General features: G+C 42.0%; 7 protein-coding genes across 9 annotated transcripts in view; 1 reads left to right on the top strand and 6 right to left on the bottom strand.

Annotated features, from left to right (window-relative positions):
• adnp2b (ADNP homeobox 2b) overlaps positions 1–6,153 on the top strand; it is a 13,256-nt gene extending 7,103 nt beyond the window's left edge. Inside the window, exons 3-4 of the mRNA XM_085395598.1 lie at positions 2,091–2,195; positions 2,307–6,153. Of these exons, the coding sequence (XP_085251724.1) occupies positions 2,091–2,195; positions 2,307–5,078 (2,877 nt within the window). The 3' untranslated portion in view covers positions 5,079–6,153. The remainder of the gene's footprint in view (positions 1–2,090; positions 2,196–2,306) is intronic.
• Positions 6,154–6,301: 148 nt separating this feature from the next.
• Positions 6,302–10,336, bottom strand: ggcta (gamma-glutamylcyclotransferase a). Of its 2 annotated transcripts, XM_085395600.1 has the most exons (5): positions 10,111–10,336; positions 8,213–8,358; positions 7,979–8,111; positions 6,770–6,939; positions 6,302–6,673 (listed from the first exon to the last, which is right to left on the bottom strand). In XM_085395600.1, the coding sequence occupies exons 1-4, from the start codon at positions 10,228–10,230 to the stop codon at positions 6,784–6,786; spliced, it is 555 nt and encodes a 184-aa protein (XP_085251726.1). In that variant the 5' UTR covers positions 10,231–10,336; the 3' UTR covers positions 6,302–6,673; positions 6,770–6,783. The 2 variants fall into 2 exon arrangements, with proteins under 2 accessions (XP_085251726.1, XP_085251725.1); XM_085395599.1 differs by having other exon boundaries at positions 6,302–6,939.
• A 6,055-nt stretch (positions 10,337–16,391) lies between these two features.
• snrpd1 (small nuclear ribonucleoprotein D1 polypeptide) lies at positions 16,392–21,323 on the bottom strand. Its single transcript, XM_085396351.1, has 4 exons — positions 21,170–21,323; positions 20,541–20,617; positions 18,441–18,632; positions 16,392–16,637 (listed from the first exon to the last, which is right to left on the bottom strand). Exons 1-4 carry the CDS (start codon positions 21,181–21,183, stop codon positions 16,561–16,563), a joined length of 360 nt encoding a protein of 119 aa, XP_085252477.1. The 5' UTR covers positions 21,184–21,323; the 3' UTR covers positions 16,392–16,560.
• Positions 21,324–22,329: 1,006 nt separating this feature from the next.
• Positions 22,330–50,401, bottom strand: LOC146643860 (ankyrin repeat and IBR domain-containing protein 1-like). 2 transcript variants are annotated; one of them, XM_085395691.1, is made up of 21 exons: positions 50,228–50,401; positions 46,490–46,819; positions 42,255–42,426; positions 42,007–42,138; positions 40,968–41,159; positions 38,739–38,856; positions 38,409–38,629; positions 37,726–37,814; positions 37,485–37,629; positions 37,179–37,339; positions 30,693–30,781; positions 30,317–30,447; positions 30,048–30,182; positions 28,897–28,983; positions 28,681–28,747; positions 28,304–28,449; positions 27,700–27,878; positions 27,446–27,497; positions 27,201–27,254; positions 26,911–27,034; positions 22,330–26,580 (listed from the first exon to the last, which is right to left on the bottom strand). In XM_085395691.1, exons 2-21 carry the CDS (start codon positions 46,675–46,677, stop codon positions 25,139–25,141), a joined length of 3,924 nt encoding a protein of 1,307 aa, XP_085251817.1. In that variant the 5' UTR covers positions 46,678–46,819; positions 50,228–50,401; the 3' UTR covers positions 22,330–25,138. The 2 variants fall into 2 exon arrangements, with proteins under 2 accessions (XP_085251817.1, XP_085251818.1); XM_085395692.1 differs by lacking the exon at positions 27,201–27,254.
• Positions 50,402–51,389: 988 nt separating this feature from the next.
• On the bottom strand, positions 51,390–54,052 carry LOC146643859 (receptor-transporting protein 3-like). The gene is made up of 3 exons (XM_085395933.1): positions 53,948–54,052; positions 53,583–53,754; positions 51,390–53,104 (listed from the first exon to the last, which is right to left on the bottom strand). The coding sequence occupies exons 1-3, from the start codon at positions 54,021–54,023 to the stop codon at positions 52,756–52,758; spliced, it is 597 nt and encodes a 198-aa protein (XP_085252059.1). The 5' UTR covers positions 54,024–54,052; the 3' UTR covers positions 51,390–52,755.
• A 498-nt stretch (positions 54,053–54,550) lies between these two features.
• LOC146643858 (receptor-transporting protein 3-like) lies at positions 54,551–56,579 on the bottom strand. The gene is made up of 3 exons (XM_085395722.1): positions 56,276–56,579; positions 55,915–56,086; positions 54,551–55,434 (listed from the first exon to the last, which is right to left on the bottom strand). The coding sequence occupies exons 1-3, from the start codon at positions 56,289–56,291 to the stop codon at positions 55,074–55,076; spliced, it is 549 nt and encodes a 182-aa protein (XP_085251848.1). The 5' UTR covers positions 56,292–56,579; the 3' UTR covers positions 54,551–55,073.
• A 311-nt stretch (positions 56,580–56,890) lies between these two features.
• LOC146643857 (receptor-transporting protein 4-like) lies at positions 56,891–57,940 on the bottom strand. The gene is made up of 3 exons (XM_085395723.1): positions 57,825–57,940; positions 57,532–57,703; positions 56,891–57,340 (listed from the first exon to the last, which is right to left on the bottom strand). Exons 1-3 carry the CDS (start codon positions 57,832–57,834, stop codon positions 56,986–56,988), a joined length of 537 nt encoding a protein of 178 aa, XP_085251849.1. The 5' UTR covers positions 57,835–57,940; the 3' UTR covers positions 56,891–56,985.
• Between the last annotated feature and the right edge of the window lie 617 nt (positions 57,941–58,557).

Here is a 58,557-nt window from a genome sequence, read left to right as displayed (position 1 = left end):
CAAATATATATCGTGATAAATATTTTTGGCCATATCGCCCTGCTCTACTGTAAAGTGCAAATGGATCCAATCATCATGATCTCACATTTACATAAGAGTAGCACTCACAGGGAGACTGTATGATGCTTTGTTAAATACTAAACAAGTTGGGCATTTTTCACTGACTAGGCTAGACAGTTAAAAATCAAGATACTGTATTAACTATTAATTGCATCCATTATTGCAGTAACAGTTTACAAAACTAGCTTCAGCTGCTCCCTTGACACAAGGAATCACTTGTAGCTCAGTAGCTCTGCTTGTCTCTGCTCTGACGATGCAATGCACTGCAACTTTATAAAAAAAACAGCAAATGGGGAAAAAACTGCAAAAGCACAAAAAATAGAACGGGATTAGATAAAACAAAATCTCAAAAAACACAAAAGAAGTGCTTTACTTTGACAGAGCATCTACGGAAGTGAAAAGGTGCAGGTAATGTGTGTTTTAATTGGATGATTCATATAATCATGTTTGCTATTAGCCGTTTACTGGTGGTGCCTGGGCGTGACACGGTGGGACCACCTCATGAACATTAACATCCGAAAGCGGCTGGGCATCGCACCAATCACGGAGAAGAGCAAGTAGCACGACTGCGATGGTATGGACGCGTGGTCAGAAGTGACAAAAACTTGTTGACAAGAACAGCACTAAGACTCAGCGACCAAGGGGCAGACCAAAAAGGTGATGGATGGACCGAATTAAAGACTATGTGAAGAAGATGGAGGTGGCTTTGCAGAAAAGCGGACCTCGCAGAGCGGGAATAATGCTAGGAGGAAGAAAAAGAAGCTATTAGCCGTTTACTGTTAGCTTGCCAAGTCTGCAGCTTTTCCATCTTTATTTTTTTTTTTTGGCTCCACAGAAACACTTCTGTTATGTTTTGTGTTCTTTTGCAGCGTTTTTTCTATTTGCTGGGTTTTTGTTTTTTTTGTTTTTTTTTTTAAGTTGCAGTGTGTTTGGCACCTCAGGGCCACCGTATTTTCTGACACAAACTCTGATATAATTTTTGGTTCCTGGTGTAATTCTATAAATTAGGTTTTAACTATTAAAAAGTAATGACAGCTGCTTTAGGACAGAGAAGCTCTTAAAGAGTTTTTAGGCCTCAGAAACTGCTGCAGCTGGTGGCAGTGGCCTGGCTGGAGGTGTCATGTTTTCAGGTTTCCGTCTGCCCATCGGTCCTATTCTTGTGAACACGATACCTCAGACATGTCTTGAGGGAACTGCCTCTAAAATGACTTGAAAGGATTCGCTTGAACTCGAGAACAAACTTTGTAAAAAAAGGTCTTTGAGGATGCAAATGAGCATGATTGGTCTGCTTGTAGATGAGGAAAAAGAGTTTGAGTTTTAACCTTAAAACCAAATCCGTTAATTTTGGTGGGGTTTTTTTTAGCAATTTGATGAGTAAAATATTTAAGTAATAAAAGCCTGCTTTAAAAAATTTTAAAAAGTCAGTTGAAAAAATATTTATATGACCGTTCTTGTGGTTTTCCACTGGAGGGAAGGCCAAAACCCTCTCAGTGAGAGGCCCTGAACCTACATTTCCCACTTCAGATGCTCAGTTTGTGACAATGATCTTTATCACCTTAAAACCTCGAGTGACTGTAAAGATTGTCTTTGTTGCTGGGAGGAAGATGTGTAGAACATGAGGCTTACAATCTGTCATAGCTGTGTTCTGTCTGCTTTATTTTTATTTATTTATTTATTTATTTATTTATTTATTTTTTAAATAAATACAGTTAAATTTCTTTAAAGTCTGTATTACTTTGTTTTACATGAGATGCAGGCTGAAGTGAAGGGTTGGTGGTTGGGGACACCATATCTAGGTTATTCTGTTGTTGTCATGGCAACAGGTGGGGTTGGGTGATGTGATGTGATGTGGCCTGATAACTGTCAAGAGATGTCTGTGGTGTTGGGTAAGTGAGCAGGGTAATAATGAATTGGCATAAGTGCATTAGACTGAATTAACCTTCGCTAAACACAGCTGTAAATGGAAGTTGATAAGTTGGAGTTTCACACAGTGTTTTTACTTTTATTTGAAATATGTGTGTTCTGTGCAGGAAATAAATGAAAACTCTGAGAAAAACTCGGATGAAGATGATGCTTTTCAGGAAACTGAGTGGATGGATTTTGCGGAAGGATACTACAGCAGAATGCAAAAGAAGGTAAACCTGATATTTAAAAAAAAAAAAATTTTTTTCTCATGCTGTGGATTCTTTAAAAGCACTTTTTTTTTGCCTCCTCTTACGCTTTCATTGTCTTTTCTCCGTCCTCAGTGGCCGTATCGGTCTCGATCTCTGTGCTGCAGCCTGTGCAAGTACTCTTCACAAAACATCTACAACTTCAGGAGCCATGTCTCCCGCTGCCACGGTTACGTCCAGTCCTTCTGTGCGCTGACACCCTGCTCACAGTGCGTCTTCATCGGCCACCCCAAGGTTGTGAAGAAGCACATGCTGTTCTTCCACGCCAAACTCCCTGTGTCAAACACCCAGATACCGCTGCAGAGGGAAACATCTTTACCCACCCATCGTGGAAACGAGAGGTATCAGTGTCGAAGATGTGCGTTTCCCACATCTTCTATCTTTGCAATGAAGAAGCACATTATTCTGAAGCACATGGAGAGTTTGGCAGAGCAGTACATCGGTTACAGGTTGCACCTTCAGGGGAATTCATCTGTCAAAGTGTATTGCTGCAAGATGTGCAAGGTGAACACTGGAACTCTAGACCAAATGTTGCATCACATGCTCATCGAGCCATCACATTATACAGTAAGCACACAAGTGCAGGTTCTGATTTATGAGAATAAGAACTACATTGTTAAACCGACTCCTAATGGGAATGGTGTGTTTGTGACATTCCCAAGTATTGCTCCCAAACCACAGCAACCTCAAATGCTCAATAGTAAATCTTTGGTCTTGCCAAGTAACGGCCAACCTGCTGGGACTGTAGTGACATTACAGCAAGTACAAGGGACTGCAAACAGTACCACTCTGATCTGTGGCCCTGGAACAAACCAAGCTTTCCTGCCACCTCAGGCCTCAGCGCTAGTGCAGCTAGCTAGTGCTGAGGCTAAAGGTTTGCTTCAGCCCGGTGCCACGATAGCCCTCCGAAGTGCTTTGCCCCAAGGACCGCCTATGGTCCACCTTCCCACAGTTTCGAATCTTGCTCTAAAACAGGCGCCAGTGACCTTAACTCCCGCTTCAGCGCCTCCTTCAGCTCCTGCTCCTGCACAACAGACCCCACAAGCGCAGCAGATCCTCCTTCAGTCGGGACTGCAGGCGAACGTAGCAGCTGGACCTGGGACTGTACCCAAGCCTGCTGCAGTTACACACAGTTTAGCAACAAACCAAATCGGCCTACAAGGTACTATGTTGACTTCACAGTCTCTGCTGAGTCACCTGATCCCGACTGGCAACAAGGTGAACGGAATGCCCACGTACACTTTTGCTCCCCTGCAAGTAGCAGTGCCAGTCTCTCACAGCACAAGTACTGCCCTCAAGTCAGTTGAACAAATAAATTCCACGCCACAAACTAAGAAATGGATAACCTGTCCCCTCTGCAATGAACTCTTCCCTTCCAATGTCTTTGACATGCACACCGAGGTCGCCCACCAGACAAAATCTTCCTCGTCCAAGTCAGAAAGTGTAGCTGCGCGAGCTGCATTCCTGAAAAAAATGCCTGACAAAACTGTGAAATGTCTAACCTGCAAAATTCTACTATCAGAAAAGAGCGTCTTCCAGCACCTGCTGCATGGCTTGAATTGCTTGTACTGCTCAGCCTTGTTCTTCTCAATCAAACAGCTCATCGAACATGTAAAGCAGCACAATCCTACAAGCAAGGCATACTGTGATTTCCTGAGGCAGAAGTACAGAGTCTACTCAAAGGGTGCTGGAGGGATCCTGTTCCCTTATTTTGACGTTCACACCTCTGCGCCAAGAGAGATCCTTGGTGACGCAGAGGTCAAGCTCGCCTTGGTCACAAGTTCCCTAGATCTGATTTTCTTTAAGTTGCAGCCCAGCAACCACCCGGAAATCTGCTCCGTACCCGTCAAAGTCAACAGCTCCTACTGTCCCTTTTGTGATGAAAAGTTTCAGCAGGAGTCAGACTACTTGCAGCACCTGAAACAGAAGCACTTTGTAGCACCCACTATCCACGCTATTCTCAAGACGGAGGCTTTCAAGTGCATATACTGCAACGGCGTGTACACAGGAAAGGTCACCCAGCAGGCTGTGATGCTCCACATTCAGCGATGTCGTTGTTCACCCAAGCCACAACAACCACCCACACCTGCTGCAGCACCCCAGCCGCCACCAAAACCAGCTCAGCAGGTCAATCAGGCTTCCGGTCTCTACTTCCTTCAAGTACCACAAGGGCTGACTATGAAACAGACATTGACTCCAGCTCGCGTGACTCCAGCTCGTGTGGCTCCAGCTCGGGTTGCTCCAGCTCGCTTGATTCCTATCGTGCGCCCCACAGAGCCTCCGGAAACCGAAGCAGAGCTGCAGTCGAAGAGGAGACTGGAAGCTGCGTGGCGGGAGGTCCTCGAGGCCAACAAACGAGAGCGAGAACACAGGGCAGCCATGCGCAAGAAGCGAGAGCAGGAGAAGTTGTTGCCTCCGCCAGAGCCCGAAGTTCAGAGCGACACGGCGGTCAAGCTGCTGCTGGAGCCCACCCCAACGGAGCGCCGCTGCAGCGAGGAGCGTAGAGACTTCATATCCAAATACTTCAACGTGAACCCGTACGCGACCAAAGCAGAGACCGAAGAGCTGTGCAAGAGGCTGTCTCTTACCAAGGCGGAGCTGGCGGCGCTCTTCAGCAAGAAACGCAGCAAGTGCATGAAGAGTCTCAAGAGGAACACTGCAGGCATCCTCCTCGGCTTCAACATGGCCGAACTGAGCAAACTCAAGCACAACCTGGTCATCCCGGAGCAGCAGCCTGCCGAATCAGCAGCTGACACGACAGAGGAGATGGAAAGCGGCGAAGACGCACCAGAACCGATGGACGAAAGTGGAAATGAAAAAGTCACAGGTGGGGAGCAGATGGAATGAGCTCAGAAGTGCGTGAAAGTGGAACCTGAAAAAGTGCAAAAAAATAAATAAAAATAAAATAATGCATTTAAAAGAAGAAAATAAGCTCATTAATAATGACCACGTTTGTGTTAACAGTCATCTGAGAGGTTGATCAAGCATTGTAAATGAATGATGTATAATCTTACATAGAAGCTTACCTGTAACAGAGGGTGGTTTATTAATGTAGCCTTCATTATTAGTGCTTCGTTTGACTTCAGTACTTCGTCAGTGGTCCATATTTTTCCACAGAAATGCAAAGCCTTGTGGGAAAGCAGGTCCAAGTGTATTGTCTGATACATTGCATTTAGCTAGATACGATATCTCTTTCCACAATGGTTTCGACTTAAGTGCTTCTGCCTCTTTTTGCTGCTTTTTGCAATCATTATTTTTGTTCATTTGTATTTGGTGCACACCGCAACACAAACAAGCTGATCAAACCAAGTTTTCCCTTTCCATGTTTGTTTGTTTGTTTGTTTGTTTGTTTTAACCGGTTCTCACCTTTGCCTTTTGATTTCTGCCACTGGATCTTTTAAGATTACTCACTCCACTTGTCCCTCAACATTTATACAGTTTAAGGAGATTACTATCTTTTTTATTTTCAATTTTTTTTCTCGCCCAGCTCATGTGGACCTACTGAGATGAATGCTCATCTCACAGTGTGGAAGTTAATCTTTTAAAGAATGTATAAGTGTTTTGAGTTCTGAACTTGCTGTTGGCCATGTTCCCCGCATGAGCCTTTGTTTTACTTTCAGATTAGATTATAATTTGTGCCATTGTGAAGTCTGCGCATTTCCTCAGATTTGAGGAAATTGTTCGGGAGATTCAGCAGAACCTAGAACGTGTTATTGGGTGTTCCCCGCATCGGTTTTCTGTTTTGTTTTCTATATACTTGTATTTTCTATAAGTCCAAGAGTATAAATATATTGAAATATTGGGAGGCGTTAAAATACACTGTCCAAAGCCACTGTGGTGTAAACAAAATAACATGGTTTCCTTTTACACGAATGGTCCATTTTTATTTTCATTTTGTAATAAAAATGTAATTTTTAATTAAGCTGTGTTAAAGCATCCCAAGGTATGTTTTTATTTTCCTTTTTTTCCCCCCTGTGTGTAATTACAAACTGCAGGCCCCTCTTTCTTTTCCTTTTTTCACAGAAGTGAACAAACTGGTTTAAAGTCATAATACAGGCAGTGCATTATGTGTAATAAAAGGCGGACAAGTTTAGAGTCTTAAGGGTGTGTCATCAGTGTTTAATATACCCCAGAGGAACACTGTGGTAACAAGTGTCTGCGCTGCATATTTTTAGTCTTTGAAATGAAACACATTTTTCAACACAATCTATTTGCTCAGCGGTGATTAAGACGTGGTTTGTGCTGGGCTCAGCCAAACGTCTCGTTATTAAATTGCATGCATTATTAAGTTCTGTCCACACAGTGGTGCCACTTTCATAACATGAGAGTTATTTGTGAAACAAAAAACATTTTTCCCTGTCCTGTTAATTATATCTCAGTCTCAATCTTGTTATATAATGGTAATCATTTATAATCATGTTTGAGGTTAAAAGGTCCATAATCTGCAAAAAAAGAAAACAAAAAAGCGATAACTTCCTCACCACAGTTCCTCCACCAATTAGCTGCTTTATATCTCATTCTGGTGCATTTCTGCTCACTTTCATTTCCAAGTTCAGGAACCTGAATTTGAACTGTTTAATCTCAGGTTCGTGATCGTTGGGATTTGGTCCAGGATCGAGGGGCCGCTGTAGTTGTTGGTTTGAACGGCCTCCAGGCTCTTCTTGTACTCTACGGGGAGTCCGTGCTGCTCCGCGCCCAGACACACCACCTTACGTGAGGCACAGCGTGATGCATACATGAGCAGATATTATGTTAAATATTACGTTTTGGTTTTTTTTTTTTAAAAAAAGAGAGATTTGTGTTGCAATGTACAGTAACACTCCCTGGCCACTTTATTAGGTACACATGTTCAGCTGCTAGTTAGTGCAATCTCTAATCGCCCACCAATCTCATGGAAGCAACTCTGTGCTTTTACAGATGTAGACATGGTTGAAGATCAGAACAGGAAATATAGGTGATTTAAGTGACTCTGAACGTGTCGTGTTGGTGACAGATGGTCTGCTGATCTGCGATTTTCCCACACAAGCATCTCTAGAGTTTACAGAGCATATTCTGCAAAAGAAGAAATTGAGACTCTCTGTGTGAAAATATCTTGTAGAGGTCAGAGGAGAATGAGGAAAATTAAACTTAATGAGTTGAACAACAGAAGGCTGGGAAAACTGTGGCTTGGTCTGATCAGTCTGGAGTTCTGCTGCAGTGTTCAGATGGTAGGATGAAAAATTAATGTAAACAACATGAAAGCATGGATCCATCCAGCCTTGTTTCAACAGTTCACGCTGGTACTAAGGGAGTGGGGGCTATTTTCTTTGCACACTTTGGCCTCTACTGAGCATTGTGTAATGCTACAGCCTACCTGAATATTGCTGCCTGAGTATGTCGCCTTTATAACCACACTGCAGCCATCTTCTGATGGCAGCTTCCAGTAGGATAAGACACCACGTCACAAAGCTCAAATCATGTCCACTCAAATGACATCCACAGTCACCAGATCTCAGTCCAGTAATGCACCTTTTGGATGTGCAGCTGACAAATGTGCAGCAACTGTGTGATGCTGTCCTGTCAATATAGAGTAAAATCTGATGAATGTTTCCAGCACCTTGTTGAATCTGTGCTATGAATAATTAAAGCAGCTCTGAAGAAAAAAAGGATGGTCCAACCTGGTGCTAGTAAGGTGTACCTAATAAAGTGGTGGGTGAGTGTATCTTATTTCATTGCATACTCTAAGAATCAGGGTGTTTTCCTTGCACCTGTTTGTATTGTGGCGAGGGAGGACAGGCGTGGAAGTTGTTCATCTGATACGTCCTGCAGAGCACGGTCCCGTTATCAGTCTCCACTGAGACCTCCAGTGGAGAGTATACACCAGCCTTCACTGCTTCCTGGCTAAAGAAGAACAAAAATTTAAAAAACAAAACAGTTGGTTAAAAGTACACAAATTAACTCAGAAATGGACCAATAGCTGCGTGTTCATGTGTGGCTCTCACTCATCAAGGCTTGAGAGGTGTTCGTTGTTCAAAGTCCAGATGACCCCCCACACTTCTGCGCCTGGATACGACTCAATGGTTGCCACGCCACCGTGCCAAGCATTGTCTATGTGTTCTTTCCACAGGCCAAAGTTCAGTTTGTAGTCCTATACACACACACACACACACACACAGAACAATGCCAGTCATTATGTGGAGATTTGCTACTTCTAATGCTCTTCATCTGAGTGGGAAACACTTTTCTTACCTTTAACATTATCTGCAGCTGGATACAAAGTAACAGCATTTCAACCAAGTCTCTTTGTTTTACTGTTATAATGTAAGAAGGGTGTTGTTTGTGATTTCAGCAGTGCCCCCCCCCCCGTGAGCTTGTTTTGCTGTTATACCAGAGTCAAACTGCAGTACACCCGAGTCCTGTTATTACAGCTGGCACATCAGAGGAGGTAGAGCAGCAACCTTTATTTGGCCAATCTAAGATGCTAATGCAGGAGGGGGCTGACTCAGTTGTTTTCCATATCCTTCATTCCTTCAAGACTTTTGAGAAATAATAAATTGTCATTTAAACCACTCGTTGACAAAGGACGGTTGAAAATAACTAGTAAATATCTCCCTCTTGGTACAAACGTGGTTAATGTTTAAATTTGTTTTTGCTAGCTAATGATCTGACACAAACAGGGGAGGTGCAACTCTCAGATGAACTCAGCTTCATCGGCAACCAGTCAAATCAATTATATAAACCACATTTAAAATTTTGGTATGATTTACGATAACTGTACTGTTTAATTTTCCATATAAACAAAAAGGAAGGACTGCTACTGTTTACAGCTAGTGTATATAGTTTTTGATTTTATTATGAGCTCATCAATTTCCTATAGTTTTGAATTTTCTAATTCATTTGAATTTTTATTCAGTTTATTATTATTATTTTTTATTAGTTTCAGTGTCAGTTTTAGTCCTCCAGCATATGAAGGGCATGTGCTGGATAAACAGAATAAAAACAACTTTTTCAAAGCCGTTGGCTCACAGTCTTGTTGACATCCGAAGTCTCATCGGGCAAGGTGTGAATATAGATTTTTACCAAACTACAAACTACTCAAACTAGGGATATTTTCCACTATGCTTTCTGTATTATTACTTATTATTATTTAGTTAGTTTTCCAAGTTAAGCTTAAGTTTATTAATTTTTTCTACTTTTTATTATTGCTGAGCCAAAAAGTGATTTCCAATGTTTCTTTGTCTTTATTACATGTAATATTTTTGCTTATGTTGATAAATGCCCTTATGACTCAGCATTATTGTACCTACTCTGCGTCCTACATTATAATCAATCTAGTTCTTTTTTTATACACACATATACTACAATTATTGCAATTTCCGATTCCCTTGTGTCCATATCTCTTTAAAAAATAATGTAAAAAAGACAGATTAAATTGATAAATTGAGGCTATATTAACCTCACACTGGAAAAACACCTGATTGTACCTTCTACCTAATACTGATTTGATATCATTCGTGAAACATTTTGGACAGGTTATAGACGCACAAATCACTTTTTGGACGACACCTCTGGCTAAAATACCCGAGGTCCAGCTGCGTTCACGTTGCCAGGGAACGAAGGTGATGTCAAAATCACTACACTGTGAACTTGGAGGTGTTCGTATTAACCACTAGAACAGTTAAGACCGAGATTAATACGTTAACAATTTAACACACCGCACAACCAAGCTAAAAATATGTTTATATTTAATGCAACCAAACAAGCCGTTTCATGGTCCCCGAATCTCTCATAATATCTAAATGTCACAAACTCGATAGCACATCATTGCCAATAGGTGGTTTACAGAAGCAATAATAAAGACTAAATACAATAATAATAAAGCTGTTTTTATTGTACACACCTTCAGGCGACCGGTCTTATAAAATGTCGCCGACGGGTTAGCCAGCTGTAGCCTTTCTTTCAATAAGTTGCTTCCGAAGGCGAAATACAGGAAGAAACCAGCGGCTCCCGACATCTCCATCTTACTTCGTGTGGCTCGAGACCAAACGGGCACGAGGAACCTCTATGCTTCTTGCAACCAATGTTGGTGTGCCGGAGGTGTCGGTTGCACCTGCTTGCCCGGTGGACTCGCGCAGAGCGCGCAGAATACGTAATTACGTAATATATATTTTAAATTTAATCTCATTCCAAGTTTAACAATCTCATACATAAACTCTATATGCTTATGTTATATTATGAATGCATTATTATATTATTATATATTATTTATATTTTAGAGTCGTTTTATTACTTCCGGTTCAAGTAACCCCTCTCAGACACACAAACAACCACGCCACTATATTTAATGTTAATTAATTGCATTAATTATTTTATTAATAGGACATCGCCATGTTTGTGTAACCTCTTACGTACAATTAGGTGTCTGGAAAACCGGTTTATCCTGAAATGGGTCAAAGGTCAACTATTATCAAATTTATTTATTTATTTTCACAGAAATGTACAACAATTATGGCAATCTCTACAAAGATTCTATTTTCCCAACACGAAATAGTATCAGAACAGGCTGAATTCCAACATATAGAAGATAGATAATGAACAGGAAGTACAAACAACAACAAATAAATAAATAAATAAAAACAGAATAAAAAAACAAAAAAAACAAATAAACAAAAAAACAAAAAACGTTATACCTTAGGGGATTTCTAGCAGATCTAGTTCAATAATCACATGATTCAGAACCAGAGCTTGTTGTCCATAAATTTAACAGATGAGAGGAAGAGGCAGAGTTCTTTGTGAAAAGTAAAAAAGGACGGCTTTATTTTCAGAAAACGACATTTGTGAATGAAGAATTTTCCCATAATAATTATTACATTTAGAACATTTTCAAGCTTCTTTTCTTTTCTTAGAGAACCAAAGATAATATCATTTTTAGAAAATTCAAGTAAGTTTGGAATCTTTGGAAAGAGCCAGTAGTGCACATCGTTCCACAGGGCTTTACAGAAAATACAATTATAAAATAAATGTTCTGTTGATTCAATATCCCCATCACAAAAAGAGCAAGAATTATTATCAATAGCAAAGCGACATCTGAGAAATTCTTTGGAAGGGTAAATACCAGAAGGGATTTTGTATTGGACCTCCTTAGCTTTGGGAGGAATGGGAAGTTTTAGGTAATTTTTTCTGATCTCTTTCTTTTGATCACCGGAGAACAGATGTGAGATGGAATTTGGATTGGATCTATAAGGGAAAAAAACATTAGTAAATAATTCCCTAATTTGGGAGGTTTTTAGACTGTTAGCTGTAATGTTATGCCCATTTACCAAGAGTTCAGAGAGGTCAGGGGATCTATAGTCAGGGTTTTGAAAAAGATTATATGCTGTACATAGAATGTTTTGAGGGATAGCCTTAGTAATGTTTTGAAATTCTTTGTTATTTATTTGCAGATTATAATTGGCTCAACTATTATCAAATCCAGACAGAAACACCTGGTTTAAGGAGTGTCAAGAGCATCTGGCTGCAGCCACTGTGGAGCTCCAAAGTAACCGGATACACGTGACCTCCACAGTAGCCGGAAGCACGTGACCTCCACAGAACAGATGAAGTATACAAAACAACAGAACATGAACACAAAAAGCCAAGAGTAAAAGAAAAAGGTAACAATTATAAGAATACACACAAAAATTCACATACATATATTGTTTTGAAAGCCTTTTTGTTGGTGGAGTCTGATATTGATTATATGTACATTTCCACATCCTTAAAATAATGACAGAAATATGGTGTTTTGTTAGTAAACTTACATTTATGGATAAAAAATTTAGCTAAAAGTATTAACAACTTTATCATAAAAAACATTTATCATACTTCTTGGGGAACTTAAAGAAACAGAATAAAACATTTTCCCATCGTAAAGAAAACTCCCTTAAAATATGGACAATAACAAACCTGCTAAATTCCTTCCAGAATCTCTGTGTAAAAGAACAGTACCATAAAAGACGTGTCACAGTTTCTGGATGATCCCCACAGAAAGTACAATTAGTATTTATGTCCCTTTTAAATTTTACCATGTAGTGACTGGCTGGATAACATTTATGTAGAATTTTAAATGAGACTTCTTTCACCTTATTTACAATCAAATATTTATGGGGGACCATCCAGACTGTCTTCCACTTGATATCTGGAACAAATCGGTTCCAATAAGATATTATATATGGGAGAGAGACGATATCTTCTTGGAATAAACTACGTATTCTCTTATTGCTGTTACCAAGTTCCTGTGAAAAGCAGATTTTTCCTATTGGTGACTCAGCTGGATCAGGGAGAGTGACTGAGGTAGAGATCGAGCTGTCAGTGTTTTTATATAACATTAAAGTCCCTGAGGGTATGGCACCAAGCACCATTGAGAATTCCTGAACACTAATTGGAAAATTATATAGTGCAATAAAGTCGTTGTAAGTAAGTAGTTGTCCCTCTTTACTAACCAGCTGAGCCACCAATAGGATCCCATTTTGGACCCAAGTTTCCAGGAAAAGTGATTTATTTTTCTATAAAATATCTCTGTTGTTCCAGATAAGGTATTTGTGAGGTGAGAAGTTGTGTTTATAAATGAGGGTCCACGCTAAGAGGACCTGCTTATGGAAGGATGAAAGCTTTACAGGGAGTTTCTCAACATTGTAATTACAATTTAAAATTAAATTAAAGCCACCAAAACGAGAGAAAATATAATATGGTATAAAGTTCCAGATAGAGGTAGGGTTTTTAAGAAAATGTTTAGCCCAATTAATCTTGAAAGTGTTATTTAAAGTAGAAAGGTCTAAGACGTTAAGCCCACCTGATTCGTACTTATTCATCACAACAGTTTTTCTAATATAATGCGTACGGTTTTTCCATATAAAATTAAAGAGCATACGGTCAATATCTTTACTAATTTTCTTATCCAGATGTAAGGAGAGTAATATTAGTTGCAAGAATTTGTGTGCAAAGTAAAAATAAATATGGTGAAATAGGACATCCTTGGCAAATAGCACGTTTCAGGTCAAATCTCGGGGTGGAGCCATTAATCATTTTAATAGAACTATTGCCATTTGTGTATAAGGTTTTGACAGCTTTACAGAAAAACTTGCCAAAGCCAAATTTTTCCAAACAGTGGAAGATAAATTGATGTTCAATTGTATCAAAAGCCTTATAAAAATCCAGGAAAGAGAATGAAGCTATTGTCAGGTACCAGATCAGAGTAATCAAGTAAATCCAAAACCAGTCTAATGTTATTAGAAATGTGTCTGTTTCTCATAAAGCCTGATTGTGTCTCATCAATAATTGTTTCCAAGACCTCTTTAATTCTGTTAGCAAGTATTGAAGCCATAACCTTATAGTCATTATTGAGCAGGGAGATGGGTCTCCAATTATCAATAAAAAGTAAGTCTTTGTTTGGTTTTGGAATAAGTGTTATGAGACCTTGAGTAAGAGAAGGAGGGAGGGTGTTATTCTCTATACTTTCTGTAAAAACCTGCAGTAAAAACAGAGCCAGGAGATTAGAAAATGATTTATAAAACTCTGCAGTCTGTGCAGAGATTTATTGGCCTTAAGTGCAGAAATGGAATTACAAACTTCCTCCACAGTCAGAGGGCTGTCACAATAACTTCTGTCTTCCACAACAATAGATTTTAGGTTTTTAATATTATTGAAAAATCCTGTTGAGACACCCTCATTATATTTTGAGTTGTATAGTTTAGTATAGAATTCGGCACAGAAATGTGAAATTTCTCTAGGATTGTCAGAGACAATGCTATTAATATTTAGTTGATGAATAGAGTTTGTTTTTGATCTGTATTTTTCAAGTCTGAAAAAGTAAGCAGAATTTTGTTCGCCCTCCTCCAGCCACCTCTTTCTGGATCTTATAAAAGCACCCTCAGCCTTGCGTCGATATAAATCGTCCAATTTATTTTGAAGTTCTAGTAAACTTAATTTATCTTCCTCTGAGATTTCTTCTGGGGACTTCTGGTAATAAGAGGCAATTCTGCTTATTACTACTTGTTCTTCAGCTTTCCTTAATTTAGCAATTTGACTCCCGTATCTTCTCAAGAATTTGCATGCTTCAAATTTAAAAAGTTCCCAATTGGTACAAAAGGACTTCTGTCTATTAGCTTTGTTCCAATAATAAACAATTAATTTATTAATCTGCATGTTAACCATTTTATCTTTTAGTAAAGAATTATTTAACTTCCAATAAGAGAATTTATGAGGTATATTATCCAGTGTAAACATTTGGACGTTAATGTGAATTGCTCTATGATCAGTGAGGGGGGTGGCAAGTACATTAATGGTAATATTATCTTTATCAATACAGTCAGAAACAAGCCAAAAGTCAATACGTGATTGCCTGGATCCTGTCTTATTGCTCCAAGTAAAGAGTCTATCATCTGGAAATTTTTCTCTCCAAATATCCACAAGATTAAATTTTCCCATAAAATGTTTTAAGTTTGCACTGTATGAAGACTGCTGCCCTGGAGGCCACCTATCAACCGTATTGTCTAAAGCAATGTTAAAGTCTCCACCAATTAAGAGGACTGAATTTGGTTATTTGGAGAGCCAGAAATGAATTCTTTCTTCTAAGGAGTCAAGTAATTTATCATTTTCAGTTTTATTATTGTAACCATATATATTTACTGCAATGAAAGTACTGTTATTGTGTCTGATTATTGAGCAGAGGTAGTGTCCTAAGGTGTCACAGTCAGAGTGTAACACATCCCCAGAAAAATAATTTTTAAGCGTGGCAACTCCAGCAGAACGCTCAGAGCCATGGGACAGACTTCATTACCCCATTGTGATTTCCAAAAATTTGTATCAGCAGGTGTGGAATGACTCTCTTGGAAAAAGCAAAAATCTGTTTTAAATTGTTTGGCAAACAAAAACAAAGCTTTGCGTTTACAGGTTTGTCCTAAACTCCTGGTATTAAGAGAAACAAGTGAAAAAGACAAAGTTATTAGAAAAAAGAAAGAGAAAAAGTAAGTTCTAAACCTCTACAGCTAAGAATATATCTATAGAATAAGGGGACCGGGTGCTGCACAATTTAGGTAGTAGAACAGTAAAAACCCTGAGTGACTAAGCTTATAAAAATACAGTATTTAACTATCTGCTATGGTTTAAATATAGCTTTTTTGGCTGCAGCCAGGTGCTCTTGGAAATATGCTTCCCTTAAATTTTATGCTTTTCCGGTGGAACCGACCCTAGCGCCCAACAGCAGTATTGCACCTTCAGGTACTTTGGAATTTGGTTTCAGTTTTTTATTTCTAAAACTAAATAAAATTCACTTCCATTTTATTCATAATTGCGGACACCAACACAAAATGTTTGCTGATATTACTTAATGTTAAGAGCTTAGCCTCCATATGTGTACCTAAATGTATTTTTACTTTCATTATTATTACCACCTACACACACAATGAACTGTACCCGCATACACACAATAACATGGACTGAACCACCACTCACAACCACTAGCACTTTATATAGCCTCTGTAGAAATTATCCACATATCTCACTTATCTTAACTGCACTACTGTATAAATAATCTTTCTGTACAATACGATAATTTTTAAATTACAACTTTATAACCTGCACAGTTCACACTTCTGTATATCTCATATTTCTGTAGTTTTCCATATTTATATCCTGTTCATAGCCTGTACATACTTATAGCATATTCATAACATACATCATACCGTGTACATTATAACATACCATAATAGACCCATTTCTGTAATATACTCACATATCTATGTTATTGCTAATATATATTGTAATATATCTATATCATGGCTAAAGCACTTCTGGATGGATGCAAACTGCATTTCGTTGCCTTGTACCTGTGACATGTGCAATGACAATAAAGTCGAATTCTATTCTATTCTAGTATTGGCAGCTGAAGATCAAAGTTTTAGATCCTTTTTTATTTAACATAAATTAGACAAAGTGTAAGACTGTGTGCTATTTTATAATAACATTCTTCAGATTTTGACCCCTCTCACAACATAACCTGTTGCGTTTTGAGCGCTTCAAATTCATTTTCTGTTAAAATCATGATCATTAACAAAGAAACTTTATTCAACCTTGTAAATAAAGAACAAAAGTTTAACCTGAACCCCTGTCACACAGGTATTGTAATAATGCACTGGAGTCAAGTTTATCCTCTTAATGAGGAACATTTTTAATGTACAAAATAATGAAAAACACACTGAAATTCACAAACGGTTTCCTTTGAGCAAATTGTGGGGAAAAAAAAGAAAAAAAGAAAAAAAAAGAATTCCTGTACAAACAGTGGATGGTGAGATGCAGCTTTAAGGCCTTTGGATCATCTCCTTGGTCCACCCCGTCCTCTTCCTCTTCCTCTGCCACGTCCTCGTCCTCTGCCTCGCCCCCGTCCAGCCACTGAGAGGAGAGCAACAGATTTGTCACAAACATTCACCTACATGTGTTGAGTTGCTATGTTACTACAAACATAAGGCAGGTTGTTCTATGCGCAGTTTAAAAATCGAATCTGTGCTACCCTATTCAATTTAAATCTGAGCATTTATCCTGATTTACTTCTGGTTTTAGTAATGTTTAATATATTTAAAAGAAAGTGTAAACACATTGCTTTGAACAGGAGTAACATTTCTTTGAGCAGCAGCATCATTTCAGGGTCTCACATTGCGACTAAACACTGTTGCATGGCTCGAAAGTACAGTACGAGGAGTAAATATGAAGAACAAAACCAGGAGAACCAGTTTTCTGTCACATGTTTAAAGATGCACATGTATGTTGTTTAGTAGGGGTGGGGGAAAAAAATCGATACTGTGTAGCATCGTGATATTTTGTTTTCTAATAATGTATCGATACAGGGACAGCAGAAATCGATATTTTGTTACAAAAAAAGTTTTTGTGGACTCTGACTTCAGAGCATGTTGATCCTTTTTCTGAGCAAGAATAATATCGTATCGTGAGTTAAATATTGTGATAATATCATATCGTGGGATGTATGGTGATTCCCACCTCTATTGTTTAGTGTGGTAAATGGAAGATATTAGAGACTGAATAAAGGCCACATGTCTGTGGTGAGTATAAACTCAGCCATACTGACCGGTGTTTGGTGTTTAACCCCCAATAAATCAATCATCCTTATATCTCCAATCTAATTTTATAAGTTTATCAGTATCAACTTTGTGTCTGGTCATCTCATGCTGTGAAGACAAACTCACACAAACCCTGCTGAAACGCACACCAGCGATAACTCAGCACGAATCAATTTCCATTTCTTAAGGTGACCGTATAACAGCCTGTATCTGACATTTTCTGGGCTTCATGCTCCCGTAACTACAGCAGGACAGAGTGTACAACAGGCCCGAGTACAAACAGCCCTATTAAAGATCACTTAGATACCACAATTTAAAACTGCATCAACTCTGAAAAACTTCCTATATACAAATTTAAAAAACACAGGCCCTGAAAATATAATTTTAATACTGCAGAAGTGAACAAATGTGATCACTGAAACAACCCTGAGCACCCAAGTGATTTCTAAGTGGGCTGTTTAACCACATGTTGATGTGGAAGAGACCAGGCAGAGGGACTAAAAAAAATCTGATAGTACAATTTGCACTAAACAGATTTTAAAAAGACGCAGAAAGAGCTGCGAGCAATTAAAAACCTGCTGGAAACAGGTTGTGGGTGAGTGAGAGCTTCAGACGTGACAGAGGACATCAGTGGAAATGCTTCTGAGGCATTTTATGTTATTGTTACGATAGACGCACCAGTCATTGCTCGCACCAACTGTGACGTCAGCGCAGCACTGTTTTCATTTATGCTCACACTTTAGATGCGCATGAATAGCTACAATGTGTTCCTATATGCTTACACAACTCAGGGGAAAAAAAACAAAAACAAACAAAACACACCACAGCTTCAGCAGCGGTATGGAAGAACTGTAAACATCAAACACAGCGATCGTGCATAAGGCCGCTACGCTCCCACACCCACAGCCCTCGTTTGCTTTTCTGCACAAAGCTTCCAGATTTAACTTTTCCAAAGGACATGAAAAGCTGCCGTACGGATACTGGTTCACGTGCCTGACCCTTTGTCCACATTCATGTAAAAAGTGTTGGGAAGTGACATTTATAAACCAGCCTGTGGGTACAAAAAACAAGCCTTTAAAGACAACAAAAAGAGCCAGGTGCACAGCAAACACTTCCTCACCTGCTTCTCGCTTCTTGGACTTGATCTTTGGCTCGATGTCGACCAACAAGGTGTCCAACGGGAGGCTGTCCGGCAGGATAAAATAGCGGATGTTGTTGCCACGGATACTCAGCGACTCCAGCTGAGTGGGTTCCCGGTTTTTCAGGGTCATTTTCACCGCCTTCAGGTGGGTGTTCATGCTCACGTCGACACCTACGGAAAGGAAAGGAAAGAAAAATCTGAAAACTGAATACAGTAGATGGAAGTAAGACTCTGAGTGAGTCCAAATGAGTGTAGAAACATCTGTTCCCGACTGTTCTGACTTCCATCCTCCACCTGTGTGCTCCAGTGTGGACAACTACAACTAAACTCTACTATATGAACATTATTATTATTTTACCTGCAATGTAACTGCTGCCTTATGTTTTTGGCTCAGTTGGTCTGACAAGCAGATAAAGAAAAAAAATGCAGTTTTAAGTCTTTCGGCTCAGATGCCCACTTTCTGTGTTCTGCACTGCATTTTTTGTCAGCCGTTCTCACGTCCCTCATCATTGTACATCATACAAGCACTTGTCTAAAGTCTGTCTTTTATCCAGTGGCTGTGAAGGTAGAAGCGAAGACTGTCATCACTGACACGGATTAGACTAATGCTGAAATTATGGTTCAGACGTGGTGTGTTGGTTTTCCGTGGACAGCTCATATACCTGCAGAGTGTCTTGTCAGATGGGGGATGTGTCAAAGAAGGGTGTCTGTGGGCCACATGTGCTGATGATCAACCAGCCGACCGTGGAGAAGGGCGAAGTTATGACATAAACACCTGAAGTGTCAAAACTGTGGAAAGTATAATCTCACACCCTACCATCCCAGCACACACTGAGCTTCGCAGAGCACGCCTTCTTCCAACTATTAGATACGTTTACAGAATCAACTGACTGCCTTTGCAAAATTGTATTTATATCATTCACACAAACCCTCCTTACAATCAGCACGATTATCAACACATTGTTTTGCTGACTCCTATTCCACCACTAGATGTCACTGAAACAAAGCTGTGAATGAATGAACCCACTTTCAAGTGGGTCAGTACTGGTTCTCTGCTTCATTTGCACATCACTACTTTGTTGTGTTTCTCCCATTCCTGGTGAACGCCGCTGTTACTTCCTTCCCTGTTGGAACCCACACAGCATCAGCTATGTTGACCACTGTGCAGTTTGGATTATGGAGGGCTGCACTGGAGCACATTTAATAGACATGTCACACAGTACACTGAGTAACCAAAAGCTAACCGTTTTATCTGAGAGTTCTGCGGGAAATCTTTCTAGGTCCTACAACATTTATGCTGTGTGTGGTGCAGTATGTGTTAATTACAGTGCAGTCATGTCCCAACGTTTCATACGCAGTGCCAGCTGATAGAAACAAATAAAATATCTTCGGTTACATCTCTTTACTGAGGTTAGATTTTTTTTTTTTTTTTAAACTGTTTTTCCACTTCCTCCTTTGACCATTCCCCCTCTTCCATTTTGATAATTTCTACAATCTCCCTCCAGGAATTCACTGACATTTGTAAATCCTTATACTGATGCTATGATTATTCTTTTATTAAGAAATTAAAAAAACAGCAGTGAAAAAGTACAATGCACAGGAGGACTTGATAGTGTTTTCTCACTGAAGTATCACTGGGACATTAAAGGGAATACACAAGCATATGAAGACTATGGAACAAACTTCACTTTTTATGATGCTCACTGTATTTACCAACAGAGGGAGCTGGGAAAGTTGCATTCAGCTAAAACCAGTTTATTGATCTTTAAAATTATTAATTGCAAACCTGGGACCTGCATACTTCGTTTATATTTATATTTAAGTGAGCTATATATAAACATTTCCCAGCATTTCCACAGGACTCTAGCTTTAGGAAGAATTGGGTGCTGGCTTGAAAATGAGCCTTACTGGCCACCGTTACATTAAAATTCTGAGCATTACTTTGAAACGCCTGAACTACAGCATTCTTAGCGGAATGAATTGGCTTAGAGTGGCAGCACAACTAATGAAAGCGGTAAGGAGGTGAGCCCAACACCTGTTTAATACCTGTTTAATAAATCACCTCCAGCTGAGTCTTACCTGTGATGGTGCCGTGGACCTGAGTGCCGTTCTTCAGCTCGATGGTAACAGTCTCATGGCTGAGCTTCATCAAAAACCTGTGGGCATCGTGGAAGAAGATGAACATCTATGTTTGAGTTCAGCCTGGAAATGAACCAAAAACTAGCCTCAAGCTAGCTACTAGCTGCATAGCTTTCACCTGCAAAACAAAACCACCCCTGGAGTGAGACGACCTTATGAAAACCCGCTGAAACCCTCCAGAGTTAACCGCCATAACTAAAATAAATACTGGACTAGCTTTATGCTCCTGCTACTACACATTTAGGCTACGTTTATTTCGTTCGCTGAGTAGCAGCTTAACCGAGGCCGGACCTACGAGTCTGCTAACGTCCACGAACCAAAGTACGTTTAAAAATCGTCGATGCATGCAGCTAATTCCAACTACCGAGCATGAGTTAACACTACAGGTGTAGTTTAACTGTGAATGCGATCACTCCGGACAGCCTCCATTCATTCGGCCCGACGCTTCCCGCTCATATCTTATCCTCCTCTTCTCCGCTTTCTATCTAAACCCATCCAGCCGCAACGCCTTCACTTCATCATCCCACGTTCACTCGTTCGTTAAATGGCGCATTCCAGACTCCGCTTACCTGACTAGTTTCATGATGGTGATGGACTGTAGAGACAAATCCTCCACCAAAGAGAAAAATTGCAGCGATCGGGTGAAAACACACACAGGCCGCTGTGGTAACAATTACGTTTGACTCGCGCACTTACGACGTCATTAAAGGAGCGACGGCGATGAAGAAGAAGACACGCTGCACGACAACACTGCCGCCTACTGGTGGAAGAATAAACAGCGTTTTGAACTTATGCTCCGAATCTAACAAATATTTGGATTTATTGAACTTTAAAGAAAATATTTAATAGAAGGAATGCGTATATACATTTTATTATAATATATGTTGTCAAAGTGTCAACATTAGTAAACTATAACGACAGTAAAAACTTACTGTGTGTAAACTAAATAACAAATAATCAGAAAACGCTACAATATAGTGCAAACGTCTTGAGATATCCTTTCTACTTTGCTAGGAAAATGGATCTTCTTGACAGACATCCTTCCAGTGAAAAAGATTTCTGATAAGACTGACCAGTAGGTGTATGAACTGAAGAGCCAGATGCATTCCTGAGCTGTAAATAAAAACTGAAAGACCTTCAGAAAGCCTCAAGAACAGAGATCAAGAAGTTTGGCTGCTTAAAAGCAAAATATAAAGACAGCAAGGGGTGACTCAAGTCTTTTGCACAGTGCTGTGTCTTGTTTAAGTCTTTGGCAGTTTGGTCGTACTTAGTGAGGCTGAGATGCCGCATTGGATTTGTGCTGTAATAGCTGCATATCTAAAAATTTTCCTCCTGACAGATTACAGAAATAAATCGTGAAACTAATCAAACTGAACATTTTACACAATGAAAACAAATTAAAATAAGGAAAGCCTTCCCAAACCCCAAATCAATTAAAAAAAAAAGTAATAAAAACAAAAATCTAACACTTCTGTTCTCCTGATGTGCAGCTGTGTTAAGTTTTTTAAATAAATGCAGTCTAAACCTAAAGATAATGGGTTTACTTATCATTTCCATGTACATGCTAAGAGCTGTTGTGGACTTGACAGCAACATGAAGTGAAAAGACGTCAGTCTACCATGTACATTACGATAAATAGGAGACTAATCAGGGAACATGTTCCCTTTTCTTGCTGATGGAAGCTCAGAAATCAAAGCACTAAAACAAAAAAATAAAAATGTCACTGCAGTGCACTTTCAGTTCTTTTTATTGAGAGTAAACTTTGCACTGACACTTTCATTTTTAGTTTTGGCCACACATCAAACCCTTTCTTTTGACCAGCTGGGAATGTATCAAGTATAATCTGTGAGAGTGCAATTTCAATCTCTTAAACTCTGAAGATGTCAGATGAGGGAGCATTAAATCATAAACACTAATGCAACCGCTTGCGTGACGCCATCGATGCCACACACACACACACAAAAAAAAAAAAAAAAAAAAAAAAAAAAAAGGGAATATTTAGCCGCTGTCCCTCCGCAGCCCCACCAAACATCCGACATTCGGCAGCATGTTTCTGCAAAACAAAGACGCAGCGTGTGCCCAAACACTGACGTGAATCCCCTCCATCCTCAGGGAGCGGAGCCTGAAATGTCACAACTGCCCTCATCTCAGCGGGCTTCGTGCAATGCTATGAGCCAGCTACCTTCACAGTTCTCACTTTATCACTTCAGGTTTCAGAAAATGCTTAAAAATCAGTTTTAAGTGAGTCAGTTTGAGTTTTACAAAGGGTGTCTTTGTATTTGTTTGGCATGCCATCAAAGGACATTTAAAATCCCCACATTTATTCTCATTTCACTCCCCAGAGCACCAAATCAGTCCTCATCACAGCAGGCAGTGTTTAGTTCCCTTGTAAACATTGTATTTGGGCAATAAAGTTTAAAGATTTGAGGCTTGATGACATCCCAGCAGTTACATTTCCAAGGCGGCGTCAAATCAAAGTTCAACATTCACATAAAGTGTTTTTTGATCATCGTGGAAAAGCAGCGGATTCCTTCAGAGAGGCTCAAAGAGGTTTTTCATTCAGGGCTGAAAATGTGGGCGCTGCGACTCACCCGTGGGGGGGGGGGGGGGGGGGGGGGGGGGAGATTAAACAAAATCAGTGTATTAAAGTGTTATCATCATCATCATCATCATCTTTCATTAAGAAGCATGTTTAAAAAGCAATGACACTAATAAATAGCAACAGATAAATACAATCAGAACAAAACAAAACAAAGAAAAAGGCACACAGATCCAACAACTCTGGTCTCAACAGAAAGAAACATCTTCTCTATAATTAAAGGAATAAAAAGAATCAAATACAGCAGAAACCCAAACCCACGTCCCATCGATTAGAGCACACTGCAGGGTGCTATAAGTAGTGGAAAAGATATGATAAAAAGTTACATAAAACCATAAAATGTGCTCACATTTACAGTATTAGTTATGCCTGCTTTGGCTCAGAAACCGCACGACTCAAAGAACCAGCTCACACGAGCACCAAACAATAAACAGATTCATGAATCAGTGCAGCAGCGTTTTAACAATATATTCTCATTTATTTTACAGTCGTATAAACACCGTTTACAACAGCTTCTGTGAAGACAAAACTTGTGAAAGTGGCTGAAATCTCGCTTTTTATGAAAAATCAGCTTGTTTAAATGTGCTGCAGGGTAAAGTCAAACTTTAAAACACATTGTGTATAATCCAAAGTGATAAAGCATATCTTAGTTTACCATCTGCTAACTGTTTACTCTTTTAATTGGTTTAACATTTAATAATTTTGATTGGACGACTTGTTTGAAGCACTTTAAACCTTTTGACTGTATTTTATTTATCAGGTTTAATAAAGTAAAGGATCATTCTGAAGTCAGTCTTCAGCTTAAAATGCCAAATTATTTCCTCCGTGATATTTGTAGTTTTTTTAAAATCAAAGCAAGTATGAATGATCTGAGGAGGTTAAATACTGGATATCATTATTCTCAGATTAATTTGATTGGTTGATGAATTACCTCATTTAATACCCACTGTATTCTGTGTGCTACGTGAGATCTGGTGCACTAACACTGAGCCAAAGTGGCAGAAAAACAGTGTAAATCTCTGCAGATTAAACATGAAGATGCATCTTTGATACAAAACATTTGAAATGTGCAGCGAGTAGCAAAAAAACAAACAAAAACAACCCCCCCCCCAGAACAAAAAAAACAAACAAAAAAAAAAAAAAAAAACAGAACTCAATCTGCTCTGCAAACAAGCACCCACTGAACTTCCAGCTTTATGGGCGCTGCTCTGCAGCTGGGGCTGGCCTCTGACCTTCACGTGCAGAGAGGTGCTGTAATAGTGTGACGTTTACGCAGCAGACTGTGCCAGTCTGCTGAAAAGAAAGATCAGGACTGTATTGGCACTAACACAAACAGGCACAGTGTGCATGAAGGTCCAGAAATCAGAATTAGGCCCTCTGATTGTACAGCACGCTATAAACAGGCTCCAAAGTTACAGTTATCTTCATATATTTGGCTCTTGGAGCTCTGAACTGGCTTGTGGTTGGGTTAGTGTGAGAATCAAGTGTAGTTAAATGAGGCAAGTTTGGATTTCAGCATGAACAGCACCAAAACTTCACCCTGAACAAACTTAGGAGACAAACAGAAGAGGTGGGGAATTAAATTAAAATAAGAAAAAAACTAAACTAAACTAAAACACGGAGCATTTTGTTGTGTTATGATATCAGTAGCTCTCCGTTCATGGTTTAAACACTTCAAAGAATAATTTGTCTGTTTTTAGAGCAGACAAAAAGCACTTAAAAATAATCAAAACGTGTATGACATCATCTTTCCTGGACAGAGTCCGCAGGTCTTTAAGTCCTCTCTAAATACAGTATAATACATACAGTAAACACTCCACCCCCCAAACACAGGCACCACCATCACACATCTTGCATCATCCATCAGTGCTTCTCTCTGATTGGTTTTCTTTCTCTTTATCTCGGCTCTACCTTCTCTTTCTCTCTACATCTGTCACTTTCACACTAGGTGTTCCTGCTCCGTCCACTCTTCAGGTGACCGGTCCTCCTCTAACTGAAGGACGAGGTCTGAGTCTCTCTCCATTGCCGGGGCAGTGTGTGCGGGACTGTTTCCATGTTGGGAGTGTGAATGCGGGTGTGTGTGCGCTTCGTCCAGCGACAGGTCAGCCACACACCCTGCATCCACACCCTCTTCTCCAGCGTCTCTTTTTTCCAGCTCCAGAGTGCTCGGCCTCGACGTCTTCACGCCCTCGGCTCCCGGTGGGCCGGTCGCCGACCCTCTGCCTACTTCCGACTCGCCCTCCAGGGGCTGCCGGATGGGGGCGGAGGTCTGGCTCTCAGTCTCGGTGTGTGTGTCGGGAGAGGAGTCTGTTTCTGTGGTGGGCGGGGAGGGGATGAGAGCCAGGCTCTGCGGGTTATTCTGGGGGTTTATGTTGTTGTTAAACCAGGCCATGATGTTATCCAGCAGCTGAGCGCTGGCTGTGGGGTCCAAGGGCTCCAGGCTCTGAGGGTCACTGGGGGTGAAAGGGCCCCCTGGGGGAATCACTGGTGAGAGCAGCAGCTCTGGCTCAAGCTCTGGAGATGGGAGGCACAACTGGGTAGGGGGCTGGGGGTCTGATTTAGGGGGACGTTCGACGGCGTAGGCAGCAGGGCGCTCTGCGGTGTAAGAGCTGCTGTGTTCGGGGCAGGGGTTGTAGGAGCTGTCTGGTTTAGGGTTGCTGTTGTACGTGGCTGCATGTTCCCGGCTATAGGAACTAGGATGTGCGGGGTTTGGAGCGGGGAGGCAGGAGGCGGCGTGCTCAGCCTTGGCTAAATATGCACTCAAATGGCAGGAAGTCTGCTCTTTGCTGTCATAACGAGGGTCTGTGATGGTGATATGATCGAGCACATATGGGGCAGTCAGTGCACTCTGATCCTGTCTGTGGCTGCTGGGGTTGCTGCAGGCAGGTTCAGTGGTGTAAGGAGCAGCATGTGTACTGTGTATGTATGTGTGGTGTGAGCTGAGCTGCTCCTGCGTGTTTGTGTCCAGGTCGTAAGGAGTGGTTATGCTCCCCAGTTTCATAAGGCTGTCTCCCAGCTCCAGCAGCTCTGCGCTGAGGGAGGGAGGAGGCGGAGGGAGGGGGAGGGAGCTGGATACACAAGGCTGGGAGGTGGAGTCTGTCCTGTTAGGCGGGTGAGGAGGATCCAGGATGGACGCGGGGAAGGATGAGCCTCTGGCTCCTGGAGGACCCTCTGTGTTGAGAGAGTGTAAAACAGCATCGACCAGGTCTCCCGCTGGAGCCGCTCTTCTCTCCTGATCCACCCTCCCCTCCATCCCTCCCTCCAGTCCTCGTTCTCGGCGCGACTCCTGCAGCGACAGCTGGATGGCCAGAAGGATGTTGGGATCGTCTTCGTCGAGCGAGCCGAGCGCTCTCCTGCGACCCTCGCCCCTCTCCGTGCCTTCTGAAACACGAAATGTCACATTAAAGCACAGACTGCTGTGCGTGGCTTGATTACAAATTGATCCCAGTGATCGATGGCTCTGGGTGCTTCGACTGGAACAGACTGATGGAGCAATAAAGTAAAATCCCATTTACTGGTTGTCTTGTGCACTGACAAGACAATTTATTAATATAGGCAGGATCCAGAACAGAGTGTTTGCCAATATACTGCCTGTACCGGCTGTATACAGAACAATAAATTAATGAACACTACACTGTATTAATCTGAAAAATTTTTTGTTAAATACTTGATATAAGCCAGTTATACGGTGCATTAAAATGCTTGCCACACCTGTGTTGTCACTCCTCCTGCTGGTCTCTGGTGTGTTACTGCTGCTTCTAAGGCTGTGCAAACTCAGCATGTCTCCTCTGCGCCGTGGTCTGTGTCTGCGACGGTACTGGATGTCAGCATAATCCTGCAAAGAGTTATTCGAGTTCTATTATAAGAAAAAGACAACTTGAGGGAGCTATTTTGTGTCAGGCAGCATCAAAATCTCAAGCACAGAAAACAACATTCAGCCCATCATGCTTGTCCCTAAATATGCCAAAAAAAAACAAAAAACAAAAAAACTGGTGAATTACCTGCGACTGTCTCTCTCTCTGATCTGCTCCCAGTACGGAGTGCCGACTTCCCATCTTAACACACATAAGCAAACTATGTCAGCTGCTGCCGCCGCAGTCATGCATTAATACGACCTCATACACAAGTAGGTCACTAAAGCGGAGGTTTAGGAAGTAGCATTAGCGAGGCATGAGCCAAGATATTAGCAGAACGAAGAGAAGTTAGTGTTTGTGAGTGTGGTGTGACAGAAGGCGTTTGTGTTTACCTCAGGAGAAGCAAAGCCAAGGTACTCCCAATCCCACGATCCTCCAGGGTAACTGAAATGAATGTTAGCACACAATTACTTTTTTTAAAAACACATTTGAAGCAAACTAAACAACACTCAGCTTCAGTTTAAGTTCTTATGCCACTTCTTTATCCCCTGAATCCCTCTAAGTGGCTCTATGTAGTGAATTTGTTAACTTGAGCCAAAATTAGAACCATATTGTCTCTCTGTGCGTTGTGTGTGTGCTTTCTTACTTCCTGCGAGGAGGCTCTGGAGAGTCATTGGGAGCGACGCCACGGGCCACTGATGCCAAGAACTCCTGCCTCTTCTGCTGCACCAGGCGGGCCGCGCTGATGATCTTATGGCACGGCGTCCTCAGGTACGGACGGTTGACCTTCTGGGCCAGATCCTCTACGACCATCTCTAAGTCAGTCTGGGAGGACAAACAGAAGAAAGTGTTGAACACCGTCTTCCCCCCGTCAGACCGTGTAATTGTCTTGCAATCAACAGTGGTAGGTTGATCGTGCTGCTCAACTTCTGCATGACCACTTGGTTGCATCAAGTACTTACACTTGCAAAAATAGCGCAATCACTGATTTTTCCTAATAAGAGGTTTCCATCCCATTTATAATCTAGTGTGACTGAAATGCGAAAAAACCCATTAAACCGACTCTTTTGCGTGTATATTTTAACAGATGTACCCAGTCCTCTGTCCACCAAGGCCATAATACACCCCAAAATTTGTTTATGTTCTACACAGTTTACCCCTACAGAGTCCAGGAATCCCTGTAGGCACTTCAGGGGTGTTAGTCCTGTTCATGCAGAGGATGCACACTTGTTGGATATATATTAAAATACCTGCATGAGCTCAAATATCTCTTTCTGGGTGCTGCCTTGCTGGAGGAAGAAGCCGTATGGGTAAGAGCACTTCAGCACGCGCCGCGTCTTCAGCAGCTCAGTCACGCCGTCCTCAATGAAGCGTGTGTCTGGGGGAGTGCCTTCACCTGCAGAAGAAAAGACACGTGTTTTATAGCTAGCCATGACTTTAATGAGCACAGGATTAATGTCTTATGACCCGGACGCACCAAAGCTTGGGTGTGAGTCTGAAAGGCATGACCTATTTGCGCTTTGGCAAAAACAAATATGCTATTCTCGGGCAAACGGCTTGCAGCTGACAAGCAGTTTACTCAGACTTCTTTTGAATCCTTTTCATGAGATCAGTGCAGGACACTTACGGCTAATGAAGGCCCTGCTCAGCTGCTCCATCTTCTCTTTAGCCGTTTTTAGCAGCTTTTGTTCCAACTAACACACACACAGACACACACAGACACACACAGACACACAGAAGAGAGAATACACACACCAAATGATCACGAGATGTTTCTCTGGAAGCATTTTAGATTTTTGGGCGAGGTTTGCATCGTTATGAACGTATCTGTCGAGTGTATTACCTTGTAACTGTGTTCATGGTTCTTGAAGCGAGTGTAGTAGTGCATGAAACGGTCCAGCTCCTGGAAACTTTTGTGCTTCTTTTCTGCCTGTAAAAAAGAAAAACTCTTACTTCATTTAAACTCCTCTGTGTGTGTGTGTTTACTCACTGTACTCAGTGAAAGAGACTGAACAACTTCTATATTTGTGTGAATACAGACTCACTCAGCTATACCTATTTAGCTGCTCATTAATACATATATCTAATCAGCCAATCACATGGCAACAACTCACTGCATGTAGACAGGGTCCAGACAACCCTTTGAAGTTCAAATTGAACATAAGAGCGAGGAAGAAAGGTGATTAAAGTGATTTGGAACGTGGTGTTGTTGTTGGTCTGAGTATTTAAGAAACTGCTGATCTACTCTAAGGTTTACAGAGAGTAAGAAGAGAAAATATCCAGTGAGCAGCAGTTCTCTATGTGAAAATGCCCTGTAGATGCCAGAGGTCAGAGGAAAAAGGGCACACTGCCATGAGCTGATAGGAACACAACAGTAACTCAAACAACAACATTACAACTACGATATGCAGAAGAGCTAAGAACAGGAAACATACATGCTCAGTGAAATTTGACAGAGGATTGAAAAAAATGTTGCCTGGTCTGATGTGTTCCAATTTCTGCTGCCAATGACAAAGTCAAAAATAACATGATAGCATGGATCCATCCTGGCTTGTATCAACAATTCAGGCTGGTGTTGGTCATTTAATGGTGTGGAGGCCCCCTAGTACCAAATAACCATCGTCGAAACACCACAGCTGCTCCATCCCTATATGGCCACAATGTAAGAGTCTTCTGATTGCCACTTCCAGCAGGATTATGCACCTTGTGACCTCTGTGGCCTCCAGTCACCAGATCTCAATCCAATAGAGCATCTTTGGGATGCAGTAAAACACGAGATTCACATCACAGCTGGGCAGGCAACTGTGTGACCCTATTATGTCAATATGGACCAAAATCTAAGAGCAATGTTTTCAGGGGGAAAGGGGGTCCAACCAGGTACTAACAAACTGGACCAAAAAATAGTGTCCAGCAAGTGTTTTTACATCAGTGGAAGCTTATATGGGATAAAGTGTGTGTGTATTCTCCATTTTATGAGTGAGTAAGTGTTTATACCTCTACAGTCATCTCTTTGGACTGCTCTTCAAGCTGCTGGATGACCTCATAGCGAGTACAGCGATAGTAGCCACCTGTTGATGAGCTGTGTTTCTTCCACTCCTCCAGACAGATCCAACAGAAGTCATACTTACACTACACAGAGAGAAAAACACCAAGGTTAATTTATTAGGAATAAAATTAAATACAGAAAAATTTTTTAATACACCGAGCAATCAACATTCATGCCTTTAAACGAAGACACACAGCAGACAGAGTTTAGTGTTTACCTTAGCACACTGCATGTGGTTGCAGCCCTCATTCTTCTGAATGGGAGACTTGCAGTTGGCACACGATTTGGAGTTGGTCAGCAGCCACAGGCAGTTAGCAGCATCCTCATAGGCCTCGCTCACACCTGCCACTGTGGGAAAGCACACACAAACACACAGGTGGACGCACACACATTAGCAACATCTCTGCAGTCTAACACCTGGCCTGCAGACACATTCCGGCACATTACGCAAATATTAGTGACTTAAACACCTGCCAGCATCACATAAAATACAGCAGGCACATCCAGATAAGACGTCCTGACAGCTGCTCTTAGCTACCATATTGCTGGGCAGTTAAAGTTACAGTAAAACAAACAAAACAGCACAGGCATACACTCTTCAGGCTTCATCTCTGTGACTTTCTGGAGCCAGTTCCTCCACATCTGACAATCACATGGCTCATGGGCCTCGCCAAGGCACTCCCTGCAGACACCGGGAGATAAAGAGAGAAGTTAATAAAGTCAAATCCAGCTAACCAAGACTACATAAGCATAAGAGCAAACACAGAATCCTAAGAGTTTCTGGGAATAAAGAAAACAGACGGGAACACAAAAGAAGTAAAAGTTTCTGATAAAACAGATTTGGCTGGCGTGGTTTCAGATTAAGCAGTAATAACTCTTTTTTGCGTAGTAAGTTAGAACATGTGTATGCACATTTCATAAAACAATATTTATTCATGCCATTATGATCTGTGTGCACAATGCTGACGTTACTGCTCACACAGCAGCCTTTGTCCAGCTGCATGAACATAAAATGACTATAATATTTAGGTGTTCGGGTTAAATAACACACTAGCCTGTAATGTAACAGATCCAGACTTGTGTCCGACTTTGCTAAATTACATGTCAGTGACAGTGTCAATAAAACATGGCCATGTGTGATGGATGGATGCATGCAACCACACAACTGAGATACTTAGGTAATATTCATTTGGTCTTTTGTCTTATGTTTACGTTATGCTCTAAAGTTTCTGTGATCATAAGTTAATTAATTTGATATTTTGAGTTTACCTGTAATGCATGACAGCACTAAGCTATAGCCCAAATGGTGGCATAGACTTTCCTTTGCATTGTTTGTTATTTTATACAGGTATGTTATATTGATTATATTTCTGCTCTTTCTGAGTTACCTGACCTCCGCTCCAGTCCTTCCTGGTTTGGCTGAAAGAGGAGGCTGAGGGTGGAGCTGGTTTAAATGCAGAAGCCAATAAAGTGGAATGGACCATCTATTGTGATCATGCAGGGGAATGGGGTTCTTCTTGAATGATGGTTATCTGTTATCTCTTTAGTTTTCACCTTTGGTGTATATAATGGTTTATTCATTTGCTATATAACTGGAGCTGTTTCTCATTTGGGCAGGTCAGTTTGTTGAGTTATGTTTTTGTTAAGTGATTTTTGAGTAGCGGTCTGTTAAGTTAACCTCTTTTATGGGCCCACTTGGTTCTTAAAGACTTTATTTTTTGTTATTTTGAATTTTTGTAATCATCTTGTCCTTTTTGGGGGTATAATAAAACCCATTTTTTGAAGTTTACATTTGTGCCTGTGTGTTCCTGGCTGCTTGGTTCATGACAATTGGTGGCAGCAGTGGGATACAGCCAGTTTAAAAAAAAAAAATACACACACACAAAAAAGGCACTTTTTTTTTTTTTTCCCTCACTCCTTATCGAACCATGCAGAGAGGAGCAAGGAGTGCGAGAGTAGTCCGAGGAGATGTACCAAGCCAGCAAATGGGCTCAGAAGGACAAGTCGATGGAGAACAGGAGGAGAATGGAGCTTCTGGAGGGGTAGACAGCACTGAGGGCCAAGGTAGGGAGCCAACGATATCGGATCTGATCTCTCTTCTCCGTTCACATATGGGCCAGCAGGAGGCCAGAGAGGCTAAACAGAAGGAGGAGAGTGCAAAGCAAGAACAACGTTTTAAAGCACTTCAACACCAGTTTCAGTTGTTACAGGTAGAAGTACAAGCCCGCACTTCTCCAGTGCCTGAAGGTCAGGCAGTTGAATCACCTGATCCAGCATCTCTAGATGATGACATTCTTCCTCAAGCTGGTCCCAGTATATCAGTTACTGGTTCATCAGGTCAGTCCCATTTTCTGGAGCCTAAGTTGCAAAAACTCACCAACGAGGATGATATTGAACATTTTTTGATTACCTTCGAACGCATTGCAATGGCCTGTCGGTGGCAGAGACATGATTGGGTTTTTCACCTTGTACCGCTGCTTACGGGCAAAGCAAGAGGTGCATATGTACATATGGATGTTGATGATTTTTTGGATTATGACAAGGTTAAGGCAGCTATTCTTTATAAATATGATATCAATCCTGAGACCTATAGGCAGAGATTTCGATCTCTTGATGTAAACCCTGCAGAAAGCCCTAAAGAGTTGTATGCACGGCTGAAGGAGCTTTATGTAAAATGGGTCCACCCTGAAGATAAAACCATTCAGGACATTGGGGAAATCATCATTCTTGAGCAATATTTACGAATGCTATCTCCCGAGTTGCAGGTGTGGATAAAAGAGCATAATCCGCCTTCTGCTGCTGAGGCTGCAAAGCTGGCTGACGTTTTTGTGGCGGCACGGAAAAAGGGACAGCCTTGGAGCTTCATGGCTTGGAAAACGAAGGACAGCCGGAAATCACTCCCGCAAAGACCAGCTGCCAATGTGAGTAGGGCTTCATATAGCCACTCACCCAATGGGTCTTTGAAGTCCCCGGCCAAACCCTTGGTATGCTATCTTTGTGGAATGGAAGGTCATACAAAGCCCATGTGCCCTGAAAACTCAGCTAAATTAACCCAAATGTGCTTTGTGCCTCGAAACCATGATAACTCTGAGATAAAATTAGACAGAGGGTTAAAGATGACATCAGTTGAGATTAATGGTGATACATTAAAGGCACTAATTGATACAGGTAGCACACAGACTCTTGTACACAGACAGTTTGTCCCCTTAAATAGTATTAATATGACTGAAACGATTCCTGTTTGTTGTGTTCATGGAGATGAAAAGCCTTATCCAACAGCGGACCTATACATCAAGGTGCAAGGACAGGTTTATCTCCTGAATATTGGGGTTGCAGATAATTTGCCATTCCCTGTTATATTAGGCCGAGATCTACCTGTGCTGTTTGACCTTTTGGATTATAGCCACACATGCAATGTTGCAGTAACTAGGGCTCAAGCTATGAAGCCAGCAGATGCCACTCAGACCCTTAGTGCTCTGCCATTTTATGAGGCAGAATTAGAGACGGCACCCGGGAAGTTGCGCAAGTCCCGCATGGAGAGGAGGCGAGAGAAATTTCATCATACTATTGTGAAAGCATCTCCCGTCTGTGAACCTGAAATGTCTTTGGACTTTAAAGTCCCAGCTAATATCACTGAGATGCAACACAATGATCCAGTATTAGCACCCTTTTTTCAGAAAGCCAAAAAACAAGGACATGAGATGGAACCAGATATTAACAGCAGTGAGGATTTTTTTCTGAAAGATGGCATTCTTTATCGCCGGCAAAGATCACAGGTACAGCTGATGGTTCCTAGTGGAGTCAGGGAGGTGGTACTGAATTTGGGGCACTCTGTGCCGTGGGCAGGACATTTAGGGAAGCATAAAACCATGGCTCGCATTAGGAAGCATTTCCACTGGCCGGGCCTGCGTGCTGATGTGGCCCAATTTTGTAAAAGCTGCCCTCAGTGCCAAAAGACTTCCATCAAAACCCCCTCCAGAGCTCCACTTCAGCCTTTGCCAGTTATTAGCACCCCATTTGAACGGTTGGGGATGGATGTTGTCGGACCTGTTGAGAAAAGCAGGGCAGGGAACCGTTACATGCTGGTAATAACTGATTATGCCACAAAGTACCCTGAAGTTTTTCCTCTTAAATCTGTAAAGACCAAGTCTGTGGCTTTTTGTCTGGTGCAATTTTTCTCAAGGGTGGGATTCCCTCGTGAGATCCTGACAGACCGTGGGACTAATTTTATGTCAACTTTATTAAAACAGGTCTACCAGCTTCTTGGCATTAAAGGGCTAAGGACTACTCCATACCATCCTCAAACAGATGGCCTGACGGAGCGCTTTAACCAGACCCTGAAGCAGATGTTGCGCAAGTTTGTGAATGACACTGGTACTGACTGGGATCAGTGGCTGCCTTACCTGCTCTTTGCGTATAGAGAAGTACCCCAAGTTTCTACTGGCTTTTCACCTTTTGAACTGTTATATGGTCATGAAGTAAGGGGGCCCCTCTCTTTGCTGAAAGAAATGTGGGAGGGTGACCGGAGTGAGGCAGGGGCTACTAATGTCATCTCATATGTTATACAGATGAGGGAGCGACTTGAGAAGATGACTGAGCTAGCCCAAGCTCATATGGTAGCTGCCCAGCAACATCAGAAGGTCTGGTATGATCGGTCAGCTCGGGAGAGGTCATTTGAACCTGGACAAAAGGTACTTGTACTCCTTCCAAGTGATGACCGTAAGCTGTTAGCTAAATGGCAAGGACCTTTTCAGATTCAGCAGAAACTGGGAGCTACCACCTATCGGCTGGCAACTCCAGGTCACTCTCGCTCCAGTCGAGTTTTGCATGTAAATCTCCTGAAGGAGTGGGTGGAGAGGCCGAAGAGAGCAGAAGTTCTTTTGATAAGGGAGATTCATGAGGAGGAAGAGGTAGAGGAGCAGTATCTTCCTTCAGGGGTGCTCCAGCATTTGGACCTTAATCACCTTTCAGAAGAAAAACAGCTTCAGGTGAAAGAGTTATGCAGCTCTGGGGTGTTTCAGGAGAATCCTGGGAGGACGGATGTTATTGAACATGACATTATATTAAAGGATGGAGCATCTGTGAGACGTATGAGTTATAGGATTCCAGAGCGGCTGTTAACATCATTGAGGAAGGAGGTGGATTTAATGTTGTCTCTAGGGATCATTGAACCATCTAAGAGCGAGTGGTGCAACCCAGTGGTTTTGGTCCCAAAGAAGGATAGTAGCCTGCGGTTTTGTATTGATTTCAGGTACTTGAATGCCATCTCAAAGTTCGATTCATACCCTACACCTAGGGTTGATGATCTGATTGAGCGACTTGGGAAAGCCCAGTACCTGACGACTCTGGATCTCTGCAAAGGCTATTGGCAGGTGCCACTTACTCAGCGCTCAAGGGAACTGACTGCCTTCCGGACACCATGGGGGCTATTCCAATTCACAGTCCTGCCTTTTGGTTTGCATGGAGCCCCTGCAACATTTCAGAGGCTGATGGATCGGGTACTGTGTGGTTTGTCAGAGTTCACGGCAGCATATCTGGATGATATTGTGATTTACAGCCAAACCTGGGAGGAACACCTCCAACATCTAGAAAAGGTACTAGAGCGTCTCAGAGAAGCTGGGCTGACTGCTAATTCGGCAAAATGTGTTTTTGCCAAGGCTGAAACTGAATATCTGGGATTTGTCATAGGTAATGGGGTGATAAAACCACAAGTGAGCAAAATCAGTGCAATTGAATCCTGCAGTTTGCCACAGACAAGGAAACAACTTAGATCATTTCTTGGCATGGCAGGGTTCTACCACAGATTTATCCCTCATTTCTCTGCCAGGGCGTCTCCCCTCACTGATCTAACAGGTTCTAGGTGCCCTAACCAGATTCAGTGGACGGAGGAGGCTGAGGCAGCTTTCCAGGACATCAGGCAATCCCTCAGTAAGACTCCAGTCTTGTATACCCCAGATTTTGAGAAACCTTTTATTCTTCAAACTGATGCTTCTGACAGGGGTCTGGGGGCTGTTCTTCTACAGGGACCACCCAATGAGCGACACCCAGTGGCTTTCATTAGCCGTAAAATGTTCCCAAGAGAGATGAGATACTCAACGGTGGAAAAAGAGGCTTTAGCAATCAAGTGGGCACTTGATTCCCTCAAGTATTACCTCCTAGGCCGGGAATTTACACTGGAAACTGACCACAAGGCGTTCCAGTGGTTGGAGAAAATGAAGGATACGAATGGACGAATCACCAGATGGTACCTTGCGATGCAGCCATTCCGTTTTACCATTCAGCATATCGCAGGCAAGAACAACTGCACAGCGGACTATCTCTCTCGCTGTTCCAGCTCACTGCTGAAGGGGGGGAGTGTGTGATGGATGCATGCAACCACACAACTGAGATACTTAGGTAATATTCATTTGGTCTTTTGTCTTATGTTTACGTTATGCTCTAAAGTTTCTGTGATCATAAGTTAATTAATTTGATATTTTGAGTTTACCTGTAATGCATGACAGCACTAAGCTATAGCCCAAATGGTGGCATAGACTTTCCTTTGCATTGTTTGTTATTTTATACAGGTATGTTATATTGATTATATTTCTGCTCTTTCTGAGTTACCTGACCTCCGCTCCAGTCCTTCCTGGTTTGGCTGAAAGAGGAGGCTGAGGGTGGAGCTGGTTTAAATGCAGAAGCCAATAAAGTGGAATGGACCATCTATTGTGATCATGCAGGGGGAATGGGGTTCTTCTTGAATGATGGTTATCTGTTATCTCTTTAGTTTTCACCTTTGGTGTATATAATGGTTTATTCATTTGCTATATAACTGGAGCTGTTTCTCATTTGGGCAGGTCAGTTTGTTGAGTTATGTTTTTGTTAAGTGATTTTTGAGTAGCGGTCTGTTAAGTTAACCTCTTTTATGGGCCCACTTGGTTCTTAAAGACTTTATTTTTTGTTATTTTGAATTTTTGTAATCATCTTGTCCTTTTTGGGGGTATAATAAAACCCATTTTTTGAAGTTTACATTTGTGCCTGTGTGTTCCTGGCTGCTTGGTTCATGACACCATGTCTGAATCATAAATCCTGCAGCTTACCAGCAGAAGAGGTGACCCTTTCCACAATCAACAGCAGGTGAGGGCAGAAGGGGGAAGCTTGATGGGTCAGTGTCCCCCGGGCCCGGTCGGGTCAGCCTCACCGCCCGCTCGCAACGAGCTGCAGGACACCAACGGATGGATGGATTGTTCTCCACAAATGCCTGCAAACGGGGATGTTGGAAACAATGTCAGAGAACAGACAGGGAATGTGACGAAACAAAGAAAATGTCACTAAATAGTGCAACAAGAAACAGAACAAAGGCCCAGTCTTGAAGAGAAGGTGCAAACGATTATTTTGATTTCTACCTTGATGTCAAACTGCAGATAGCGCTGGTCCATCTCTCTGGAAACAACGCTCTCTATCACATGCACAGGCACAAGCTGGTAGCACTCATATGCTGGACAGAAGATATTATGAGCATCTCCCTCCTGAATCTTTACATTGAGGAACCTGAGAAAGACACACACACAGAACTGAGCTAAAACACATCTGCTTCAATAAAAAAAAAACCACACACGCTTACACACTGAATGTTCATGCGCGTACCCTTCCCAGCAGGCTCTGCAGAACTCGTGGCCACAGGACATGTCCACTGGGTCCTCAAAGACTGAGATGGAGCAGAGACAGATTCCACACTGCAGGGGGGACGGAGCAAATCAGTCACATGATTTCAAATTTTTATTTTTATTTTTATTTCTGTTGATAAGATTACTTCTCTTTGACATGTCATTTCCATCCTCATACACAGAGGAGAAATGCAATAGCAGAACCAGTTCAGGATGTTCTGTCTTTGATTAACTCTGTACTTTTGAGGCCACAGATTGCTGGACTGTTGTACTTTAGCCATATCAGACTCTCTGGCATTTCTTCTACGGCCCAAACAGCTTTTATCTTATTCTGCAAATGTTCCACCTCACAGGTCAAACATTCTGAAAACCTAACAGAAAACCTCAACGTTGATTTTCAGGCAGACTTCCTTAAGACTGACAGTAAACCAGAGGCTAATGTTTATATGGAATGACAAAGAATTACTGCTGATGGCCTTGATCCCCTTTTTAGTAGGATTAGACATTAACCTGCAACCACTAGATAAATGAGACATCGTTTTCTGCCTTCAAAAAGAAAGCGCACAAAGAGTCTACCCTGTACTAAATATGCCTTCATACATGATCTATTTTTCATCATGAATGACTGATGTTCTTATATTAACATATATCACCACTGCTCACCATGGCCAGGCCCTCCTCTCCAGGCGTGAGGCAGCTGTCGGTGGTAGAAGTGAGAGTGAGAGTGAGGGGAGAGCGTGGGGTCCTAGGAGTGCGGGGGGAGGGCAGGGTGTCCCAGGCGTTGTACCCGCTAGGCGGTGGGGTCGGCATGGTGACACCAGAGCGCTGGCAGCAGCCCTCAGCGTCGGACATCCAGGCTTCCAGAAGCTTTTCTCTGTCCCAGTCTGAGCAAGTCAAACGTTATTAGAAAGACTGAGACAAACGCATGCATCGTGACAACAGCGCTGCGAGGGTTACTTAAGGTCACATATGAACGTCAACTTTATGACAAACCATGTGCTCGAAGCAGGGCCTCTGCAGTGAAGAGGGGGGCTTGCAGCATGTCGGCTGTCTCTACAATCAACATGTCCTTCAGCCTGCGCAGATCCTGAATCTTCAACCCCTCGTAAGGCTGAGAGGATACAGAGGGGGAGAAATGTTAGGAAGAGAGAAAAACCCGCAGTCAGAGAGAAGGTAAAAGATGGAAACAAAAACAGAATATAAAATATAAGACTGAAAAATGCTAAAAGAAGTGAAAAAGATAATGTGGAAACGATAAAAAGGACTGGGATGTGGGGCAGTCGGGGTTGGGGGTGGAGGTGGGTGAGACAGATTAAGCATTAGCATGGATTTGGCTGCAGGAAGGAAGATCAAAATGCTATCAGCTGGCAGCAGCCGCAGCTATACAGCGGTGCTGGTGACCTCGGTTTAACTGGGACTCTGAGAGACGTGGTGTGTGTATCTGTGGATCTGTGTATTACTATATACGTGTAAGAACCACTGTAAGTTGTGGATTGTGAAGAGAGAACATCAACAAGGGACAATCTGGCCAAGAAGCTGGAGACCCAAGTAGAAATATTCTAAAAATCTATAAACAGTGTCTGCACAAATGCAGAACACAAAACACTAAGTACATTTCAGGTTGGACACAGTGTTGAAACAAAATCACATACATGACCTTCAAAATACAGACAGCACATTTCGCCCCCAGATTGTTTTAATCTACACAGATTAGCAATGGTGACCTCACTGTCCTAAGATATATAGTCTTGAATCTGAAAAATAAACACACTGTACAAGTTCATGAGGGCAACCATCTACCTCTTTATCTTCACATGATTTAAATTTGACCTGCTATGCTTACGCTTATTTTCTGTCATATTCATGTTACAATGATAAACGCTTATGTTGATGTCCAAAGTTTCAAATAATGAGGTCAACGTGCGTGTAAGTAATCCGTGTAAGCCTAAAGCTCAGGATTCAGAGTGCCATAAACGCTCTGCTTCACGGACAGAGCGCCTAATCTTGGATCTTTATGATATCAGTGGAAACTGATAACAATTCTCAATATGGTCATCTGAGGCACACAGCTCCGACTGTGAGACAGAAGCTCCTCGCCGTTTCGTTTTTTTGGTCACGATGGGCAACCACTCAGAAGAAAGCCGCCTTAAAGAGAGAGGAGCTAAAGCAGCTTGTTCCAGGCAGTAGATGAGCTTAAGTGCTGCACAAACATAAAATAAATACACATTATTCTATACTGTGAATTAAGCAAAGCTATCCTTGATTAGTGCTGTGCCATATCATATAATGGCAATAATACCGGTATAAATTCTGGGCTTGTCTCATTGTGCAACAACACAGACAAGCAGACACGTCTGAGAGCGAAAGCTACGTGTCATTCTCTGATAACAATTCAGTATCTAAAAAAGGAGCCACTACAGTACTTTGCAAAATATGCAAGAAACATTAAATTTGTTTCACCAATTGAGGCTAAACAAACCATTGAGTACAACCAGGCTATGAAGAAATGTGAGGAGCAGATACTAGCAATCAAAACTTAAATGACTGCACCGAGTCCCGCTGGAGCGCTCACTAGCTGCACTCTATATGACAAGAAGACCAAGCTGTGGGTGGAAATTACTGATGCATTTATATGGTGGTAAATGAGGGCTTTAAGCAACTGGTTAAAAAGCTTGACCCAAGATATTTTTGTGCTTATGCCATGTCACTGCTATTGTACGTTCATGCTGCTGCTGCTGCTCTGAATCAATGGCAGTAACTTAATGAAAAAGAAGAATGGAAATGCTATTCATTTCATTTGCACTAATAAATGCTGCTACCTGCAATCACAGATAATCTGCTATTCAGTATTTTGTTTTCTCCATTATCACCAAACCCTAGCATAGATATAGTCCACAAGTGAAAATAGGGAGCTGGAAATGCTCCACCTAAAGAGTAATCTGGTGTAATCACATTATTGCCATACATTTACCAGTCCTCATTATCTTCATAAAACAAAAAGTCGAACCTTAAATCTGATAAATATTTCAATTCTTGTTTGAATTTTTACACAAGAGTTGTTTTCTATGCAAAAATATAATCATAAGATCTAAATGAACATGCTTGTGCACAGTAAGGATACTCCTTGTCAAGCAAATGTTTTAAAGACTCAACAGTGACTAAAAAGCTTAAAAATAACTTAGGCCAGCAGGGAAACCCTACATCGGGTAACCACGGTCTCACCTCCTTGTACTGCAGCAGGTTGGTTTCACCGTGTGCGTCTGTGTGTGACTGCTGAGCTGAAGAGGAGGAGAAAACCATCTGCGACTCCAGGCTGAGGGCCAGCTCGGTGTGGTGGTGCCGCTCGGCGTGATCGCATGGCGTCAGCTTGTCTTCGTCCTCCACAAAAAGGTCCGCCTCACTCTGGATCAGCAGCTAGAGGAGGGACGAGGCAACAAAAGGAAGGGGAGAAAGAGATAATAGAGAAACAAGAAATTAAGGCACTTTCAACAAATGACGCAGAGGAAGGAAGAGGCAAAGACAATGGGAGCAAACAGCAGGAACACAAAGGGGAAGATGAGAAAACAACAGGACAGGAAACCAAAAATATGGGAAAGGGGAAGAGATGAAAAAAATTACAAAAGGAGCAAAGGCAGACAGTGAAAGAGATTTAAATCAACAGGAGTCAAAAGACAGTTTTTGGTAAGTATAGATCAAGAAGGTTGAAGGAAGGATGCAGAAGCCAACGGAAAAGTCTTTAAAGTTTTTATCTTAAAAAAAAATCAAATTTCTGATTTTCACAGGGTCGTACATGTGAGATTTATGAAAACTTTTATTCCAGAAGGTTAATTTTCTGCCGAAGTGCTCGTTTGAGCTGGTAAAATACAAAGCAGATATACGAGGAGTTGGCATAATTCAAAATCATTGGATTGTAGATTATTTGACTGTTCCAGTTACATAAAATACAGATCACCTGCAGAGAAAATAGGTGACCTTTGGGTAGTGACTACACATGCAAGCATTCATACAGGGTTAAAAGAGTCTGTTACTTAACAGACGTATCTGTATTTTACTGTCATTACAACCACTTCATATTCAAAAAGTGTATTTTAACTTTGAATCAACTAAACCACATTTTAAAAAAGGGTTAAATTATTGTTTTTTAAGCACTGCCCTGCTTTTTGACCTTTGGTTGAAGGTCAAACCTCTTTGTTGGACTCCAAACATTTTCATATGCATGAAAAACCCTGGAGTTTGAATAGCGTCCAAGACTTTGTCTCACCTCCACACAGCTCTTCATGCCTGCAGCGGCAGCATAGTGCAGACAGGTGCTGTGGTGGTTGTCGGTGGCGTTAACATTAGCTTTCTCGTACTGGCCTCCCTCTAGCCTGGCCCCAGTCCAGTTCAGGATCATCTGGTAATGGAAAGACACACCACATGTGTCAGCTGTGGCTTCATAGAATGCAGTTTATTCCCACTACCATGCAAGCGTAGGCACTAATCTATATTTGCCCCCCCGTGCGTCTGTACCTGCAGGCAGTCTGCACGGCGCTGCTCGTCCCTCTGTGGTCTGGCCAGTCGTGGTGACAGCGCTCCCTCTGGCAGCAGCAGGATCTGTGGGCCTTGGCACAGCACATGCAGGCAAGTCTCATTGTGCACATTGCGCTTGTTGGGGTTTCCTTCTTTGCTGAACAGGAAGGACCTAAATGATGCAGACAAGAATGAAGAGATTAGATAAAAGAGGGTAAAACCGGTTCAGAGGTATTCACATGTGAGGTGGAAAGAGAGGAAAGGCCTGACAGTAACAGGAGGAAGGCTTGAAACAGAGTCAAAGAGAAGAGGAAGATGAATTATGGAAGTAAAATGGACAGTGAAATGAAGAGACAAGGTAAAGATGGCATAATATCGACTATTTCTGTTTAACATCTTTGAGATAATGGACATGCTGGCTGACGGGTGTGAGCGCAAACACATGCACACAAACACACACACTTAGCGGGTGATGGATGTGCCAGTTGCTCTGGGAGTAAGACTGTAGCTGCAGTTCTGTTTAGTAAAATAGTTTCCCCTGCTTTATGTCTGTGGAAACCTCCATTTACTGATTACTTCTCCACTCTTTTATATGCCTCAGCACCTTTCCCTTTTCAAGTTTCTTTTTACATTTTAAAAACCAAAGTCTCTTTTTGTTTTTCCCCCCACACCTTCCTATTTGCGATAAAGCCAGCGAGGAAAAACAGATTCTTTTTCATCAGCGGCACAGCACAAATAGTGTTGCACATAAAATGATTCTCTCTAATGCAAATCCAATAAAAGGAGAAGAAAAAAATAGGATGTCACAGGATTGACAATTGTAAGGACACCAGCTGAAAAGATTTTGTAAAGCCTCGCCCTCTCTTGCACAATTTGGACACGGCAGTCGATGCTTCTGAATTTGAAGTTTCTCAGTGTGTAGTCCTTCAGTCTATTCCTCCACTGCTGCCCTGCTTTTCCACTTTTGACCCTCTTATCCTGTCAGCCACAAGCCCCTGCAGCTTCTCTCTAATGACAGTGCACTGCCAATTCATCCGCACAGCAATAATCACTAATTATTCCCTCCCAACCCCAACCCAATACCCCCTCCACCACCACCTCGACACACATATGCATGCACAAATCCCGATGTTCAGGATGGATGGCCCTAATATAAGCAGGCTGTGGGGAGGTCACATGTTTTGTGTTGTTGCTGTGAAGTTATTAGTGGAGGGCAGGAAACCTCAGCGGAGCGTTAAAACTAACTACTTTGTCGTACACATGGCTGAAAAGCAAATCAGCTTGAGGAGACTCAATGCGTCCAAGATATAAATAAAAAAATAAATAAATGAAGTCGGCAGTTGAAATGTACTCTTTTGATTCTTTCAACAAAAGAAAAACAAACTTTTGCCACAATGACGTCCGAGTTGTTATTTACATATTTTTTCCTGTGACTTGTCGTGGAGGAAGGGTTACACTTCCTGAACTACACCCAGTTTTCCAGTAATAGGTCTACTTGAGATTTTCCAGTTTGCACTTCTCACGGGATTACTTGCCAATTCGACCCACAGAGACGACTAGCAGAGAGCGAATAAACACGAAGCAGATACGTGTTAAAAATAATCTGAAACAGACTCTCCATCCACCAGCCCACGCTCGTCCTCTGTGAGTCTTTATTTTGTCTGAGATTTCTCGGTTGTCTCTCTATTGCCACTGTCCAACTGAACTGCTGGAACAAAGAAGCCTTTCCTCTGATGCTTATCAGGAGCAGAGCGCTGCGTTCAGCACGCCTCTCTGGCCCATTATAGGTTAGTAGGAAGGAACACAAATAGCACATGGATTGATTCACTGTGTTATATTCTCAGACGCATTAAGCAGTTGCCGAGTCTCAGTTTTTTTCCACCTCCTTTAAACACAAACGGCCGTGTGCACACATGCAGATAGACAGATAATGAACCCCCCGCCCCCCGACCCCCCGTAATCATGGTAAGAAAGGCTAAGAGAGAGGACAAATGGGAGGAGGAGGAGAGGAGGAAGACTACTGAGTCACTGAATCAGCTGTCATGGTCAAGGCCAGCAGCTTGATTATCTCTGCAGGAGGTAACAAAGGCCCACTGGTGTGCTGCTTGCTATATTTTTCTATAGTTTGACCCCTTTTCTTAAGGCTGTGTTTGACTTAGTGACTCTGTGGTTTTTGTCAGTCTGTTGACTTGATTGCTGTTGATGGTGCTGTCTGTCTATTTCTGCGAACTCTTGTTTTGAGAAAGTGTGCAGGCGGTGAAACTCCTCACAGCACAATAGCCATGCAATGAATTCAAATCTTTTAATACTCTTAAAGAGGAACTGTAGTGATTTAGCACCGCACTTCATTAAGCAGAGAGACTCACAAGAAAGAGCTTTAAAGGAATGTACACAAAAGCGGATGGAATTTCCCAGTAAGACTTGCATAGTACTGGAAACACACAAGCCTTAGATCAGATCTGCCTCTCCAGCATCCTTATCAACTTCTCAAAATTGTAATACAAGCTTAGTCCACATACTCTGTGAAGTCTATGAAGCTTTACATGAGATGACCTGAACAGCTGTATTTTCAGACATTAGGAAGCTTCGTGCTGATGCAAAAATATTCTAACAAGAAGCAAGAAATGTGCCAGTGAAGCTAAAAATACTGAAATGTTTTAGTTACTTTATTTACCAGGATGTTGCGTTTGTCTTTGACTTCACTACAGTGTGAATGTCTCGCTAGTTTCTCTGTAATTTCTCTCACCAGATTTCAGTTTGTGGCTATTACTGCGTGTGTGCGAGAGAGCAAGCAGGCGGGGCACAGTAGAGCAAGCAGCATGGTAGCAGAGCAGGAGTGCTACTTGAGTTTATGACAACTCGTTAGCCTGCAGCAAACATCCAAGAGGTGTTAATTTGTCGAACAACCAAAGGCGGACAGATGCTGGAAGCTACTTAGACCACAAGTAGCTCAGTGTCTGATTTATAGAGGAACCACCTAAGGCCTCAATCACACAGGCCTAGAGATTGGTCAGTGACCATCCGGTCAACCACCGTTCACAAAGGAAAAATTTGTTGGCAAGAGGTAGTTTGAAGCTGCTGCTTTTTGATAGGTGAAATTTGTCGCAAAGAGGATACTGCACTGACAGCCACTTTTCAACTGCTTTGGTTGCTAGCAGGTTCGTGCGATTGCTTGTAGTTTGTATGAAAGATGCCGACGTGTCTGCAAATGCTTGCAAAGTGACAGTGAAACTGTGAGATGTGCGATGCAAAGTGAGACTGACAGATGGAGACCAGAGACTCTCCCATCCCCGCCATCCACTGTTCTTTCTGTATATTTAGGGCTGTGCAGTTTCTATGTCTGGAATGGTGATTGTACAACTTTTACACAGAAGGCTACATTCTCCACTTCTGGTTTGTGAAGCATTCTCAAGTGTCACTAGAGCTCTTAAGAGTAAATACCAAGTGTTTACAGACAAGTCGGCATCTTCCATGCAAACTACAGGCAATCTGCTATCAACCAGAGTAATCACAAAGAAGTTTTCAATGCAGCACTCTCTTTGCGATCAATTTCCAGCAACCATTCGCCAACCAGTCAGGGAATAACATTTTTCCCTAGCGACCAGCAGGGAGCAGCAATCAGTCTCGAGGTCTGCGTGACTGAGGCCTAACAAATCCAGCAGGACCAGCTCGTTTCAAAGACAGCAGGGGAGCAATACTTAAGCCAAGTTTTCTTCTGTGCTGAATAACACAAAACAAAACAGAATGACAGAGAAAACAGCTGTTGTGTGCACGGTCAGCCTAGAAATAGCAGTTCTGATAACAGGTCCCGTGAACTCATCGCGTATTAAAACAACAACAAAAAAAATAAAAATCAGAACCTTTAACGAGACTCTCAGAAGTGCTCATTCAAGCCATTGGTCATTTTTGAGATGGTGGCTTGCAGTTTTATATCTTACAAAGTAAGTGCCTTTAAGGGTCTAACTACATTTTATTTCCACAGCTCCTCATGGCTAATGCACTTTCCCCGCTCCCTGTAACATCATTTACATAATCTTACAGTATATATGCGACTGGCGTCTTTGGGCCTCCGCACATTAAGTGGCCTTTCTTGCCATCAAAGGCAATTACAGATATGGTGATTCTCAGAAATGTCTTAAATCTGACATGCTGCTAATTGTTATTCAATTTAACATGACTCACTGCCCTCCTAACTGCACTGGATAACTGCTGCATTGCATGAGACTGACTTTTACCTGAGCAGACGTGTCATGGCGTGGCGGCACACATAGTGCATGGGTGTGTTGTGCTGGTACTGCTCTCCATACGATGCGTTTGGGTCCAGACCATCCCTGAACTGAGGGTTGCCCTCGTACAGCTGCCAGGCCAGGGCCTCGTCACCGTTCACAAGGGACTTGCGGAACTTGGTGGCTGTGTTTCCCATCGCTTCGGGCTCGCAAACGGCCACCTAAAACAAAGCTGTGGCCAATGCCTCACTACTCCTCTCTTCCTCCTCCTCCTCTTTCTCCACCCCCCCGTACTCCACAGGTCACGACTTAGAGCAACATGGTTCAGCGTTTCCTTCCCTGCAAAGAAGAGAAAGGTGGGAATTGGTTAGAGAGAAAATGAAGTTGGAAAGAAGGAATAAGAGCAGATGAAAAAAAGGCAAACAATCGATTGAGTCCATTCATTGATTAGCTGTGTGTTAGATGGACAGATGCCATTTTATAGAAAATAGAAAAGAAAACAGAGAGACAGAAAAAAAAGACAGTTGTAAAGAAGCCAGGCCAGAGGGGAAGGTTGATGATATCCAAGCCATTGATTTGTTAGTTGGTTGATGAAAGACACAGTCGATATTACCACAACTGACCATTCTGGACCATTGTGTCCAGTTAGGTCACTGTTGTAAGATAAAAAAAAAAAAAAATCTGCATGTCTTCGACTGTTTACATGCTCTTCTGCTACTGAGACTCTGAGAGTGTGTTAAACCATGCAGCACTAACATGCTGGACCCAAACCAGTTTTACTTTGCCCCTCAGCCGCTAAACGAAAGAATCACAAGCGTCATAGCTATGGCTGCCCCAGCAGAGCTTACTCTCCCAGCAACAGCTTATAAACCTACTGCAGATTCACAGGTTATCAAAATATAACCGTTGGATTCCCACCATTTCCTTAAAAAGAAAAACTGGCCTGGAAAGCTTCCCCCCCCCCAATATCTATCTATGTATATATATATCTCAAGCAATATAAGAGATGAGAGATATGGGACACAAACAAACACTTCTGTCCTTTCACATATTGTACATTATCTCTGCTTGATGTACACGTCTTCTCCACCTCTCCTTCTTTCTCTCTCTTACTCACAAACACTTACACAGTTTGGTGTGCCTTTAACACACGGTATTACATGCTGTAATGAGTGGACTGTGTAATGAGTGCATGGGCCTCTGTGTGTATTGCGCTGTTGAGGGTATCATTACAGTCTTCATTCTATAGCCATCTGTCTGGCCTTCACAAAGAGCCTCTTTTTAGCCCGGCTACAGTTGGCCGCTGGCTGGCCGGGCTCTGGAACATTTGAATAACATGGCTGACTGCCTCCCTTTTCTTTGCTGTGACAGAAAGGGACACAGACAGGAAAAATACACACTGACAGACCGGTGAATAATAGCCACTGCAAGTTCTCTCGTGATGCACACAGCAGACCGGATCTTGTGTGTGTTTGTGTATATCTGGAGGGAGGTCGTGGAGGGGGTCGTGGGGGGGTGGTGGTGGTGGTGGGGACTGTAGTTAATAGGTCAGTCTGTCTGTTTGGCTCTGTTTTGTGCATGCTGGTTTACTTCCAGTTCACTTCACATCTCCACGTACCTCCCTCTCTGTCTCTCATACTAAATAAGGACAGGAAGTTTGGACATGAAGGAATTTTGGAATTCCAGCGATCACAAGTGCCGCTGTTCACAGTGGGAGTGCAGCTATTGACTTTATTACACATCATTCGATGGTGGGGTGGAACTGAGGCACAGTAAGTGTTCCACTGCTTGTTAACTTGGCACTCATCTGCTAGGCTGAATTTCAGAGGCATGTTTTATGAATCACGCTTGAAAGTCAACAATATTTAGTTAGCCTCATAACACAGAGCTACTCAGAACAGGCCTCTGATACATATGGTCTTCCCCATTTTAGGCAATGCAATAGTTGTGACGTAATGACTCATGAGCTCAAGAATCCTAAACACATGAATCCCGTCAGATGACTCCCACTAACAAGGACTCAGTCATGGTGCTCGAGCTTCTCGGAAACCCAGTCAGCAACACACCCCCATTTAGACCAAATCACGCAAAAAAAGCAATTTATGGTGAAAGTTTGGAAAGAGTCTGCAACTATTGCAACAAAACAAGTAATGGATTGCTCTTTGCTTTCTTTTTTTTTTTTTTTATAGACAAATGAATCACTTAATATCAAACAAGATTTAATGTCATTAGGATTTTGACTAGCAGTTATTTTTTACTTATTTATTAGCAGTCTAGTCTCATCCTTAGTCAATAAAATGACAGAAAACAGTTGTTTCAGTGTCATAAATTGTAAGATGACACAAAAAAGACTGTCCTTACTGACCAGTGATTTATAATAGCATTCATACCAGCAAATCTGAATTTTAGAGAAGACAGAATATGGCAGTGTGTGGCTGAGGGACCGGGTTGTGGATTATTTTTCTGCTGATCCAATAACTGACTAATGATTTGAGATCTAATTACAAAACAGGCATTCAATGCTGGGTTTCAGTCAGTCCTGTTAGGCAACAGCTTAAAAGGAAAAACCATACCCTCTTTCCCCTATAGTGTGGGGATCAAGTTGCTCGGTTATGTTGGTGGTGGGTTGGATGACAATGCAACCATTTGTAGGGCACACTGGGTCACTGAACAGTTTAATACGCATGAAAATGATAATAATATTTTTAAGTCCAACTGAAACACCTATTAGGAGAAATTTTGGACTGATGCAACAAATTTAGCATTATCATGTTTATCAAAGCTGGAGGGATGGAGGGCCTTCCCGAGCATTTTACAGCCAACCCCAAAGAGTCCTGAAGCTGTTCTGAAAACACACACACACTTTGTTTGAGGGTTTCCTTGAATTTGCCAATCTTACGTTCCTCTGATTTTTAGGTTTTACCAGTTATGATGTGCTGCAAACTATTGTGAAAGTAAATTCAAAGAGGATCAAAGCATTTACGTTCAACCTGTCACAAGCCTAATTTAAAGCGATCGCTTTAAATGAAAAACAAAAAACAATCAAACACACATAAAACATGACAGCCACTGGAGTGTTGCTGCTGTTATCAAAAGTTGCTGTCAGCTGTAACACGTCAGTGGTAAAACCTACCCAAACTCTGGGCAATCAAGCCACTCTATAACTGCTGCGGGACAATGTATGGTCGTTAAAAGGGGCATAAAACTTGTGAGTCAAAGGCAGAAGCTGCGTTACAACATTAATAATAATAAAAATAATACGATAATACAGCGCGACTGACTTCACTAGCAGCTTGGCATTTTACCAAAATTAGCTGGGTCGCCGTATATCGGCTAAATATTCAGGTCAGACCTCGTGTGGGTGTCTCCGAAGTGTGTCAGCATGAAATGGAGCACAAAACAAACAGTGGCCGACTTCTCTCTTCATGTTTGTGTCCATGCGGCCCCTTGGTTAAAGCTCCTTTGTTCAGCAACCGTACAGTCTGCTTGAATTACTACCCCAACTTGGAAGCGAGTGGTAGGTGTGTAGTTTCTGTAATGCTGCCGAACAAAACCCTTTGCCGGTAGTTTTAACGTTTTCGCAGGCTGTGGCGGCGCCGCTGGGAAGCGTTAACACCCAGTGCAGCTTACCTTTCTGCCGTTACCGACGCTAGCAAAGCGTCTATTTTCCTGTCTCAGGTTAACGTTAGCGAGATATGTTAGCCTCAACTACCTACAGCCGGGCAGCATCTCCGTCGCTCTACTTACACGGTCGTCTCACTTGGTCACTTCATTCGGAAACTTGCATACATCCAGGGACATTATCCTGTGGCTGTCATTCGCATCCCCGGCTGCGGTTCCGCTGGACCATCCTCTCTGCCACCGGACCCGGTGGGGACAATGATGCTGTTGCCGACAGCGGAGGGGCGAGACTGACTTCGTTCTCTGTGTTGTTGTTGCTGCCAAAGGGAAAAGCGTGTTGCGCATGCGCAGCACTACCTGTCACGCAGAGAGCTTTCACCGGATTGGTCGGCTATCTGCGCTCGCTGGTTGGTTGGTTAAGGTCAATATCAGTTAAGATAATAATAATAATAATAATAATAATAATAAAAATAATAATTTTAAAATGTAATTAAACTTTAAAAATCCGAGAAGAAAATTGAAAAAGAAAAAAGAGAAACAATAACAACATTTATGATGACGTATATGAAGGCATGAGAAATACTTTATTTGTCCCATATTTGGGAAATTCTTTTTGTTTTAGCAGTAACGAAAACAGGAGACCTAGCTGGAGGTGCCAGAGCTGGAAATCCTAAGCCCAAAAGAACATTCATGGGTGTAGTGAAAGAGGACGTGCGAAGGAGTGGTATGAAGGCAGATGATGCTACAGTGACCCCTACAGGAAGCAGCTGAAATGATGATGATCATCATCATCATCGTCATCATTTGTGTATGTTATTGGTTGCATGTAAATGCCTTTTATCTCTCTGATTTTGTTTATTGACCTACACCACAACTCCAAATGTCTTTTAGTCACTCAGTCTTTTGGTGTCACCAGCTCCAACAGTGCTCTACCAGCAGACCAACAAACTACACTGCATTCTCAGCAACTGAGTGAAAGCCAAGCGCCATCATTTTGCTGCACGTGAGTTTTGGATACAGCCTCTGCATTTGGCCTTCCAGTACAACCTGTAGATGTGAATGCCTAGGTATTGGACTGCTCCATCAAGTCAACATCTTGTCCCAGGACAGAAACGGGGAATATAGCCATCCTCTTTCAGAAGCAGATGATTACTTCCAGACCACCCCACAAAATCACCCACCAGTGCGCTGTACTAGTAAAAACAACTGAACTGTTATGTTATTTGCCACAAACACTTTGGGGTTAATTCCTTGTGTGAGTTTGACAAATTACCAGTGTGATATATATGAACATAAATGATCATAGGCCAGGAAAGCATTTTTATATCTTTGTCCCCTTACCCTGCAACCTGAGACAATGCACCACATTTTGATTGGCTCAACTTTACAAGTCATCACATGTGAGAAGTGCATCTAACCCTAGTAACACCTCAAAAAGGAACAGGAAATGCACAAGTGTATAAAGAGTTTAATATAAGAGCATAAAATGAAATCTCAACTTCAGTTTTGATATTGAGATACATGATCACACAGTCAAACCTTCAGCCTTTACAGCTTGTGCACATTTATCTATTTAGTTACAAAATGAATATCAAAGATTCCCCCAAAGATTTTGGTGGGATGTGATAACCACAGTTGCAATTTGGGAAATGAACAAGGCGAAACTTATTTATTTGCTTGTTTAATAAAACCTCTCCATAAACATCATAACTTCAGTGTGATACAATATAGAATTATATGCATAGATTGTAACACAAAGTGCAACTAACAAGAAAAAAAACTAGATCAAAGTACTGTTTGATGTACCCACTCTGTGTTTTTGAGCATGCAATGTAGGTACACATGCAGACATATAGTTTGCACACCTCTGTAATTAGTTTGTTATGTTGTGAGAATTTGGGGCCAATCAGAAATCTGCTTGTAAGTGTCTGAGTCATTCAGCAGTGAAACGGTATCACGGCATCGTTAAAACTCCTGTTTTAATATATCAGCATCACATGTTTCACGTTTTTCATGTGAAACCTTTGTCTGCTAAACATAACAAATACATGTGGTGAGAAAAAAAAGCATCAGATGAGTGGAATGATGACGCAAACCACCCATCCATACATCCATACATCTTCTTTCGCTTATCCGGGGCTGGGTGGCAGCAGCAGCCAAAGCAAGAAGCCCACCTCCTCCAGCTTATCCGGGGGAACACCAAGGCGTTCCCAGGCCAGCCGAGAGATATAATCTCTCCAGCGTGTCCTGGGTTTGCCCCCAGCCTCCTCCCTCCTGATAAACCAATTCAAGTAAAAGTACAGTAACTACAATTTTTGGATTATACCTCAAGACATCACACCAAACAAACCAAGAAAATAATCAGGACACACCTTCAGGTTGCACAAAGTCCAAAATAAACACACAACAGTGATGAAATCTTATTATTGCTAATGAAGGTTTTCATATTATTTATTATTATCAATAACTTAGATAATTATGAATAAACCAGCTCATTAAGGAAACTTTTGTGTGTAAACTAGAAAAGAAAGATCTCAAGAAAACAGCAAACAACCAGACTGCCACTCTCTTTACACCTCGCTGTTGCGCGCGCACACACACACACACACACACACACACACACACACACACACACACACACACACACACACACACTACTTAACATTTTGATCATCCTGACAGCACAAGCCAAAACAACAGGCCTCACACAGGGTTTTTTCGTGGGGTTTGGACCTCCGTCTCGTAGCGCCTGAGTCACCTTCTTCATTCTTATCCTCCTGTCCATAGCAGTTCTTCCGGATTTCAGAAAACAATCTGAGCAGAGCCTCTTTCGCCTCTTCCTTGTAAAAACCAGGGAGATGAAAATTATCGTCTTGGCATCGCCGGCAGGCTTGTCCAAAAGGCCGCATGGTCACCGCCCCCTTACCGCCTCTCAGCCGATAACGGAACAAAAGCACCACACGCACCGAAGGCCAGATCCTCCTGCAGGATGCACACTGAAAACTGTGGGAGAAATTATGACTATAGACTCTGGTCAATGGTGATTTTTCAGGTTAGTAACTCTGTCTGTGTCCCATCAATGCTTTGAACTGATGTTTTTCAGTTTCAGATTGCCACGTCAGCGGAAAGCTTTAGTAATGATTCGCTGGGTCAATCATACCATGCGAATCGTCAGAGTCTTAATAAAGCAAGATAACTGTTCAATTATCGCTGTAACTAAACTGCAGAACCTGTTTTCCCCACAGAATAGCATTGTTTTAATACCGTCCACTGCTGGTCCCTGTCACACAATAACCTCGACAGGTGACCCACCTGCTCCCGTGAACATGAATAAGGTGGAGACGGAAAAAGCACAAGACAATCTTTCAATTTATACCCACTACCTGAAACATGATTGATGCCTTTTTCTTTCCAGCATAGTTTCTACTATTATTATTACATACAGTGTAAGGTAAATATGATTTCATTAAATTAAACATACTTTCCATAAGCGCAGTGGGAGAAGACCTTCCAGCCTCTCCTATTTTCCTTCTTGGATAATTTGTCTGTCTGTTTGTAGCTGAAGGTGAGCGACCATGGCTCTCCATAGTCCAGCGCATTATCCCCACAGAAGAGCTCCTCAAAGGTGTGTGTCCACAAGGAAGGAGCCCAAGCTGGACAAAGAGGAGAGGGAAGGACGTTAGGCTTATGCTATAGCCTACAGGCAAATCACTCTTATATTTGTCATTACAAGAACACAGGAAACGCTTTTAAACGCCTTGATCAAAACAAATATGCAATGCATTAATTACAAATCAATCACCCATATACGCGTTTAAAGAAACAAATAGTAGCCTGGTGTGTTACCTGTATATCTCGATGGTCTGATACATAAAGTCTGATATTTGGAGACCTTCTGGGAGACGAAATGAAACGTTGACATGAGACAGAGTTTGACTTGTGAATGCTGCTCTCCAGGCAGCCTCTGTTTATTTATGCGTGATGTGTGGAAAACGAAACTTAGAATTCACGTTCCGTCTAGCGACTTGTGCTGCTAGTGTGAGATAGTGCACATCTTGAACTCATACCAACTAAATACACGGCCAGTATTGCAGATACCAAACTTATAAAGGTTTATGTTAGGGAGAGCAGTGTGATCGTGATCTATGAAATGAATCATCAGCGGTTTTCCAAATTCTGAACACATTTTAATGATCTCTAAATCACCGTAACTTTTACCTTCATACTATATGAGATTATTTCTTGAGTCTATGAAAGGGCTGTGACAGTGGGCTCTGTCGCTGTGCCGAGAGTCTGGGCCATGTCTGGGGGATTTCCTTCCTCCTCTCTGCATTTATTTTTGCTGCTTGTTCCGGGTGAAAAGTCTTTGCATGCAGTTACTTTATCTGGGAGAATTTGAAAGACTGACTCTATAGCCTGCAGTTTAGTATGACTCCGGCTGTACCTTGATTTGCCATGCTGTTAGAATTTGGGAGCATTCATAAGCTTCCCTGACAGCTAAAACTGACCATTGTTACTTCTATGGCATGTACGTTTTAGTATAATACCAGCATTTCTGGTTTCATGTTTTTACTTGTATCTGGTATGACTAGAAAATAAATGGAGTGGAAAAAAGATCTGATCTATAGATGAATGCGAAGTACAGCAATTTATAGCACGTCTGCCACACAAAACAAATCCATAACACACCAAACACCATAAACAAGACTTGATCAGACTTTATTAATAGCCACAAAATACAATGAACGCACACAAAAGTGATATGATCATATACTGCACCATGAATGTGGATCGTACTCTTAAAACTGTTAACTTCACGTGCAAAACAGATAGAGTATCCCAGGAACCAGTAAACAAGAAAAGAGTTTCTCTGAGCACTTTTAGCACACAAGTAGACACACACACACACACACACACACACACACACACACACACACACACACACACACACACACACACACACACACACACTCTAGTTATCATCCTTGTCATCCACACAGCAATGGCCCACACGGCATGCCTGGCACAGGTGGTTTTTGTGGGGTTTGGTCTTCGCTTCAGACTCTGATGATGGTCTTCCATTGTCTTCAGCCTTCTCCTCATCCTCCTCATGGTAGCAGTTTTTCCGAATTTTGTAAAACTGCCTAAGGAGGGCTTGTTCCACCTCTTTCTTGTCAAAACCAGGGAGATTGAACTTGTCACCTCTACAGCGAAGACAGGCCTGACCAAAAGGACGCATAATCACTGTCCCTTGGCCCCCCAGCAGCCGGTACCGGAACACCAACCTCACCTGCGCTGAATCCCAGGTATTTTTGCAGGATACACACTGAAATCTGTGGAGAAATGATTACATGCTGTGAGGTACACATTTATTTTTATGTACTTACATTTATAGCTTGCTTTTTCCACATGTAGTAACTGAGCCTCCCTATGAGTCTGTGGCTCAAACAGTATTGTGTGGTTCTCTGAGTCACCATAAAGAAATTACATTTAGCAGCAGAACCAGTTTTTTAATCACAGAATGACATTGTTTTGATTCTGTGTGCAACCTCCTCCCAGTCACACGATCATTTGTCAGAGAACCTGCACACTCATGTGATCAGAGAGAAGGTGGAGATGGAAAACTACAACTACACCCACAGTCTGAAACATGTTGCCTCCTTTTTTTCTTCTGGTTTTGCTATGCTGTTGCTATGGATTTATATATTTTTATATATTTTTAATATTTTTATGTTGTCTTGCTGTTGTTTCACATTTTCAGTAACTATTACTTTACATATGTTTACGTTTTTATTGTTTATAAGTTAACATACTTTCCGTTTGCTTGGTGAGTGGAGACCTTCCAGCCTTTCTTCCTCTCCTCATAAGTGATTTCATCTGTCTTGTTGTAGTTAACCTTAAGAGTCCACCGGTCTCCATAGTCCAGCTCACTGTCATCATCCAGCAGTTCATTGAAGGTGTCATACCACAAAGAAGGAGTCCATTCTGGACAGGAGAGGGAAATAAGTTAGGCTGATGATCTCAGTGAATCATACACTTTTACAGAGATCAGTGTTATTTAATGTTGTGTAAAAGCAGAAGAAATTGTGTGGTGTGATGTGCAAGTGATGCACACCTAATCAAAAGAAATGTTTCACTGCCGCAAAATAAAAAAAAATACATTTAAAAAGTTACCTGTCGATGTGGCCATGTTTCTCGATGTTTTGTTCTGTAAACCGAAGAACTTCTGGCTGATGCGATAAGTCACTGATGCTTATCAAGTCGCGAATGTTGCTCTGCTGCACGAAGCGTCTCTATTTACATCCTGAGAGCAGCTGTGCGTTTGGAAAACGAAACTTAACATCGCTTTCATTTTCCATGCAGCCATGTCCGACCTAAACAAGCCGGTTACAACAGAGCATGCTGTTATTAAACTGGCTACAAGGCACATTTCATTATTTTAAAGATTAATTTTGGTGGGTGTGTGCTTTTCATGTCTAATCATGTGTACTAACCACATTTGAACTTCATCTACAGTGTAGATGAGTGCGTCATGTAAAAGTGCAGTAATTTCTGCCTCACAAAACAAATCCAGAAAGTAATAAAATCCATAAAAGAAGACTTAATCAGACTTAAGACTTTATTAGTAGCCACAAATACAATGAAAATCACACAAAAGTAATAGAATCACATACAGTACAATTAATGTGTATCATATAAAGACTGGTAACTTTAAAATATGAAGGAAAGGTTTGTGTGCAAAATGCATTAAAAAATCCCAAAAGAACACCCCCCCCCCCCCCACACACACACACACACACACACACACACACACACATTAATCATCATCTTACGCGCGCGCGCGCGCGCGCGCGCGCACACACACACACACACACACACACACATTAATCATCATCTTCATCATCCACACAGCAAATGCCCATGCGGCATGCCTGGCACAGGTTCTTCTCGTGGGGTTTGGTCCTCGCTTCAGACTCTGATGATGATCTCCCACTATCTTCATCATCATCTTCCTCGCGGTAGCAGTTTTTCCGAATTTTGTAAAACTGCCTGAGGAGGGCTTGTTCCACCTCTTTTTTCACGAAACCAGGGAGATTGAATTTGTTGCCTCTGCAGCGAAGACAGGCCTGACCAAAAGGACGCATGATCACCGTCCCCTGGCCCCTCAGCAGCCGGTACCGGAACACCAACACTACCCGCGCTGAAGCCCAGGTTCTTGTGCAGGATGCACACTCAAAACTGTGGAGAAACGATTAGACTGTGTTAGGTCCAAATATATTTTACGCGCTTGCATCTTGCTCTTTCCACTTGAATAGCTACGACTCTGGTTGAAATAATACTGTGAGCGCCACATAAAGCGAACAAACACTCATGTATTCATATGACCTGCATATTTGAAAGTTTATAAATGCAGGACGTGCGGCACATACTTTCCACGGGCGCAATATGTGGAGACCTTCCAGCCTCTCCTCCTCTCCTCCTCGGTGACTCTGTCTGTCTGATTGTAGTTGAAGTTGAGAGTCCACCGGTCTCCATAGTCCAGCTCATTGTCCTCATTCAGCAGTTCGTTAAATGTGTCCAACCATAAAGAAGCGGTCCATTCTGGACAAGAGAAGACGATAAGTTAAGCTGATGCTGTCACAAAGCAAAGCGGTCTGTTTTACAGTACACCAAAGATCCAAACAACCAGCACAGGTGCAAATTCTAAGCTAAACCATGTTACCTGTGTCCATGTTGATCGATTGTCTGTTAACTGAAGAGCTTCCAGCTGATGCGATGAGTCGCTGATGTTGTTCGAGTGGTGAATGTGGCTCTGCTGCTGGAGCGTCTCTGTTTATATCCTGAGAGCAGCTGTGCGTTTGGAAAACGAAACTTAACATCGCTTTCATTTTCCATGCAGCCATGTCCGACCTAAACAAGCCGGTTACAACACAGTGTGCTCTTATTTAACTGGCACATTTAATTATTTTGTAGATTTTTGGTGGCTGTGGGTGAAAACTGAATTGGCTAAGAGGGTATCAGTGTATGATCGCCGCCTAACATCACGGGCAAAAGTCAGTCGGTCACCTTTGTGCTTTAGTCAAGAACAGTCAAGAACTACACAACCTCAATTGCTTTTCATGTCTAATCATGTGTACTAAACGTTGACGTTAACCACATTTGAACTTCATCTAAAATGTAGATGAGTGCGATAAACAGATAAACTGAGATTATTCATGTAAAAGTGCAGTAATTTCTGTCTCACAAAACAAATCCAGAAAGTAATAAAAGCCATAAAAGAAGACTTGATCAGACTTAAGACTTTATTAGTAGCCACAAATCAAATACAAAGAAAACCACAAAAGTAATAGAATCACATACAGTACAAGAAATGTGTATCACATAAAGACTGGTAACTTTAAAATATGAAGGAAAGGTTTGTGTGCAAAATGCATTAAAAAAATCCCAAAAGAACT

The sequence above is a fragment of the Rhamphochromis longiceps genome, linkage group LG22, assembly GCF_057381845.1.
Source record: "Rhamphochromis longiceps isolate RC_006_pf linkage group LG22, R_longiceps_female_GT1.1, whole genome shotgun sequence".
Classification (NCBI taxonomy): Eukaryota; Metazoa; Chordata; class Actinopteri; order Cichliformes; family Cichlidae; genus Rhamphochromis; species Rhamphochromis longiceps.
The sequence above is the reverse complement of the archived record's forward strand: the minus strand, read 5'-3'. Positions and strand labels throughout refer to the sequence as shown.

Coding starts and splice junctions, on each gene's coding strand:
- ggcta (XM_085395599.1), bottom strand. CDS start 10,230: ATGGAGATGTCGGGAGCCGCTGGTTTCTTCCTGTATTTCGCCTTCGGA. Junction 8,112..8,212: donor CACCTCTCAAGCCTTGATGA/GTGAGAGCCACA, acceptor GTTCTTCTTTAG/CCAGGAAGCAGTGAAGGCTG. Junction 6,940..7,978: donor CCTCGCCACAATACAAACAG/GTGCAAGGAAAA, acceptor GCCTCACGTAAG/GTGGTGTGTCTGGGCGCGGA.
- snrpd1 (XM_085396351.1), bottom strand. Junction 18,633..20,540: donor GGTCCACGGCACCATCACAG/GTAAGACTCAGC, acceptor TCCTTTCCGTAG/GTGTCGACGTGAGCATGAAC. Junction 16,638..18,440: donor GTCCAAGAAGCGAGAAGCAG/GTGAGGAAGTGT, acceptor CTCTCCTCTCAG/TGGCTGGACGGGGGCGAGGC.
- LOC146643860 (XM_085395691.1), bottom strand. CDS start 46,677: ATGGGAAACACAGCCACCAAGTTCCGCAAGTCCCTTGTGAACGGTGAC. Junction 30,782..37,178: donor AAGGGTCACCTCTTCTGCTG/GTAAGCTGCAGG, acceptor CGGTGTCTGCAG/GGAGTGCCTTGGCGAGGCCC. Junction 30,183..30,316: donor ACCACATGCAGTGTGCTAAG/GTAAACACTAAA, acceptor CTCTCTGTGTAG/TGTAAGTATGACTTCTGTTG.
- LOC146643859 (XM_085395933.1), bottom strand. CDS start 54,023: ATGTCAACGTTTCATTTCGTCTCCCAGAAGGTCTCCAAATATCAGACT. Junction 53,755..53,947: donor CAGACCATCGAGATATACAG/GTAACACACCAG, acceptor CTCTTTGTCCAG/CTTGGGCTCCTTCCTTGTGG. Junction 53,105..53,582: donor TCCCACTGCGCTTATGGAAA/GTATGTTTAATT, acceptor TTTCTCCCACAG/TTTTCAGTGTGCATCCTGCA.
- LOC146643858 (XM_085395722.1), bottom strand. Junction 55,435..55,914: donor ACTCACCAAGCAAACGGAAA/GTATGTTAACTT, acceptor ATTTCTCCACAG/ATTTCAGTGTGTATCCTGCA.
- LOC146643857 (XM_085395723.1), bottom strand. Junction 57,341..57,531: donor ACATATTGCGCCCGTGGAAA/GTATGTGCCGCA, acceptor GTTTCTCCACAG/TTTTGAGTGTGCATCCTGCA.